The sequence below is a fragment of the Labrus bergylta genome, chromosome 13 (assembly GCF_963930695.1).
Source record: "Labrus bergylta chromosome 13, fLabBer1.1, whole genome shotgun sequence".
Lineage (NCBI taxonomy): Eukaryota > Metazoa > Chordata > Actinopteri > Labriformes > Labridae > Labrus > Labrus bergylta.
The window spans coordinates 29,370,126-29,442,214 of NC_089207.1; the positions used below are offsets into that span (position 1 = coordinate 29,370,126).

A 72,089-nucleotide genomic window follows, 5' to 3' on the forward strand; every position below is an offset into this window, starting at 1 on the left:
AATTGTTGAAACCCTACAACTTGTATTGTGTATTCAACCCAATAGAAGTCAATAGAGTAAGCTTTCTAGTTAATACCTGCGGTGAGGCACTCTATGAGCTCTTCTGAGGACTCAAAATATCTCCTGCAGCTGAGTTGTAGCTAATACAGTTTCTATTTCCTGGAATAGTCAACAATGACTTCCATTGGATTAGAAGTTTTTGGGAAGGGAATTACTTTTACAGCTCTTAGTCAAACCCTCAGGTGTTACAAGCAAAACAGAGTTTACCATCTGGCAAATGACCGTTGTGTAAGAGGGTTATTGCAGGTATAATCAGGAATTAATTGACAGTGGAGAATCAAGAAGTGTCTGAAGTGCTGATAATGGACACCTTGTCAGGCATTATCCCTTACATAATATACACGCAAGCATGCTGGAAACAGATACATGACAAATCTATGTTCCTGAATGTCTTGCATCAGATTTGCTGAAGCCCTTTTCTTTGCTGGTGAGTAGTGTGAATGTTTTTGAATCAAAAATGTTCAAAGTCGAAAAGAGAGGATAAAGGTCTTGCTACACTGGGTGGGTTGAAGTCTTTAGGCAGGCATGAAAACACTCTGAGTCAATAATTTATGCACCCAGACACACACACAAACACACATACAAAGAGAGAAAGAGAGAAATGGGGCATTGCCGTAGCAGGAAACAGAAGACTGAAAAAGCTTCAGGGAAAGACACACAGAGTCTGAGACGAACAACTGGGAGCCATACACATGTCGACAGATGTGAGGTACTATTCTGCTCTTTGCAGAGAGAGACGTATCAAGAAGCTTTGAGTCAGAGGTATTTCTAATATGTGTGCTTGCCTGATGGGAGCGATTGTAAAGGTTTTGTTTTCCTGTGGTGGATGCTAACAGTCATATGTTGTCTTCACACAGCCTGACACATCTCTTCAAGCTTACGTAATGTAGATCTGCCCTAATTTCAATCTCCCCAGCAGAATTGGGGTCTTCAAGCATCTAAGCAACAGAACACCATCAGTCTGACAAACACACGAGTGTGATTAACAGTGTTAAGTTGCCTTATTGTTTTTGTGGTTATTTTTTATTCAAATGGAAACTTATCAGACACAGATTCTGTGAGCCTCAGTCATGACTAAATGCAATGCAGGGAGAGGTATTCCATGCAAACTGTAGTTCATCTTTTATACACACGATGCCTTAGTTTAACTTGTGAATCATACAGTTTTAACGTGATGGTCAGAAGCTGAGTAAGGAATTACTTCCCACTCTATTTCAGCAAAGTACCTCTTGTGCTAGAATATTTTCTGTGTCAGGTAATTGGACGTTTCCATGGATACTGAGCTTCCAGAACGCTACCTCTGCTAAGAACATAGTTTTTTTTTTAGCTAGAATCTGCATGCAGATGTACCCATACTGCACAGATACATTAAAGTCATACCCTTATTTTAGCATTATGCATATCACCCCTAACACTTTTTGAAGCTGGAGATCAAACACTTTGAGTTCAAACATGTACAAGAAACTAAGATTTGGTTAAGTACATTTTGTAATACTGCCCAAGGCCTCTTCTGAAGCTGCTATTTGTGCAGCTGTTTGAACACTTAGGGCCTCGGATAATCGGCTCATTTGTTCAGAGGAAATTGATTGTTTAAGCTGTTAGTCAAAATGTCTTTGGGTGTTACCGCCTAAAACTTATGCATCGTTAAAAACTAACTACTCCGGAGAACACAGCCCTCTTTGTTATTTCCCATTTGCCCGATTGAAACCATGAAAATGGGTTTATCTGAACATTTGAATGGGATATTGTAATTTTTGTAATGTTCTGAAAGTTGCCCATGGGGTACAACATTTGAAACAGTGTTCTCCTGGTGCACTGTGACATTTACAACACACGGCATGCTTTAGAAGAGAACTCAGAAACAAGGTTCAACCAAATGAATGCATATCTTTTATTCATCAGCTAACAACTTTAAGAAACAGCACATTGTTGACATATTTAACCCACGTATTTCTAGTCCCACTGTTGTTTTGCAATAAGAGACTATCCTTTCAGAGCTGATGCAAGTTTGCACTGAAATGCTGATGATGTGTGTTTATTTACAAATCAGAGATTGACATAGAAAATATTGTTTTATATGAAAATCAAACAAAGCAATCATGAGAATAAGACACTGACTGGACCTCTTCTCTGCACACATACACAGGATAGTTACATTTCAATACAACATGTTTTTTGGATAATCAATATTTGTATTCTCACGTGACAGAAATCTGCATTTGGTCATTGATTACAAAAAGCTTCAAGAGAACAACATTTTACAAATGTCTGTTATTTACAGTTAAAACTGTGTTCCAGCACACAGCTACCTTTGCAAAATGTATAGAAAGACTCATCATGTCAAATTAAATGTTAAAAGACTTGGCTTTTCATCCACTGGCACACATATTTGTATGCCTTGTTTTAGGTGTTCTTTTATAATTTGTCATATTGGATGTACAGAATTTACCACAGGTTCAAAATCTGCATTTTTTAACTTGAGAACTGAAACCATTAACACAGATTTAACCACTTTACATGAAAAAAACCCCAACAAATATTAAAAGGGTATCTGTCTGTGCATGTTTGTAGGCTTACCGTGTTTTTAACATTAACATCACAGCAATATACTCATTTAAAACAAGAAAATCTTGAATATGTAACTGTCAAAAACCTGTATATTAATGTGTAGATAACTTGTTCTGATGACTTTCCAGTGAGTGGTCGCAGGTCAAGTGACAAAATAATCACAAAATGACTCTGAAAATGTTAAAAGGCAACTAACCAGGCCTGCTTTCTGGATAGAAAAATGGAAAGAAAGCATGACTAATACTGCAGTGTAATATGTGATGACATGCATACAGGATCCAGATACACCATATCCTCTAATTAGCTGACTTAAGATGACAGGTTAAGTGCATAATACTGCATATGACATGAGTTTACTCTGTATTAAATTCTCAGGGAAAGTCAGATCTCTGGGCTTACACTATTGACCCAGAAATTGTTCACACTGCATAATGGATGATGTGGATTATTTTAGAGCATAGATTATCTGTATACATAAAACCACTCTGCCATTCATTCAACTATTTGTTGTGCTTCTCATCTAAAGGCTGAAGTTCTTGAAGACCCTTTGCACATTACCCATCACCCCCTCCTTAAAAGAGAGAAACACAGACTGCTAATTGCAGTCAAATTGCCAGATTTCATACAACCCCCAAACAGATGAAACAAACAAAGCCAACTAATGAGACAGTGTTTTCATTCTTATGCAATACACTCAAACAATTGCAGTTTGTCAACCTATAAGCACATCTCATTCAAAACACATGAAGTGCCTCTGAATATTACACTTCAAATAAACACGTATGGGGTGCAACTGCATCATAAATATCATACTTCAGAGTGTTATGAGTGGTAACTGTTGGCTTTTTTGTACGGATTGTCTACATAAACTGTTTATCTATGCATAGTGCAAGATTTTTTCAAACATATGTAACTGTGATCGATGCGGTTATCAAACCTTCATTTATGGCTAAAAGCTTGTGATACCATATTGTGCATTTTCAGAAAGTGACATCATTGTTGACCTGTAGGAGTCAATATAGTGCATTTTTTTGTAAAAGAAAAACACAAGGAAAAGAAATCATTCTCTGTATAAAAATAGTCATTTAAAATGTATAATATGGACAGATGTTCATCTTTTATATGGAGATATAATATAGAATCTTTTTGTACTGCACATCAGCTCAAATGTACTGCAACTGAAAAAAATGGTATGTGTTTTTGAAAACGTATCATTAAAAGGCTAGAAGGGTATAAAAAAGAAAAGTATTGTGCTTAAATGTATTTTCTCTGATGGAAAAATTATGGTTTGTTTTTTTTGTGTTAAGATCTCTGGTTGTGATGCAAATACGGTACATGAAGTCCTTACAATACAATACAATTGTTTTTAAGCCAGAAAATAACTTGAATTCCTTTTCATGACATATATGATAAAGATCTGAGTCTAAATCCAATTCTGTTTCAGTTGCAATTCATCCAAATGCAGTTGTGATGATGATATTTCAGTTACATTTCTGAGTACAGTTTCAATACATTAATATTTAATTCAATAAAAGTGCAACATGTGTCCACAATCCACAAGTGCAGTGGTTTGGGAGTTGGGGAGGTTCTGTGGGTTCACCACTGACAGTCACAGATTACAGTTTAAGTACTAGGTCAGTTTAGTTGTAGGATGCATGAATTATTACCTCACAAATCTGCAAACAAGACATCAGAGATTTACTGTCCTCATAATCTGTATTACACTGAATTTATTTTCATGACCCTGTGCAGTTAACACGATCATCCCAGAGTTGTGCATTCGCGGCGACAAACAACCTCAATAAATCTGTCGTTTTCACTGGAGCACAATTTCCCAAACAGATGTGCAGGCCATGTGTCCTTTTTTTAACACCTACACCCAGGCCTAACTTGCGGAATTAACTCAATTTAGTCTCACGTATAAATTTTGTGTTGTAGAGACAGAACTGGGAGGTGTAAATATTCAACTGTAACACACATGAACTGTATGTAATTTAAGGTGAAAGCTCTGTCTCACATTATTGTTTGTGAAGCAGCTTCGGGGTGTATTTTATGGCAGGGTGAGTCATAAGAGCCCTGAGTCTCTCTGGTTGCTTGTTGGTATTTACAGATTTAAAACACTGTGTAACACCACAAGGATCAAGGGTTAAGTGATTCTGTACTGAGTACTATTCCCCTTTGATATTCCATCCTGCATGGCATCATCCTAAGAAATGCATATGTAGCTCTAAGTCTGTTTCTACATGTTTCCTGATTAAAATGGATACATAACATCAGAGTCTCTTAAAACTGTGTAAAAGTTGTTCGTTTTTCAAGAACCTCAAGATAATCCGGATCGATGTGGAGCTTTGCTTTCAGTTCCCAGTACTCGCTCCGGTTAGGCTCCACATAAACAGTACTTGGCGCTGCACAATAGAGTATTGTCTGCTGCACCCTGTCTGAGGGCGAGTACTGATGCCTTGCATCAAAGTCTGAGGTAAACTGGCTGGATGAGTGTGCGGTGTGCTTGCATGTGTTGCTGTAGCGTGTGTGCTTGTCAGGCTCCAGTACGTCTCTGTAGTAACACAGATCATCTTGGTGGGGGGTGGAGGGCTTGTTAAGAGGCTCTGGAGTCACAGCACTGTATTCTGAGCTTATTACATTACTGGCTGCCTCTTCATCTGAGTTACCCAGAAAAGGACCGCTCAACTCGTCGAAGTCCCTCCCCCCCTCCACTGACTTGCTGTCGGTGGGGGGGTGCGCAGTAGTCCTGCATGTGGACTCTGTGGGAGGTGGGATGTACTCATACACATGCCCAGCAGATGTCCTGACTTTGGGAATGGCTCCCTTTTTGTAAAGGCCATACTCCATGTTAAGAGAGCTGATGCAAGCGTTCATGGAGTGATTCTGCTTGTTTTGACTCTTTTTGTGTCTCTTCTTCATCACCACGAACATTCCTGCAGCCACAAACACGGACACAATGAACATGAGCAGAAGGGCCAGAATCATCACAGATAAAGGAATGGCGCTGTAGTGTGTGTCGTAGTCCAAGGATGTTTCTATGGTGATAGTGCTGCCAGGAAAAGATTCTTCTGAGGGTGGGATCATGGAGGCCAGTATATCAGAGTTATTAGGGCAGAAACTAGCCGTCTTAATGTATCTCATATCCTCCCCTGCTAGCTTCTTAGGCGAGCCACAGATGACATTGTTTACAACCGTTCCCGTGCTAAGCTGCTCCAGCCACATCTTCAACTCCAGTATGCTGCAAGAACAATCCCAGGGATTCTCGAACAGATCCACCTGCACCAGTGCTGTGAGCTGATCGAGGACACCGCTCACCGGCAGATATCTCAGATGGTTGTTGCGAAGATTCAGTCTGGCTAATGTCAGGCCGGTAAACGTTCCCACGGGTAGAGTCTTCAAAAGGTTGTTGTTCAGAAAAAGGAGTTGAAGTCTAGGGACGCTCTGAAAGGTGTCAGAAGCAACCTCTTTGATGACGTTGTACTCTAAATACAGGAACTGCAGGCTCTCTAAACCATAGAACATACCAGCTGTAAGATGGTCAATCAGATTCCCATTCAGGTAAAGTCTTCTGAGATGTGTCAGATCAGCAAACGCTCTGTCGTGTATGCGAGCAATTCGATTGTTACCTAGATGAAGGAGATCTAATCCAGTCGCCTCGATGAAGTCTGATCGGCGCACCACAGGGATGTAGTTTCCTGTTAGGTACATCTTTTTGGGATTGTAAGGTTTCGGATCTAAATCAGAGATATGTTCAATTTTTCGCTCCTGGCAGTTCACATTCAAACCGAGGTCTGAAATCTGAAGATTGCAGGTACAGGCAGTCGGGCAATCTAAAGGCACGGGGGATTTGGTTTGATATGAAACGATCTGGCCGTAATTTTGTGGTTTGTTTGATGGGCTGCGAACAGTTGGTCTTGATTTTAGTTTTCCTGACTGCCGTGGTCCCTTGGTGGGTCTCGATGAGGACCGTGCAATCCCGGATGAGGTTAAGGAAGATGTGACTAAAGATGGCGGTGTCCTATAGTATGCATCGGTGCTCAAATGTGGCAGTGGTTGCATCTCATATTCAGCGATGGCTCTCCTTGGGCATAACTCCTGCTTTGAAACCTCGTCAAGATCCCTCCCATGAAGCCGGAAAGGGAACTCGCAAACCACATCCCCGACCAAGGCCGAGTAAGATATGCTCTCCAGCCAAGTCTTCAGAGCAATCAACTCACAGGAGCAGTTCCATGGGTTCTCCTCCAGCTGCAGCTCCACCACACTGTTCATGTGCTCCAGTAGACCCAAGTAGGGAAGCACTTTAAGCTGATTTCCCCGCAAGTCCAAATGAGTCAATGGTACATACTGGAAAATATTCACAGGCAGAGTGGATACTAAGTTGTCATTTAGGATCAAGACCTCCAGTTGTCTAAGTCTGCTGAAGGCGTTTGGCGCCACATGAGTGATAGAATTATAATCAATTTGAAGATACTCCAGACTTTCAAGGCCAAAGAAAAACTCTTCCTTCAAGGCATCGATTTTGTTATTGTTGAGATGCAATCGTTTTAATCCCTGAAGTCCATTAAAAGCTCCTGCTTCCACTTCAGATATGTCGTTATTTCCAAGATGCAGTATTGTAAGTCCTTTGTAGTCGACAAAGTCATTGGCTGACAGCTTTTTCAATCCGTTCCCTGTAAGCAGCAGATGATACTGGGGAAAGAACACTGGGCTTATGTCTGAGACACTTTCAATTCCTCTGTTTTCACAGCTCACTGTCAGTATCCCCTCTCTCTCCTCACAGGAACACAGTCTTTGACAAATCTCTCCATAGCTGCCAAACATCTCCACAGTGCACATTGACGTTGCACTTAGCAGAACATACAAAATCCAAAGATGCATTTTCCTGCAAAATGATGGCCAAGCTCACAGTCCTGCTAAGATATCCTCAGTGTCATCTAGAAATAAAAGACACACACAGTGTGATGTCAAACAGGCAGTGAAAGCAACTTCCACACAGAGAGAGAGAGAGAGCTGCAGCCTGCATGAGTCAAAGCTTCATCTGCTGTTACCCAGAGGTAACTTCTGGCTTTGTTGGCTGCTGATGTAAAATGGCTCAAACAAAGCAGGACAGAAAGCAACTCCTTCAAGCTATGTAAATAGCATAAAAGCAAGGTCAAAGCCTGGCATAAGAACAAAACAACGCTCTAAAGCTGCTGGGGATGGGGGGGCATATCACGTTTGTTTAAGACATAAAAATGCAATTAGACAGTAGTTTAGATTGTAAAGCTATTTAAATGTAAAGATTGTTAGCTGGGGATTGTGCATGTGCACACATTGTCAGACAAAAGACAGCCTGCATTCTGATTAACTCCTCACAAATACATACCTCACGCACATTGATGAAGATGTAGACTCATTAGGTGTTTCGGCGCATCTTTCATTTTTAATCCGTGAAAGCAAAATAGGACACAGAATCTATTTTACCCGATCACGTTCACAAACGTCTCTAACGCACCGGAGAGGATGCAGGAAACGCTGATCAATCATAACTACCAAATGCTTCTCCTTTCAGCCACGCTGTGCCGGAGGAGACACAGCTATTGCCTGGTAACAAAGTTGCTTACTCCCCATCTCTCTCTCTCTCTCTCTCTCTCTCTCACTGCTTTCTTTGGCGCTCGCTCTCTCACTCACGCACGCACGTAGGCACGCACGCACTACTCGGCGGTCGGGAGGTTGTCAAGTCATTTCATGCATCAGCTCACTGGAGCATCCTACAGAGGTACACCCCCCCCAAAAGATGTTGACCCACCCACAGAAACATAACCCCCCCGAAATAATAAATAAAAAAATCAATGATTCACAGTGGTAAGATTGCGCAACTCAAGCGGTCTGTCAAACCGCTTATCATATTATTTACCCTGAGAGAATCTAATAATCTCTCTCTTATGATGTTAGGTAGCTGGGGAGGGAGTGATACAGACTCCATCATGGGTAACAATGAGTCTGTGTTTTGACCTGACCTGAACTCATTACATCTGTGCAACATCACACAGGCTGTGCACTTCTGAATGCATCATCAGTGCTATTTTTAGACATTTCACCTAAAAAAAAGAAAAATAGAGAATAAAAAACTGTTAATCTTGTCATGGTACAATCATGACTTGCATCAAATAAATGATGCAGGTAAACTCTCAAAGTTTTTTTTATGATTCAGTCAGGATATCATATTCAGTCAAAATCCAGGTGACTTCAAACCTTGGAGTGAACTGTCATTCATCTAATGCAGCATGTCAGTGATAATACATCCTGTGCAGTATAAACTTAATAATAATGTCATCCTCTGCTCGAACCCACAAGGAATTTCCCCTGGTAGCTTCATTGTGTATTGATCAACTGCATGAGCAGAATAATATAAAAATGGAAGCTTTTAAAATGGGAGGATATTTACCTCGCTTGGTTCATCACAATGAGGACAGGAGTCATACAGAGTGCATTTCCACCTGATGTTAACGAAAGCCAAACCACCCTGTCATGAGTTCACCGAGGTATAATTAGAGTGAATCATTCGGCTCTGGTTTGAATTTGTCCAATCTGAACTGGTACGGCTCATGTTGCATACAAAATGTCATTGAGGTTTAGTGAAGGAGCAAAAGAAAAACAAAAGGTAAAGCAAAAGACTATTCATGTCCCATCTCAACCTGATGTGCCATCACTCATGAGGAATCATGTCAAGTATCATCATATACAGCCGTGTCCTCGTGGAGCTCTATCCATCATCCTCTTCACTTGGCTCTTGCTCACATGGGACGAGAGCAGGCACATCAGGGACACTGCCTGTGGCTCACATTAAAGAGTATGAAGGCTGTATTCATGCTGCATGCAATTCATTTGTGCTTCTGTTTCCTTTTTGCCTTCAGAGGATTGTGCTGCATATTGAGCTTCAGCATTAGATAAACCCCATCATTACTTCTTTCTCTGCATATATTACCATTTATGTGTGTTGCAAATTGTGCAGCTGGTTAAAATCTGATTTTGACCAAAAATAGCTGTCAGCTGCCAGCTGCAAGTTAGTTTTTAATTATTAGTTCAACATTCTTCCAGATTTGGTCACAGGAAATGTGCGTGTTTGCATTTAGTGTATGTTGGCACATATGTCTGCATCTCTGCAGGATGATAATCCATGTTAATCTGTGGCCATGATGAGCAGAGGGACCAAGAGGCACACGCAGGCGATGCATGATACGAGCCTCATTTAATGTCTCTCCAAGTCTTCCATGACACTGAACATAATCTTCACCAACTGGGAGCATGAGGATAGCACACTCACACACACATACAGAGACACACTCACACACACATACAGAGACACACACACACACACACACACACACACACACACACACACACACACACACACACACACATACACGCACCTGAGGAATCAGCAAAACAAAAGACTACAAGAAAATTATGATGACTAACAATTATATGCTCCAAGGTCAGAAATACACAAATTGAGTTGGAGCTGTGCCACAGAGGATGATGGGTAGTGCCTCTGATATATGTTTCTTTGCAGATGGTGCGTCCTTACTTTGTCAACTGTGTCCAGCTGGAGCTTACAAGAACACTCGGCATCCAAGTGAACTGTTCTGCCATAGTCTGGCAGGAACATTGCTGTCAGGGCTCCCGCAAGCCTTTGTTGCATCAGAGGGGATGTTACACAGCACACAACAAGACATCACAGAGCCTTTTAAGATACTAATGTTACAACAATATGCATTTATTTTTTAAGTTTGATCTTTTCGTTTATTCTGAAGCTTGGGTTCTGGTAATTATCTGCACACGTTGCCTTTGTATGAATAGAAAAAGAAAATAGTCCTTTAATCATTGTTTCCTTGCTTGTACCTTGTCAAGCCGTTAAAGATGTATTAACAGGCCTGTGCAGAAGTCTCTGTGCTGACAATGAGGAGAAGGTCAGATGAGACTCTGAGCAGTTGCTTTAAAGTATTTAACTGGGTAAAATAAAGAGGATGACATTGAAGGCAGTACAGACACACTGCATCATGCATAATCTCCTAAAACGCAGTGTCCACCAGGGAGGTGCAGTGTTTCTCTAACAACTCCAAGATCCCCTCTGAACTGGAGGCTCCACTGAACAACAAAAAGAGGTGTTTTATGTCGGGGACTGTATGAGAAACTGTGGTGGGTAGAGGAGAAACAGGAGAGGAAGATCAGGGATGTTAAAAAAAAAAAAAAAGAAGCCACATGAGGAAGACAGAGAACAGGCTGCAGCAGAGGAATGTGAAGGAGTTTGTAGGAGCATGAAAAACATCTTTAGATACAAGAAATCTAACAGCAGGCAGTCTGAGAACATGCCTCCCCAGGTATTGCTGCCCCCCACCCCTAAGGAGGCGTGTGGAGAAAAGATGATGGTCACATTATCAGCCATAACAGAGGACCCCTTACACCCCCCGCATAGCTGCCTGAGTGCTCAGGGCAGCTTCCTCCACAGCAGGCAGCTCCATAAATACAGACACAGAACAACCCTGTTTTCATCTCTGCTGCCACACGCCTCTACACTGATAATCCCAAGATAATTACATGTAAATGTTCCTACTAGCAGTTGTTGAATCCTTTGTTGTCATCATCTAGCACTATGTATATTCTGCTGTTGACACCTTGTTCTCTTTCAAATGTAAATCTTTACTTATATTCTATTTATTACACATTGTTTATCTTATGAAGTCTGTTGTAGCATTCATGTGCGCCTCCAATGATTCCACTTCAGGCGTTGGGAAATCATTCTTCCGACGTTGCAGAGTTTACATGCTCATGTTCACTTACAAGTGAAAACATGAAACCACCATGGGTGTAAACATAAAGGGGTTGCATTTGATTGCTGAGAGCTAATTAAGGCCACTCTTTTTGACAGCAACTATTGCTTACAACCTATAATCTTAATACACATCCATGAATTAAAATACAATTTATGGATCATGACACAGTTTTTGACCATTAAATCAACATTCACTTTGGTCTGCCATTTTCCTGTGTAATATGATATCTAGTATGTAAAACTGTACAAGTCAGGCACCAAGATAATCTTGACTTTCCGAGTTGCAGTTTCCGCTCGAGGGAGCCCAAATATTAACTTCACAGTCTAAAACAGATTTTCCAATTCTTCTATAATGTAAAATAGAGTATAATATCCACAGACACATTTACCTATTTACTGCTGTGCTATCCCATATATGTATTGTTTTAATCAAATTCTTTATGCAGCACTATGAAGGGCATTATTAAACTATTACTTGAATTTCTTCTTTAAATTGTGATCTGTTTTCTTGATAAAAGATGGCAGATATTGTCACCTTGGCTGATCTTCTTTACCTACAAAGCTTTTCCTGTAATCTGCCATGAGTCCACCAACCTGCACATTCTTCAACCCAACCTGCCCCGACCTCAGACGTTCCTCTAACACCCCCCACCTGACACCCTGAACTGATACTGAACTTTCTGCCAGGCTAATTTAATTTGCCCTTCAGTAGACTTCCCATTGTTACGACTGTCATTTGACCAATTCCAGCTCCTTTCACACCCTCAGCAACCTGCGGGGAAGGATCTCTCTTTGAACAGACTCCTGTGGTTTCTTAAATCTATGTTCCTAAAGTCAAAATGTTAGTAAGAGTTTCCTTGTGCTTCTAAAGGGATTCATCAGGAACTGTTGTGAATCTATAAAGCCCATTAAGATATTGATGTAGAATGTTCAGAATCAAATGAATGAAGTAGGTAGGTATATATATATATATATATATATATATATGTGTCTATACTGTATGTTACATGTTTTTTTTCTTTCTGTCACACTGCTTGGGGCTGGGATAACAGCATTTCATCTTTTTATGTAAGCTGATACATGAGAAAAATGACAAATTAATGGAATCTTGAAATGCAACATGATTCAATATCTTTTCACTTTATTTATAATATAAATTAAGCCCACCTGCAACAACAGTTGCCAAAGAGCATGATCGTCATTTTCCACTCATAACTAAATATCTAAATACTTCACATGCAAAACAGATCAGTATGTGAGTATTCTTAAGAAGAAAAAGTAGTTTCTTTGTATTTCCTGTCACATGACGTGTGACTCTGATACATTTTACCAATCGCCACGATTACGAACCCTCCCAAGAAAAAGATCATTTTTAAATGTAATGTTTTTTATGTTTACATTTCTACTTAACCATGAAAGTATTTGGAATAACCCAAACTACACAAGTATTACATCAGATATTGTGTTTTTTCTGTTCTTCACTCGAGCGCTCAGCTCTACAGACTTTATTTATGGTTACCTTGAGGCATCTGTGTGTGTTTGTGCGGTATCTTAAAGACTTCCTACAGCAGGCTGTGGTGGTGTCCAAACAGCAGCTATTGTTGCCGTTGGGTAAATGGGTAAGTAACAATGTGAAGAGTGAGTCAGCAAGATTGCCTATATTTTTTTCTTTTTAATGCTAGACTGATGTACCGTAGCTCATATTAATTCAGAGATGTTAGCCCTTTGTAAGGTTGTAAATATGTCCGTGTTCATGTCTTTAACCATGCATGTCTTTCTTCCCGGGCTACCCCACAGTGCAAAGCAGCTGTTTCAGTTAGCTGTTGGCCGCTAGCAAACACACCAAGAACGTGGACATGTAACACTTAAGGTGCTACTACTACTTACATTAGATCATTAAAGGCTGAATATTTGTGATAATGTGATCAGTGACCAACATTAACCCATACTGTTTTGTAGCCTGCACTAACTGCTAGCTAACTATTAGCGCTGAAGTAGCTAATGTCCGCACTGACTGCTTTCAGTGTGTGGTCGAAAGACTGAATTATGACAACTATATGGTTTCACAAAATAGCGCCCCCCTGTGAGATTGAGAGCTAACTTCTGAGGGTTCTAGGTGTCTATAGGGATAAACAAGGGGGACTAGAGAAAAGGCCCAAATCATTTTCTGCCTTGTTGGAACTTTATAAGTTTATCTGATTTTGTGGTTTTTACATTTACATTTTATATTGGCTTTAAGATGTTATAATAATAATAATAATAATAATAATAATGCATTCGATTTTTATAGGGCTTTTCTAAGTACTCACAGATGCTTAACAAAGAGAGAAAAAAATAATGTAAAAGTAGGATGAGAATTGTGTGTTAGTGGTTGTAGGCAATGTTGAAGAAGTTGATGTTGAAGATGGTCACATGAACAAACTTTGTTCCAATATGTTTGTTTAAAAAATATATATTTCACATTTACAAAACGATAGGTCACAAGCCACCTTTTTGATGACAAAATTACTTCTTCACTTGTTTTAATTAATAAAATTGTTTCTCAATAAAGACAACTCCATAGAAAAACAAACTTTGACTTATGTGTCTTTTGTTGGACTTTAATTCCCATTTCACTTCTATAGAGCTAGATTCAAAGTATGTGCACATTGCCAATTATTCATTTAGGATTTTCCAAAAAAGAGATCACAAAATGGAGTGAATAAATGCAGAACATGTTCATATGGGACTCAATTTATATATGTATGTGCATCCAACATTTTTGGCACATATTTGATAAAGTAAACATACCATTTGATATATTATTATTTGCCGAATCACCTACAGTACAACATTTCTCTGTTTTTTGTTGTTGTATTTTTTACCTCACTTACTGGCAGTTGTGACACTTTGAGTTCTCTAAATTATTTCCTTCTTTAATAGTAGCCATAATTTCACTTTCTGGAGATCATAATGTTAAACCAGATTTTATAAAGGTCCCCATCAGTGCACACACATCAGACTCTCTTTAGGTCTTTGATGTGTCTGGTTATGAGCTGGATGGTAACCTTGTCTTTGGAGTCATTCATTTCTAGCGGTTGGAAACATTTCAGCAAAAATAAAAATAAAAAAGACCACTTGGAAATATTTCTTGGACCACCAATGGTCCAAGACCCCCAGTTTGGACAGCACTACTCATACAGAGGAAGACAATGAGGACCTTTGTTTTTCTCTCGTTGCTATGGCACCACCTGTTGGTCATAATGATAAATTACAAAGGGAAATGGGAGATAAAAAAAACAAGGAGCAAAGATAAAAGAAAAAGGGAGGAAGGTGATGTTTGGTTAAAACACTTGTCTCTATATCTGTGAGCAGAACAAGTCTCATATGTAAACGGTTAACCTCAAAGCTTTTGGAGATACAAGGGGGAATGTCATGATGATTTTTTTATATCCTACAAAATTCAAATTACTGACTTGTTTCTAACACAGCCTTCAGCCGTGCAGATGACAAGGACATGGCAGTACGCAAAGAAAAGTCAGCCTCTGCTCAAACTGCATCTCTGCGTATTTAGAAACGAACAGGAAGAGATGTACAAGGAAAAATAGACCAGCACATTTAAAATCATTAATCTCCTCTCAAGTCAGGTCAAATGCTTCATGTTTTTACAGAAGCTTAGAAAGTGACAGAAGAAACACTGGCATGTATATTAGCTGTTGTAAGCGGTTGACTAGTGACTGAAGAGGTGAGCTTATATCTGAGGGAGACTCATGCAGGCTGCGGCTTGTTGTGTAGGGTCAACAAGAACTAAGAAACAATTATCACCCACATGGACAAAATGGAAAAGCTATTGGTTTATCCTAGGCTCTGACAGTTTCATTTCTATTTCATGCAGCAAGAAGCAACCAGAGTGAAATTGCTTGCAGTTACTTCCATTTGCTTCAATTTGATCTTTGGCACAAACCATGTGAAGAAAATTTTCTTCCAACAGCTGCATTTCTTTTTTACATGAAAACTTGAATATTTCATTAAAAAATGTGTTTCTAAAGAAAACTAGTGCATCAAAAAAATGTAGTCTGTTGTCTGTCTAATCTGAAATTATCTCATTTGATAATCTAGACTAAGGAATATGGAGAATGAGATGTAATTTCACCTCAAACCTCTTGGTGTCACTGTTGACCTGCAAAATAATCATGTTAGTTTACCTCCAGTCGTGTTTTCTTTGTTTCTTCTTATCACTGTGACACTGGGACATTAAATGTCTCACAGCTGGAGTAAATGTAAAATAAATCCAGGCGTAAAATGTCAAATGAAAAACTCACAAATTCACAGTCAAACCTTCATGTGATTGAATCATCAGTGCTTATTTAGATGCTCTGATTTTTCAGGTTAGCAAGGCAGTTCTTAACAGCCTGTTTGTTCAATCATAGCACGTTGTAGACTCTATTTAGAGTGCATTTCCCCTTTAAGTCTGTCAAATGCTAGCAGCACAGCTCGAGGAAATATTCCCTGCTAATTTGATGATACATCCTGTGCAATCTTGAAAGAAAACAGCAACAAGTTCAATTGCTGGTGCAGGGAAAAAACACGATACATTAGCATTAAGTATTTTAGAAACAAGAAGAATGAAATCATGTAGCTTCTCTCGGCTGACAAGTATCAGCTGAACATGCTGCATGCTCTGGTTGTTGAAATCACAGTGTTGTCTGAAAGCTATTTACTGTCTTCACAACTCCTGCTCAGGGCTGATGGGAGCAAGATAAAGTCTTGACATGTTCACTAAGGTCAATTGCTGTGAGGTGTCTGTATGTTGCCAGATACCGGGCGGGCTTCCTTCCCCTCTTAATTAAATACTACATTCACCTTATCTCTGTTCCTCGTGCTGACAAGACCCTCCTGCAAAACTAAAGACATCTTTTCTCCGGCTGACAGATCAAATGCTAAAGAACAAACAAACCGGGCTGAGATCACCATGAACATTTGAGAACAAACAACCGTTAGCCGTTAGCTCTCTGAGGATTGCAGAAACCACACTGCTAATCTGATGCAGAAAGATCTCTGCGGGCTTTATCTTTGGCCTGCGATGACTCAAGAGCAGAGGTAATTACCTTGGTCAGAGAGGTCATTGTGGAACATAATGGAAAAGTAACTGTGTGGGGAGTTCAACTTGGTTACATTTAACCAAGCCTGAGCGAGGACACGTAATGAGATTGTAAAAGTAAGAATATGTTGACTGTGATAAAAGAGAGAACAAGGACACCGCCGCAGTTTGGCTTCATTTTCATTCATTTACACTGACCTACATGTGCTGCAAAAAATGTGACAGTTTTGCTATTTTGTCTTTGGAGTAATTGTTTTAAATTAAAATTCTGGCTCACACTGGAGCTACTTTGATTGTGAAGTGTTGCTACCTCTCCCCACAGAAACAGGTTGTTACCGTATTCCCCACAGAGAAGAGGCAAACAGTGGGATTGTAAAAAGTACGGCAGCAGGGTACTCGAGCTTTATTTAGCTGTGTGCCTTTAATTCTCAGGGGGGACTGGGTGCAACGTTGATTGTTCACAACCACGGCATTAAAAAAATGGAGGCCTCTATGATGTTGCCACGGTAACACACATTGTGCCTTTAATGACACCCCTCTGCTCACATCTTTTGGCTGATCATTTGCAGCCATGATAGCATCCTACTCATGCTGATCCTGTGTTGAATAAGTTATGGGGATTGCATGTGTTTGACTCATTTAGCATGCGTTTCATGATGGGAAACATGTTTGTTTACATGTCATAATTAGCCCACAGTGTGTTGTGCAACGCATGTGTCTCTGTGTGTTCAAGAGTTTTTGAGTGTTTGCATGCATGCATGGACATGTGTTTCTGCAGCCTGTTGTGTGTGATGTCCCTGTTCCGCACCAGTTGTGATCATTCAGCTGACCATCACCTCTCTGCCGGCTCCCGGGTGGATTTAGTTATAAAGCAAAAGAAGAGCAGCGGCTGAGACGACATAAACAGTTTGAGTATTTCTATCACGTTCATCAGACCATCCAGCATCCAAACTGTTATGGAGTTGCTTTCATTTTCAGCTCATATTTGTACAGCCTTAGGCAGTAACCCAGAGTAATACCTAGTGGCAGCCAGTACTCACAACGCTGTACATCACTGACGTATTAATGTCTCTACTCAATTAAGGTGAGAGTGCATGTGTGCAAAATGTTATTCCACCTAATAGCCCGGGTTTCTTGCTGCCATTCATAATCAATACTTCATCTGGATATGCATTGAAATACCAACACATGCCGGTGTATTCATTTAGCCCGACTTCTCTGTACGAGATCACACTCTCTGCTGCATACTTAATTGCATATTCAAAGGATGAGGGGATAATAACTTGTGTTTGTGTGCGCTCACACATGTGTCAATGTGTGAGAGTCTGCGAAACGGTGATACAACTCCTCAACGTCATCCTAAAATAGAGACAAATTTTCATTTTTAACACATTATCACCCTATTAATTCATTTAGAAAATTGGTGCCAGGCACTCTGTTGAATCCGCCGGTCTGTTCACTCGAGCGCTCGGCTCTACAGACTTTATTTATGGTTACCTTGAGGCATCTGTGTGTGTTTGTGCGGTATCTTAAAGACTTCCTACCACAGGCTGTGGTGGTGTTATGGGGATTCAATAGGCACATATTGCTTCGAGTTCACAGATAATGATTGGAAGTTGGCTTCGATACACCTCTCCTCAAAGAAAAGGTTTGTATATCGTTCAAGCTCCTGGAAATGACACGCTGTAGACTTCCTTTTTTACTTCCTTAAACATTGTTCTTTTCAGGGTTTATTTTGACCTGTTGAGAATTCAAAGAGAGAATGTTCCAGCTGGGGGCCCCCTCGTAGGACCCCACATACTTAAAAGGACCATGTATTCACATGCTTGGGGATTGTTTAGGGGCCTTGGTTTTTACCAAGACTTCAAAGAAAAATGGGATAATTATTGCACTTACTACCAGTGGGAAGGGAAAGAGACTCGAAATGAGCCTGATGGACAAAGAGAGAGTGGATGAGAGGAAGAGGGGGACAGGGGGAAAGGAAGTAATAAGTGTTATGAACAGACAATAAATCTAACACCGTGCAAATTGAATGGAAATATGCTTCCACGGGAACATCAAGTCTGTGATTATTATCATCAACTCACTGATGCTGTGATTCTGTCTTGTCTTTTCCCCCTCATACTGTTGGCTCCTGAAATTGCTGCTAATGTTTCTTTTGCCCCCATATTATGCCATGCTCAGGCCAGGTAACACAGAGAAACAGCTGGTGCTCACACTGATTAAATTGCAATCGATTGCTGCAAAATGTCAGGAAACGTCAGGGTCCAGTGCCATTTAATGTGCGTCAGATGAGAGCTGAAGGTAAGGGTCTGTGTTATCACTCATATGCCACAGAATGTGAGGATTGACAGGAAAGGGAGGGGTGGGGGTAGGGTGGGTGCCAGGGGTTTAATTGGCGTTAACACTGGTGGTGTAGAGCGGCGGGCGCGGTCTCGGAGGCGATGCCCAGTCAATGCGAGTCAAGAGAAGCACTCAACAGGCTTTGAAGGGAAGCAGTTATATTTACTTACTGAGATGGATTTTGATGTGTGTGTGTGTGTGTGTGTGTGTGTGTGTGTGTGTGTGTGTGTGTGTGTGTGTGTGTGTGTGTGTGTGTGTGTGTGTGTGTGTGTGTGTGTGTGTGTGTGTGTGTGTGTGTGTGTGTGTGTGTGTGTGTGTGTGTGTGTGTGTGTGGGGGGGGGGGTATTTTATAAAGCCTTACAAGAGTCTGGAGAGGGTTTGGGAGGCTTGAAGTTCAAAAGAAATAAAAACAGAAAACAATATATTGAGCACACACAAATCAGGATCAGTCAACACCGAGGCTCTCCTGAGTTGAGGATTTCCTCAGATGATAAAAAGTGATTTTGTTGACTAATAAAACAGCCGATGATCAATATGCCTGAAAAGTGCTTCTGTTGGATAAAGCGCCACTAGACCCGAGTAAATATAATCATGCAAAATAGCCTCTGTAGATCTAGGACCTATTCATACATGTGAAAAAAAACAGTGTGAGGAGGATTCACTGTAAAGAACTAAAAAACAAATAAAGAGAAAAATTATGAAGCAATTCAGCTAAAATATCTTTGCTGACAAAAACCATAAATACTAATTAGTGCAGTAATTGACCAGGGGTGCACCGTCAACCTGCCCAGTTTAAGGTTTCAAAGACATGGGGAGATTATTCTTTTGGATTAGTGAAATGGCTTCGAAGGGAGAAAGCCATTAATCAAAACGGCCCCCTCTGGTCAGGGAAAAAAGCTCCATAGAAAATATCTACAACCTTCTCATTTCAGCGCCCAGATTTCTGGCAAAGCTATGAAAGCGCCGTGTCATGAATGACTGGCCCCACTCCAAAGCCATTAATGATGCCATGATTGAACTCTTATTCACAGAACAACCCAAGACACTCCAAATGTCACATCAGGTTTGTCAGCAGAGGTTGTTCTGACGGAGGAAGGTCACACACACGAGATGTTTCTCTGTTCTTAACTTTCTCACTTCCTGAGGAACTCTGAAACACTGAAGTATGGCTTTGGCAAATGAAAGACAGCAGGTACACACACACACACACACACACACACACACACATTCTTACCTCTCTATCCGGGGTACCGGGTCACCAGTCGCCATGGTAGCCACTTGTCAATCAAATATAGCCAGCCCTAAAAGAATAGCCTCCATGTCTCGATGTGCGCTAAAATAATGTCAAGCATGTTGTTTTTCTTTCTCCTCGTGCTTTAAGCGCATGTTGTTAAACATCAAAATAATTTTTCTATGATATGCAAGTTTAACGTCACTTTTGTTGCCCTGCACGTTCTCGTCACCTTTTGGATTTGTTTTGTTATGTGCTCTTTAGAGTAATGTGTCCCTACAGAGTTACCATAACTGCTGTAAAGCAGTTGTTGGCTCGCTGTGTGCATGAAGATGAAGCTGAAGGCTGGAGGAGTTACACCTTTGTGTTCTGGTCATTATGTTCTTACTAAGTATATTCAGTTAGGTAAACCCAGAAAGCTTGGTTTCACATGTAACACTTACTAAATTAAACTTTTGTAGCTTAAAACAACACATGTGCAGGTTCCTCTAGTAATGAAACTCAAATAATAATGTCAAGTACTCGAGTACTCGTATCCATCCCTATTTGCTTTATCAGAGATTTAACTCTTAATGACACCATCATGTTGAGCAAGACTTCAAATCTGAGATGTAGGCCATTAACAAATAAGGGAAACGTTTACTGAGGCAATAAACCAACTTTGATGTTGTGTAACTTTCCCATCAGGTTTCATAAGGGGACCCCTTTTGCCACAGGCCCCCCCTCCTGCTGGCTGTTAGAGAGATTGTAATGTCTTCATTTCTGAAACCATAAGTTTACTTCCACTTCTTTTATACAGCCTTGATGATTGATACACTCAATTCCGAACACCACCCTCCTCCTCCACAGCATCAATCTGGAGACAATGAATGTATTTGTCTTGATGACTTCTTGTCATGTTCATATAAATGTCCTGATGATAAGTTACTCTCTATGTTTCAGCCAGTAGTGCTTTCATTCATGTCAAACACTTTCTATTTTCCCAATACCATTTTCTTTTGTATTTACAATATATACAGTCTAAAAATGTCCCACACTGACGGATAGATAAAATAAAATTCAGTTAGAAGTTGCCACAAAAGTCAGATAATGTATTCTCCTTTTGTCTCATTCTGTTTAGACTGTCTCTCCACAAGGGGAAGGAAATGCAAACCAGATGAAGTGTGGTCCTAATTCATTACACAACAACACAGAGAACCATCATTTGATCATAGATGTAGCTTCATATTATATGTGAAACATGGACCGTTACTGTTTGTATTGTGAGGATTGTGAGGTTGAGAAGCTGCAACAGAGTGGCAAGCGAGGTGGTGTGGGTGGATGAGAGGATGAATTAGGTGTGGGGGAAGGTGTTTTGTGTATTATTTTGCATATTTGTTTGTCAGGTGTATTAACATAATTGTGTTGTTCTGTGTGAATGAAAAGCTCAAAGCTGATCACAAAAGAACATTTCATATCATTCTGCAGCTCTAAACTTGAATTTCTTTCAAGTTCCTGTTTTGATAAAAGTTCAGATTCACTATAATTCTGCACGACACTGTTTGTCAGTAGATACAAGGTTATTACAGAAGGTTTTTTTTTTTCTTCCACTGAAATGGCCAATTTCCCCTTGCACTGCAGAGCTGATTCCTATCAGTTTTCAGCCTGAGAAGGTGAAGTAAGGCAAGAGTTTCAGGGATCACAGCGCTATCTGAGCTATCTGCAGGCTGATCGTTTTGAATGCTGACAAAATAATTGCTAATTTTTGGGAAGAGTAAGTGATCAAGTGTTAGTAGAGAGTGCATGGCTAAAATTGAGCCGAGTCTATTGGATGGAAAAAAAACATTATCATATTACAACTTCTCATAAAAAAAGAGACTGTGTGTGAGGAAATGAATTGTGGAGGCGAGGCCAGTAGAACAAAGGCTAGTGTTGAGAAAAAGGGTGAGACTTCTGCACTCTATGCAAAACTGCCTTAAGATAAAGTTCTAACAGTGTCTGTCAGAAGTCAGTAGTGAAACTCCCACAGACTGTAAGGGTCTTCTCTGCTCCCTTTTATTTCCTTCAGCCGGAGAAAAAACGCTCTATCCTGAAAAGAAGGAGATATTGCAGTCCCCACAAGTCCTTTCTTCTGCTATATTTTAAAGATGACACTCAATTCAGGTGTCACTTCCAACCATTGTCACTTTGTGCCAAGTTTACTTTTAGCCCTATTATTCCAGCACTGCGTTTTTTTCTCTCTCCTTCACTTACTATTCCTGTGCTGCACATTTTCCCTTGACCTCATGACGAGTTTCAATCAAGGTCAAAGAGAAGCGTTTATGAAAAAAGGAGGAAGAAAAATGCAACAAGGTAGCACTTTAGAGTATTCACATCCAGCTCTAATCTCCTTTCTCAAGATGATGGAGGAAAAGGATCACACATGACGGGAAAGTCTTTATAATGGATTGGGAAAAAAAAGAAGTAGAAAAAAAAGATGACGAGAGCCCACGCAATCACTCCACCCTCTGGTGCAAGAACTAAATCCCCAAAGGAAACTCCTCATAAACATTCAGTTTGTTCAAGGCTGCTCAAAATGTGTTCAGCCTCTCATTTATTGTACCTCGGGTGCATATCCAGCGCTGTGGTAGCATGTCGACCAATCAAAAAATCCTGGAAACAGGTTTGCTGCCTCTGCCATGGCTGTCATGATTTCCAACCCCTTATGCTTCCCAATTTCATTTAATACAGATAAATAATACATTGAATTAAGTGAATATTAATTTCATTTGATTTGGGTTTAATCAGTGACATGATTTGTTTGTTTGGATCAGCAGGGAGGTTCATAGAGCGGCTGGATTGTGTGGATTTGAACGTCATGCTGGATGGTTACGTTTCATATCCCTCACTAAAGGGAGAAAAAATAAGGGATCAAGGGAATGTAAATGCTCCCTCACCTCATCTAAGCCAGAATGAAACTCCACTTTGGCTGCCATTTTCAGCCACACATGTGGAGTTTTCAGGAAAGGGAAGAGTGAAAAGAACACATTTGCCTTCATAAATTGCATGAAATCCTGCCAGGGATTTGGTGATAAGGATTCTGGGCTTGGAGAGAGCCACACAGTCTGTCAGGGAGGCTTTGGGTTGATGCCGTTAAAACGTGTTTTATCTGCAGTAAAATAAATGACTTTGAGGAGGTAGACGTCTCATAGAGGTTATTACAGTCAGAACAATTAGTCTCATAGTGTGTTTGTTTTTTTTTCTTTCTGGGTCAGATGCTGCGTCCTTGTTGCAGACAGGCCGCAATGAGAATTGAAATGAGAGTGGATTGGACAGGCGGCATTGCATCAGAGTCTAATGTGGAGTGTACAGTCTGTGCCAGTTAAAAGTATACAGGTTTGAAACGGAGATGCACTTCATTTAAGTTTAGCTGCCTCTGTTTTTTGGCTTTGCTCAGGCTTCAGGTAAACAGAAAACAGACCCAGACATGATCCTGCTTTGGAAGCCTGACAGCGTAATTATTTCCCCAAAAATGAATATTTGCAAAACTTTAATTGAAGAATGTTGCATTTTACTGTGACAAATTGTGGGGAGGAGAGCAGCCAGATGGACAAGAAGCAGAGCTGTCAGAGATGGATCTCACTGTAGTGGCGCAGCTCTGGGGTCAATATTGCAAACAGTGTTTCGTCTCCAACACAAACAGTTTTGATCCTAGGGCTCCCGCTGATCCAAACATTTACTCATCCAGATTTACTTGCAGTTATTGCCTGAAAAGACAAAGTCGGCCTTCACCCAGCAGAGTGTGGATGCTGTTGAAAGATGTGTAGAATGATTGATAGCTTAGCATTGACATGACTGTGTGTCAAGCAGCTTTTTGATCATGTTTTATTGCTTTCATGCGACGCCCCTGCTGACATGTATTTAGCTTTCAGGTCAACTCTGAGACCTTTCTAACCTGTAATCAGCATAGATGTATCGCCATGCAGAGCTGAGGTTTCTGACTTTAATTATGGACTTTTATTATCATTGTAGGATGAACACAGAGGTCACGGAATCTTTGCAAATTGGCCCTTGCAGTCCCTTCTTTGTTCTCAGCTTAGACTAATGTACTTCATGAGGTCACAGGGAGCAAAGCATCTTTCAATCTCACATTTTACAATTATCTGCATGCAACAGCTCAACAGCCTGTTTAAAGTTGTACAAAAAAATGGACTCCAATGAGCAGAAAACCCAGAATGAAAGGACGATTATCGTCCATTTTACAGAAAAAAAAAAAACCTCATCCATCCTGATCATTTGAGTTTGTCTTTCAGGAGGTACAGTGACGATGAACAGGATTGTGAAGAGAGATATAATACCACTGCATGCAATTAGATTCAGACCCAAGCAAGAGCTGAAAATGGATGATTTCCCAGGGGGTTGTGCTAATCCACTCAAGTGCCATGGCACCTTGTCATGCACTTCTTTAAACAAATTGTATTTTTATCGTGGCGTGAGGTCATGCTATTTACATGCATATCTGCCACTGCCAAAATTATTAGAGTTGGCATTACTTCTTAAAACATTATAGTCTGTTCTGGGAGGAAATGTACCTTATCGGGCATTCGCAATGGATCCATTGCACATCTATAAATGCACTGTGATTCAGAACAACAGCACCATGGGACATCTGTGTCAAGTCGGTGGGTTTTTAAATTGTATTGTAGTTGATAAATTTGTTTTTTGAGGCGGCCTCATCAAGCAGCTGCTGGGGAAATGAAAACAGAGGCAACACTCAAACACGCTTGTACATCAATTCAAGTGTTTGCAATTGTCATGAACACCATGATGACACTTAGAATGTGTTAAAATAGCTGATAAACTGGATATGTGTATTTAAAAACTTCTTGGTTGATGTATAGAGCCGCTCGTACAGCATCTATAGACAAAACTCTCATTATGAGGCTAAGAGGCTTGGCTTGCTGTGATATTTACCCGTCTCTCTCAGCGTTATGGTTAACCTACTTTTCCTCATTCAAAGAAGGAAGGAGGGAGGCGGGGGGGGGGGGGGTAGTTGGCAGCTGCTTTTCATACTTTTATGCCAACAGACTGATCTATCTGCAGGGGGAAAACCAGGATAGGTGGATAAAGATATTCTCTTAACTGCTTTATTCATGATGACAGTGCCTCAATCAAAGTCTCATGAAAACAGTTTAACCTATGTACCTAAAACAAGATTAAAGATTGTCTACGCAGAAAAGAAGGGAGTCAGAATTTCCCAGTCTACCAGTTGATACAACCAGTGAACCTGAAATGTCTATTGCTGTTTGATACCTTCCCTGATTTGTAAGCAGCAGATGTCCGATTCCACCTCATTTTAAGTCACAGTGAGACACATTCAACATTTATTGACCGGTCGGTCTGTGTAATGCAATGATACAAACTGCGGCTTAGTCATCCCTGGCTACCTTAATAAACATTCTTGTTGAAGCGTTTCAATGCAGCAGAAACTGTAGCACGTCAGTAGGATGAAAAAATCCATATTTTGCATGTTTAAACAAAAAAAACAAAAAAAACAAAAAAAATCCACACATCAAAATAGCCAATTACTACAAAACAGTGCACTGCTGCAGAAAGCTGTTTGTTATAGAAAATAGTGTTATAGACAGTGGAAGAAACAGGAACTCAGGAGTCATTTGAGTTTCAGAGCTAATTTAGAAGTTGGAAACTTAATAAGAACAGACAGATCAATATCATAAATTATTAGTGTGTATTTACCCATAAGAGTACTGAGATATCTGCAGAGTCTGTGTTTTACATCGTATATGAGACAAACTTAAAACAACTGTGAAGAAGTCTTTAAAAGGTTATGAAACAGTGGTAATATTAAAATTAAAAAATTAATTAATTAAAATTTATAACATGCAAAAGCAAATCAGAGCCTATGTTTCTGTCTCTGATTAAGTTTGGACTTGAGAGTTTATTTCAGAGAATACCATGCATAGATGTTCAGCACAGGATAAGAGCAAAGTAAATCCCCAGACAGTTATAGCAGGTATTGATTGGTGGGGCTCTGTTGGCTCATAACGTAACAGTAATGTTGGCCTAAGTTGAGAGCTATAGCTTGTTGTCAGTCAATTATTACAAAGGTTAAACATTTCAAGGAAACCGTACAGCGTCATAAAGAACATTTCTATTACAGAGGAACCAGATGTTTGAATGGTGTTTCAAACTCCTCCCACAGAAGAGTTGCAAATCTTACAGTGCCAGAAGTTTAGACATAATACATTACATTATGCAAACAGATTTATTGAAAGAAAAATAATAAAAAATAGTCATATTTTTTTCCATAGAAAACCAGCATGCACATGCTACCCAGATCAAAATCATCTTGACACTATAGGCACACCACATTGGTTCAAAGGATGGCAACAACTGACACAAAGAGAGAGAGAGATAGTGAGAGAGAGAGTGAGAAAGAGAGAGAGAGAAACCTGCTTTAAATCATCATATATCATGGTTTGTCTGTCTGTATATACTGTACATGGTACATTCAGTAAGGCTCCGGCCTCCCACTTTCAGAGGCTCTGTACAGACATTTACACTTTTTTTAGTGCAGCAGACCTCTGTTGGGTGGACCTTTGCTGGAAATGATGTGCGGTCCCCAAACTGGGTGTACTAATATTCATAAAGGTGTAAATTGACTGACCCTAACAGGTGCAATAAAACTGACAGCAGAGTGAGAGAGATGTCAGCTGAGCACTCGTCTGCACACACCCACACAGTCCTCAGGCGGGCTTTAATCAGCCAGAATGTGAAAGTGAAAACACCTGGGTGGACCAGGGCTGGATAAGCACTTTAAAGTCAGTGCATTTTCTGGCATATTTCCTGTCTTGTGGGTTCTGACAACATTCGTCACAAAGGCAAAAAAAAAAAAAAAAATCACAATCTCAAATCTAAGATATCGGAGTGTTTCTGAGTGCAAAGTAGAGAGTGTCTGCAGAACGACTAAGATGAGTAACAGACTAACCAAACCCCTGTGAATTGTGACTTGAAGATCTACATCCCAAATACATTTCTGCAAGTTGATGTGAATAATGATGTAATGACTTCATGTCGGTAAATAGCTGTGCACATGCTTATGCAGGTCACTTCTCTTTTAAGTAATGCAATCTTTAAAAAACACTGACTTACACCGAAAAACACAGCCAACAACGGCTGTGTTATTACCATCACAATTAAACCACAGTTAATATTCATCTCTTCTTTTAGTGCAATACAAAGTACAAAATGTTAAGCTTAACGTTCAGCTGTGCTCAATACACAAGCTTTCTCACACTCTCACCTTTTACTTTCCCTGCACAGCATGGAACAGCTGAACAGTGTGGAGGCCTGTTGTGTCTGAAAAGCCCAAGGATGGTGCAAGACACCTAATCGGCCATCCTATTCAACATCTACAGTTTTTTGTCAGACAGACAGGCTGCACACAACACCAACCTGTGTATTGACTCAATAAACTGTCTATTGATCCTTAAAGGCTGGCCATGTTTCTATACTCTCTGTCTCCTGCTGCTGCTTTCTTTCTCTGTCTCACCTTTAAATATTCCATCTCATTTGTGACGACAGACGAAAGCACTTAAAGGGTGAAGCTTTTTAGACGCAGGACTTTTGAGCATATGACAGAGCGCGTTAGCTTTTCCACTTTATGCAGATATTGGCCCACTTTGTCACTAAAAAGGCGTGCAGAGGACTATTTTTGCTCAATTCAAAGTGTGGAAAGTGTGTCATGACCCAGTAACACATAGTGAAACCTGTGTGAAGTCCTGCCGGATCAGTCCCTCATGCTATATCCCTCTCCTGGCGTGAAACATCAATCATGATTGACAGATTGACGTGCATTTGAACTGCTCCCGGAGGAGAAAGCCACAAGTAACACCTTTTTAACAAGCACTCAAAATAAAACGTCTGTGTAGTCTGGAATTTTTCTGTCAGACGGGGTCAATAAAAGGAGTGTTAATTCCTGTGGGTCTGAATAAAAACTAAATGCAGTCAGCGGTGTCACACGGCTCTGCAGAAGGGAGCAGAACAATGTTTAAAGGACAGTGTTTTTGCTAAAGGCTCCCAGACTGCCCTGTCAAGTCTGTCTAACGGCACAAAGGAAAAATAAATTGTGAAAGTGCCGTTGCACCAACACATGAATATCTTACAGCGCTTCTTGGAATCCAAATTAAGAAAATCATTACCAAATAGTGAAAGATGGCATTTAGATTTATTTGGCTGTCGCTGTGCTCAGTAGAAATTTAACAACACATTTGTCAAGTTGGTTAACTGTTTTTTTTCCTATGTATTTTCAGAAGGTTTTTTCAGTTCTGTCATTTGACCAATGTGCTTCTACTTTTGTCATATGGCATCTCAATTTGCCTTGTGAACAAAACAGTGCCTTCCAGTTCCAACCAGTGTTGCCAGGTCCGCTTGTTATAAGCGACTTTGGTCTTGTTTTTCTGTAAAGTCGGTTGCAAATATCGTCAGTCACGGGTTGCGGGTTTTTGGGCTTGTTTTCTAAAGTGCAGTTGCTTGTTTGGGCTTGCTTTGCTCCCTGTATGAACCACCGATTCTCTCCCAACTCTCCACAATAAAGCGAAAAACTACACTACGCACAACTACATCTGACAGAGCGACAGAGCGACAATGCCCGGGAATAAGGGAAATATGGAAAAAAATACAATAAACAGTGGGAGAAAGAGATCTGACCTTAATACAGCATGCTGATGATGCTGGCACCCAAAAGCACAAAAAAAACTTGAATCCATGAAATCCATGACGCTTACGGACATCGATTTCACTGTTTTCAAATCAAAATGAGACAATATATATATATACTGCTATCAAGTGGCCTCTCTTTTACACTATGTGGTAGGTTAGGTCACCTGTTGGGCTTCATTTAATTTTTATGAGGAGCCAGCTTTGGATAAAAGCGTCTGCTAAGTGTATTGTAAAATTGTAGAGCTGGTTGCTTGTTTCTCTCGCGAGATCTGGCAACACTGGTTCCAGCCTTCCAACAAGAGGCAAGATTAAAACCTGCAACAAAGACATACCATATTGCATAAAGGCTTTATTTCTGTTCAACACAATGCTCTGTTATAGCAGCCTAACTTAAATAAGTGTTGGTAACATCAGCCATGGTGTGTAGAATAGACTTACATTTTGTTACAATCTTATTTGCTTTTATTATCAATTAAACCTCTGTAACCTAGAATATAGGCTATCCAAGCTACCTCTATGTACTGTTGTCTAAAGCTATGTTTTTCAAAAATAATTCATTAATAAATAATATAATAGTTTGACATTTTAGAAATGGCATCTTGCTGATGCTTAAAATGTGAAGATGCTAATTTAAAGCTAAAGCCAGCAGCCTGTTAGCTTTGTTAGTTAAAACACTGGAAACACAAACAGCTAGCCCTGTTTTCACATAACCTGACCACCACAACAAGGCATCAAAGAGACCATATTCTGCCCTTTTTGGGGTTCGTATATTTAATCTATGTACCTACTGTTGTACGTTCACAATAGCTAAAGTTCTAAAAAAGTGTCTGTTTTCATGTACTGCTCCTCCTTGCTCCCTCTACACTCTGAGTCTGTCAGCTACGCTCTGCTGAGCCCACACTGTTAGACCCCATGTGGGCCAAGTCTGCTCTGATTGGTCGGCTGATCCGCTCTGTCGTTATTGGTCAGTTGCTCAGCACGCGTCTCTGAAATGTCAACATGAGCTGCAGGGCTTGCCACAACGAGCCAATGGGCTTAGATCAGTGATCTCACACTGGCAATGATGTCGGACTGACACATTTTTATCCAGGGGGGCTAGAACCGAGCGTTACATGCCGCTAATGCTACAGCTAACAGGAGGACGTAGGAGAAGCTGTGTTTCCGCAGACTTTGAATTTAGATGTGCCTAAACATGCACAGGACACTTGGAAAACACACTAAAGGGCAAATAAAACCAGAAGAAGCATAATATGGGACCTTTAAGACACTTTAATGTGTATTTGAAGGAAAGAAGTAAAGTATGTTTTGTTAATAAGTGAGAGAAACTTTAGGAAAAGTGTTACCTATCCTCAATGACATTCTTTGTGTAAAGCTAAGCTAGTACAAGGCCGCTTGAGGCTTCATGTCCATTTAGCTAACATTCAGACATAAGAGTGGTAGCAGAGGCATTTGATTCAGTGGACAAAACATTTCTGCTGCTAATAAAACTCAAAAATGTTTTCTTTTTGGCAAGGCTGCACTGTTCATTTGAAAGCCTGTTTTAAATTGTTATGAATTGTGAGTTTCCCTTGTTGTGTTGTTTAACTTTTTATGTGTCTTTCTGGTAGACTAAAGGTAAACATGTGTAGAAAAATGAGTCTTGATATAACTCCTTAAAGTGTAAAAGTCATTTTTTTAATAATGATACAAAAGTGTTTAATTGGTAAATTAATATTCAAAATGAATTTGGATCATGTTTTGGATCATGTCACTGAATAACTTGAAGCGACATCTTATGTGAAAAGAAAACATCACACAATGTTCACACCAATTTGTCTTTCTAGAACACTTTAAACTCTCTAATTTAAAATGAATGAAAGTTAAAGTGAATAACTGAACGAATTAAGTCGCACAGTTTATGCTACAAAGTGATTCTCAAAGTGTCAGCACTTTAACATTACATTCAGAGGCATCACATTTACATTACCTAATTGGGTGCTGTTTAAGCTTTTAATGTGCAAGTTTGTTTTCTGTTCTTAAAACAAATATGCAAATAAACCTAGAAGCCGCATTTTAATATTGCTGCCCTTAAGGCATGCATGCTGTGTTCAATGACATCGCTCGGTTCAAATGAAAACTGCACTCTCAATATTGTTTGTGTGTTGTGTTCACTATTGTTTCCCCACCAACAGTTCTCAGCCAAGTGGAACCATCTCTTATAGCGTTTGGTGGAGGTGGAAGACAAGCTCTTAATCGGCTGTGTTATTGAATTATTGAATTAAAAGCTTAAGTACTCAGGGTGAGCATGTCAATTTTTCACAACTGAATGGTACACTGCTCATTCCATTTTCATCTGAATAGATCATTTGTGTATGTAAAATGTGGAAGAATGGAGGTATTACACAGATCAGTTTCATTGTCTGTAATTCCCTTTTAGTATGACTGTAATCATTTTGAGAGACAAGTCATATTCATCCAACACTGCATGCTAGTCCTTAATCTGCATTCAGCTCCCCTCCACAACATAGCACTTTTTTGTCAAGCAGCAGTACAGTAGAAGTGTTAATTAAGAAAGGGTTTGCATCAAAGCAAATTTTGCGTAACGATTGCAGAAGTTTAACCTGTTTTACATCGCTGAGATAGAAAACAATCATACAGTGTTAAAAAAAAAATGGCGGAGTAAGTGTCGCAGCAAATGGTTCAACCCTTTTCTACTTGACATTCTGCTCACCTGTCTTCATCCCCCGTGTTCAGAAACCCTGGGACTGATACAGATAAAATTATGTGTTGTTTCTGTCAGTATTTCAATGGGATGAGTTGCTGTGACCCACGCAATCTCATTCTCAAAGAGTATTTCAACTTATGCAGATGAGCTCATCAGAGCTGCCTGCTGAGATGAGACATCTAGGTCTGGAATTGTGTCAATACCAGCACCAAAACAAATGCAAATCAAAATCCAAATTAATGTGTTTTCCCCGAGGAGAAACAGAGTCGTACTTATAGTCAGCTCTCAGTAGATGACAGGGTTCTGTTATCCAGTGCGCATGAAAAACAAGGCGTTCTCAAACCGCTCACCGAGCTGGGGTACAAAAGTCAGCGTCTCCAGATGGAAAAACTAAACTAAACTAAGCAAAGAGAAACAGGAGACTTTCTTTTTTTGATTGTTTTACAGATGAAGGACAGAAAGGATTTCTACATGTGCAAGATCCCATAGCTTAGTGATCTAGCTCCGTAAACATACACCCGTTTAATATTTTCTCATAGACAGTGTCAAGCCGATGTAGCGGACAGGCTTTGAGATTTTTGAAGAAGTATTACTCCAGTCACAGCAACATTTGTGTCCCTGTTTTCTGCTAGAAAGGAGAAGAAGCAGCCTTGTCTCAATAGAAAATTGATAATGTTTGGAAAGAAATATAGAAATAGATGTATTGCAGCGGTAAAGCCCTTAACGTCTGTGGACCATGGCCTTCTGTCCTTACACCTACCCTTTCTGCATTTGAATGACCAGTAAACACTGCACACTGCATATAAAGTGGAGATTTGCACATACACTTCTCTAAATCTCGTTAGGACTTGAGAAAGTGATGTACATTTTTGCCCCTCTGTGAATAAGCCAATGAAATGCTCTGTATTGAACACAAACATCTTCTAACCTTGAAATCTCCTCAGCGAGGATACAGTATTTTTATCCGTTATATTATTCCCTTTCTTGCATTTATTTGTGATAACCTTTAATGCACTGTTTGTTCAATCATTTGCTGCTCCAGTGACCCCCCCCCCCCCCCCCCCCCCCGCAGGGATCATTAAAATTCAATTTTAACTAATCCAAGAATTCAGTGGCAAAAGTCTTTGCTTGTTGCAGCTGAGTGTTGACTTCCCTTCTTCTTCGATCCTTGTCTTGCCATTTGTTGGACATGTTCATGAATATACTACAGTCACAAGTCGACATGAACTGACAGACGCTGTGATGACTTTCATTTGAGGATGAGCATGAGTTATTTATAATATATATGTAAGCATTGAGCAGAAGAAGCCATCTCGTGCTGGGTGCACTAACACACAGTGCCTGATTTTATTGGAGTTTTAAATAGAAATAGCTGTGTAAAATGTGGATTGTGACTTGTTTCTGACGTTCCCCTAAGTAGGATCTAGACTACTGCTAGATAACATGTGCTGGTATACAGTTTACAGCTAACGTTGGCACATACGATAAGTCGCTATTGGCTTCTGTCATCAACACGTCAAAAGCACCTTGTAGACATTAATGCACTTCTCTCACATAAACATTTGACAGCTTGAGCTGCAATTGTCACCACTCAAAAATAATTGCCTTCCATGAGCACAGTGTATACAAATTTAATAAAATACACAACAAGTACAGTAGCTCACATTCACGTGTAAGCTCAGCTTATTTTCACATAAACTGCAGAGAGGACGACAATAAAATTACAAATACATTCTTAAAAAAACTTTTTAGAGGAACCTTCAATGGTTTTTATGAAAAGGGACATTCCCTGTTGCACCACCATTAACAGTTCATAAGACACTTCACTTTTTGTATTTAACGTCACTGATATGTATTTCAGTTGCTTGTGATATTCAAAGAGATGTTCCTTATACACTAAATGGAGACAGAGAGATTCACTGTACAAAAGCAGACGGGACTCATAGCTTAACAGTAGCAATTTCTTCAACAGCCTCACAAAATTGGAGCTTGAAATGTGTAAAATACAGACATCTAAATTGACAGGTACAGTACACCATGGAAACACTTGAAGTCAGGTAAGCATTGATTTTCCCCCCAAACCTTCACAGCAGTCAAGGACACATATTTCACCGAAACACAACAAGTCACAAACGGAAAACTAAAACAAAAACAAATTAAGAAACAGACAAAGCAGATGGTTTTTGGTTATACAATGCGTGTCTGAAATACCTCTCTGGGTGAAAAGAAACGACCTCCTGGTCATTAATCTGTGATATCATCATCACACCTCTGGCAAGTGAGAGTAAGCGGGGGATCATGTGACCTGTCAGTTGCCAGAGTCCCGTGGGTCAAGGGCACAATCTGACCCCCCACACTCCTGGCTGATGACGGAGCTGTGAATGAGGCTGCTTGACAGAGACTTAGGCCTGAGCTCACAGGTCAGGTAGGAGGGCTCCTCCAATTCAGTGTGCAGCGGGGAGCACTGACCATCTGGAGGGCCATAGGCACTGCTGTCTGAGCCCCCGTCCCTCTCCTCTTTGAACTCTTGGCTGGCCAAGTCCAGGGGCAAACTACTCTTGGTGGGACTACTGGATGCAGATGGACTCTCCTGTAGCGGTGGGCTCAGCGCACGCTGCGATTTTAAGTAAGGTTTGACATTGGCCACGAGGATTGTACTGTCCCGCTGCTCCTTTCCAAACGTGCTGAGGGTTTTTCTGCTGCTGCAGCTGATGGTGCCATAAATCTCTGTCTCTACCATGGCATCCATTCCCACAGGGATGAAAAGGTTGGTACGATTATCGGCGCTGTCTGCTTGGCTTCCTACCCGTAACTTTGGCATCCAGCATCTGTCAGAGTGTCCCAGTGCACGACATTCATCGGTACAGTGGACTGATTTGTCTTGCTCTGCAAAAAAGAGTTAAACAGTTGTTATTGGACCCTGCTGGCATTAGAATAAACAGCCCAGAAGAGAATGTAGATGAGGAATGAACAAGAAGAATGAAACACTTCAACAAACAAAACATTCAAGTAGTATTCTTAAGAATCCTACAAATAACTGATCTTCTCTGATAGATGTTCTTAAGTACGATTCACTAATATATTCAAGACCAAATCAGAGCCAGCTGCTCTTTCCCTCTTTTTACAATCTGAAAGAACATCACACAAACACTAGTACAGCCACAACTGTTCATTTTGCCTTTTTGCTGTTCACCTTATAGCGCTGATGAGTAATTAATCCTATCTATGAAATTAAACAGTTTCCCTCTGTCACCCTCCATAACCTGTGTAGGTGTTTCCTGGAAGATATCATCTGGTGCAGAGGAAGTGATGTGTTTTTACATTTCCAGCAGTAGCACTTTGGGTGGAACACACAGGGAAACATCTGTGGGATTTGAATGTCATATTCATCCTTTTTGATTACAAAACTGTTGTTACATTGTCAATAAGGATGACAACTTAATTTTCTGTATATTTTATGAACATGTGTGTGAATTTGGGATAATGTAAAAATGTCTAAACACAACTATAAGGCATCTGGAAAGTTAAGAATCAAGGTGTTATTGAATTGTGAGACCACAATCAGTAGCACAAACAATCATTAATTTGACCTTTAGTCATTTCTCTAATCACTCTGAAGCACTCTTGTTTGGTGTGCTCTCAGCTGCTTATTTACATTTGCGGTCCACTTTGCTTTCCACTTTTCATTTGTGGGTATATATTGTGACCTGCCCTTGCCACAACAGGCTCTTGTTTACTGTAATCAGTCGTCTGCTGTTTCACCTTGCGGGAAACACAACTTCTTTTTGAGATGTGGAAACACAAGAGAGGTAAACATTAGCAAAGGGATATGATTCTTTAAAGGCAGGGTTGGTCATTTTCTAAAACTAGCATGACATCCTCCCCTTTGTGCTCCCTCAAAAGCCACACCCCTCAGCTCATGCTTTGAGTGTGGGCTAGTGAACACAAGTGGTAGAAAACAAGCAGGGAGACATGATTGGTTCATCAGGTTGGTACCTCGTACAGACATTGGTCAATGTTTTTAAATGCTTACAACTGAAACAGATAACAGATTTTCTTCGTTCCTTTTCAGAGAACATGAGTTATTAATTTCTGTCAGGACCTAAAGACAATTTCAACCAAAATCTTACCTTAATTAAAGCCCATATTGTTTAGGTTAGAGACAAGGGTGATTGTGTATGTCATCTGATGCAATAAAAACCTGCATCCTTTTCTTCTCTTCACAGCATATTGTTGACCGACGTAGTTCACTGATTATTTTACGACTGAATCTGCATTTTTGTCAGTTGATGTTGAACACTGAGCCAAACGCCACAGGACTGAACAACATGTGCGAGTGAGTGTGTATTAGTGTCACTCTCAAAAAGTGGAGCAATGCATAAGTATCTATCTTTACACCCTTACTCAGTCTTTTACATTTCACACCACATCCACCCTGGACATGAAGTAAGCACACAGGGAGCGACACATAGAATGGGACAATTTCCATGGTGTTATGATGCAGAAGGTTTCCTTTTTTTCATGTAGCCATTACACTCAGCTAACAAAATTAATTTGACACTGATGCATGCAGTGTATTTTGCATGCAGTGGCATGAAGGGAAATGTCAAACATGTCCTTATAAATTGGGGGTAAATGACAGTTTTCCTTCATTATTCATGTTATACATGAAAGCCAAGCAGCAATGTCATTTGTTAAAGTATAAATTTAATCTTCCTGATGTTCTGACAACTGATTTAACTTTAATATAACAAATATGTTTTCCTTGCTGCCACTGCCTCGGGGTCCTAATGTAATCCTTTACAATAGAAATATAAGCACATGGAAATAAGGCTCCCAGAATGAGTCAGAATTTGGCAAATTTTTTGACAAAAATCACCAAATAGAAGAAATGAAAGAGTGAGCTGGAAAACCAGACCAAAACATAAAGACAACACACAAATCTCTCCTTCCATGAAGGCCTATCTGTTTACCATGACAGTAACATATTCAAAGATAATCTCACATCTCAACACAATCATCCTCTTCTCTCATAAATCAGCCAAAAACACCAAGCTAAACATTAAACCTGTTGTTTCTCTAAATAAACAATCTACTGTATTTCACCCAATCAAAACACAGTACTAAACTCAGCTAATCAACTCTCATAACTTTGGTCTATTAATAAGGCTTCTCTATTAACTCACAAGCCGTTCAGTGATATCAAAGAGTGACTAGCTGTGAATGAGGCACTTGATCTTGTTTTGAAACTTGGCCCTGATGAGGATGAGAATATTAGCCTGGAACAAGGGGAAGCTCCACGAGACGTGATTCTTTCCTAGAAGAGAAGGGGAGATCCTCCTGTTCAAAAGAACAGAACCTTCTTCAGCGCTCACCAGCCTCGGCAAGTTTGCTGGAGGATGCATGAATCCAAGGGGGAGGTTAAAACAAAAGAAGAAGGAAAAAAAACAAGATATCGTCTCTGCTCCTCAGCCCCACAGACATTTGAAGAAGTACAACACAAGCAAGGCAAGTACACACAGCCACTATCACACAGTGCTGCTCCAATCCATGAACACCCACCAAAACACCCACACACACACACACACACACACACACACACACACACACACACACACACACACACACACACACACACACACACACACACACACACACACACACACACACACACACATCTTCCTACTTAGATGAAATGGAAGTGTTAATTATTCCTTGACTGGATGCAGAGATAACACGTCCACAGTGCTGTTCATTTTATTTCCCAACTGTTGCAGATTTAATAAAGCATTCTCACATTAAAGGCAGAGAAGTCGGATTTTCTTTAAAAACAATTGATTCACACAAGAATAATCCCTCACGATCATCACTTCTGACCTTCGAAAAGTAGAACTTTTTTTTACCTGCCCTCTAATTTTATTTTCTTATTTTTCTGTGTTTGGGACATTCTGGGTGGCAAACTTTGGGCCAAAGCTGGGTGTGAGGACAGGAATCTATAAAGAAACATAGCAACTCTGTGCCAGATCGTTAGCATGTGTCCAGGAGGAAGCTACTGGTGTCACTGAGGAGGGGAGAGGGTGCCAACTTTTGCAAAAACAACTTTTTTGGGCTAAAACATGTGCAAAATTGGCCAAATATTATTATTTTTTAAATTCAGTTATCTGCTCAGCATCTCATTCCTACAAATGCGTGCTCCAAGTCATTACTTAGTCTTCATCTAGAGTCCTTGCTCTATTTTAGACAGTTTGAAACAGGTATCTGTTCAGCACTTTGGTCAACAGTGGTTCTTTTATATGTTCTATATAAATACACATTGATTTCACTTGTTTTTGATTGCCTATTCTCTTTATTTGCATTTATATTGGATCATTTGTAAACTTCAGATATTTCATTTTGTAATTTGTGCCAGTCATTTCTTGATATTTTTTGTATCATCTGTGTTTTTAAGTCACACTATTGGCCAGGTTTCCCATGAAAAAGAGGTTAATTTGAAATTTCTATTCTGTTTGTAAACTCACTTGACCTTGGTTTAATGGTTTGAAACTGAATAAGAGTGTAATAATTATTTGATCTTTCATTCAGGCAGTCCAGGTGCCACGTACCCAACAAAAATCACAAGTTTTAAGTATTAAAATCTGTTGTAGCAGTACAGTCTTTTTTTAAATAACTGATTCGTTACTAACGTCAGCACTTTGTTTTTCAGTGTCATAAACGTGGCCTGTTCCCATGTCCACAGAGGCTTACACGGACAACTTTAACCTTGATTTCTGACACAAATTTAATTTCTTAGCTTCATACTTTGATATTCCCCCCTGTCATATTGAATATTGTGCGCAGTACTAATGTTACATTCAAAGCACAAACCGTTCTAGTGCTGTCTTAGCGAGGACTAAGATCAAGAGAAAAAATACACATTTGGGTCCAACATGCATTTTACATCAAAAGGCACAACTAAATGATGGATTTGATTTGGCAAAACCCAAACACAGATCTTGCGTATTATATGTTCTATAAGCTTTGAAGCATCTACACCCAAAGATTTCAGTTCTGGCTTGTGAATTTTTTGTTACTCTGTCGTTCTGCTGGCACATTACAGGAAAGACAAAGATACATGAGGCCAGAACAATAAGCATAAGCAGGGAGAAGCAGGAAGATGCTGAATTCATTTCCATGGTATCTTTTACTGCGGAGAAGGTAGCAGAAGACGCTAATGCAAAGGGATGAATGTGCTAAGAAGGTTCAGAGAAAACACAGGCAGGTATTTTTGTCCTTGTCCTTTTTTTTCTTCGTATGACTCAGAAGCCATTTAAGGATCATGTCTGCATGTTTTTTTTTCTGTAACGTTTAATACTCAAAGCTTAAAGGCTTTTTCCTTTTTTCTCTCACAATCACACCTTGATGATAAAAGCTACAGTATTTCTACAATGAGTGAAAACTATATGACCAGTTAGAATCAAATGAAGGTACCACATTGCTTTAAGTTGCTTTATGATTTATGTATTATTTGAAAAATCAAGATGTATGGGGAGGCGTATGAGGAAGTAAGGGTGCTTTCATCTATTGTGTCTGCCATTGCCTTCCATTTTCATTTCATCACTGAATGAAAACTGCTAAATAATAACTCTAAAATTACAGTTATACAATGGCTTCATATAGTCCACTGCATTTACATAGTCACATAATAGAATCATGACAAAGTGACAAAGTAGCTGTGATCTTATGGTCATCTGTGAAAAAAACAAAGAGACTGCCTGTCCATTATAAATAGAACCAGAGAAAGCCTAGCAACATACCCACCGTGCATCTGGTGTCTGTGAGAGCCAATAAATATTCAGTGTGCATGATAGTGGAAGCTGCATAGGTGCATATATTACCTGTATCAAAGCAGCCGTGAGACCAGAGGGATGGTAAAGGTAAAGACATAAAAGCATTACTACTTAACCCACAAGCTTTTTTGTTGGTGCATTTGGAACAGAAAATTCTGTGGTGGCTCCATTTTGGATAATATCGCTATCGTGTCAGAATCTGCAAAACACTGGCTTTGTTGTTCAATAAATGTACCTGTGTGTGTGTGTGTGTGTTTGTGTGTGTGTGTTTGTATGTGTGTGAGAGAGCGTGAGAGAGAGAGAGAGCAGTGTGTGGGTTGGCGGGTGGTGTTCTGTGTGATCAGGTCTAAGTCTTTGTGCATAATGCAGATCTTTCATCTTGTAGTGAGCAGACAGTGACATCATTAAAGTTCAACTGACCAACCCCGAGAGAGAAAATCGTGAATGTAACTCATTTTGATATTTAACTTTATTTCCCACATGCAAACGGGAAACGCATTAGTGAAAAAAATATGAATATTAAAAGTATGCCCTCACGTCTTTGCATTTCTGTTATCTTATGAATGCAGGTCTATAAATTAACTGACATTCCTGTCAAAGCGAGCACCAGCAGTGCACATGTAAATATTCTGTCTTGCATGTACAAAACATTGCCTTCAATATCTGTCCATTTGATTGGCCTTAGAACTTCCCCTGAATCAAATTCAAGAAATGTGCTGCAAAAGAAAAAAAAATGTGATTGAATTTACACCTCCCACAGAGTCAAGTTTGGTCTGCCATAATTTCTCATAGCACACTGAGGCACAAACACACACACAGCGACACACAAAAGTGAGATGGATAGAGAGGGAGAGAGATTCGCACATCCTACTGGCAGACATGAGAGTGTTTCCATCTCTGCCCTCCTGAGCATGCCTCAAACAAACAGTTCAGAGCAATGTAAATGGTGTGGAAAGTGCTGCATAGGGACCTTATGACCAGAGACATTCTCCTCCAAAGCTCACACAAAGAAACGAGAAACATTACCACTCCACTCAAGGCCCCTATTGTCTTTGATCTAACAAGAGAGACTTGCTTTCATATTTTCAGTTTATGTCCACAATAGCTAAATATATCAGCTCCTATCAGGTCAGCCAGGTTGAACAGACTGACAATCATCTATGATTACACTCCTGGCAGTGCACATCGTTTCAGATTTGTGAAATAAAATTTAACATTTCTATTTTCAGTTGTAAAGCAAAAGCTGCTCTGAAAACAGTGTAACCACGGCAAAACCGATAATAACTGAGAAAACCTTTCCCAGCTAAAGGTGGAAACAGTCTGTCATGTTGAACCAGAAATACCTGTCATTTTGCACCGCAAGTGTCTATCATGCTTTTCTTGTCTCTGTCGTTTTATGCAAGACATGCATGCAGTGAATCTGTGTTCAAATAATGACGTGATCAAAAGAGACACAGACTGGGGTGCACTTTGCCATGCATATGAGTTTGTTTGATGGCAAAGTTAGACAGAAGATGTTTGAACATTTTACCTTCAGCCAATGGGCTCTTTTATCATTTTAAACTACCATCTACCTTCCACTCTGGTGAATTTATGTCATCTTTGCAACACAGCTCAGGCTGTCTGCAATGTAAAGCGCTGCAAAATAACACCACTTTCTTGTAATAGCAGGGTGATTTTACAGGTTTCATGTTTGTCTGTTTTTGCTATAACTAAACGCTGGTGGACCTTTTCTTAATACCAGTGAGCAGTGTGCATGTTTTCAGTCTGTGTTGTATGAAAAATGTCTGGTACAAGAGTCAGATGTAGGCATCTTCAAGATGTCATGAAAAGAGGGCTTCCACTCACCCTGCTCAAAAGGCTGGCCATTAACTGCTGTTGCTTTCATCTTGAGGGCCTCCCTTGCAGACGTGTCGCAGTGTGAGCCTTTATTAGTATCCTGGTCACTATCAGCCTGGTCACTATCACCATGGCCACTGTCTCGGAGGCTTGCTCGTTCTGCATCCTTAAATGTTGAGCTGCAGCAGAATAGAAGGAAGGGGGGGAAACATGACTTACCATTACCTCTGCGTGAGCGCTCCTGTTTGATAGCCACAGTCAGCTGCCTTGATACAAAGATGAAGAAGCTAAATGCACTGGTCAGGAAACTTTTGGAGAGAAGCTCTTACCTTTGAACAAATGGCTGCCTGCTGCCAGTATAATTGGGTTCCGAGGGGAAATTTTCCGTCTAGAAAATGAAAGGAAAATTACATTTTGCATTGTTAAAATTGTCATTCTATGTTCAACATTTAGCTTGAGTCACATATGATTCACAGGAACAGGAAGATAAATGTTCTGACGACCTTTATTATAGCACCTGAAAGATTCCTACAAAAGCAAGAGAGCACCTGCCAGTGATAACTGCATGATAAGAGCAAATCTCCATTGTGACCATATGTGCCTCCTTGGCAAGGCAAAGGAGAAAAGCATTAGCCACTGTCATCAGCTTCCTTTTTCCCCTATCTTGAGAATAATGTGTGTTTGTGTTGATCACACCCACATACCCTAGTGACTGGTGACAGTGCCAGGCCTTGTCATCTGTGTTATCATCTCCAAATGAGACTGTCTGTGCGACTGTCCTATTTATTTACATCGTTTACAACAGATAATTCTGCCGTGTTAAACAGCACTACAAGCCCATGCTGTCAAATTAGCATGTTAGCTGGCGCGTGTATAAAACCCTGCTATCTCTACAAGGCAAGGCTGGACCCTATTAATGGCCTTATCGTGCCAATTTTTGGATGCGGATGGGTGGATCTGGCCCATATTTGTGGGGAGTGAGAAATGCAATTGTGAGGTTATGCTGTGTGCATCTAGCTGTCTGGTGCACATTGGTTCAGTAATGTGATCGGACAAGCTGCTCAAACACCTGTCCAATCCCACATTTCAGGCAGGGTTTTGTTTTCACTCTATAGCAGTGGATCTGGCAGGGTCACAGCAGCCTTGTTCAAGACTCACACTGTTTGCATGTCTAACTGTGAGGACTTTCTCATTATGCACACCACCTGTACCATTTTGCAAAAAAGGAACACTTACTATGGAACATTTTCCAAAAGGATTTTAGTTCCTCAAATGCAGAGAGAAGAAGCTAACACCATTAAAACAAATGAGTGCATTTTAATACCAAGATCCCATATCATGAGGAGAATATTTCACAGTGTCATAACAGGGAAAGAATAAGTGATAATGATTATGTCTGCCCACAGAGACAGACTTTCTCTTTTCAGTAGATTACTTTGCCTTTGTCAGATTTGTATGGTAAAGCAGCGGGTACAGATAAGCCAGAATAAAGGGCAGATAACGAATACAGTGCAGCATCCTCCTTACCTGTATCACTGACATCCTATTCGCTGGAGTGTCTGTGCTAAGCCCGGCAAAGCTGGAGTGGCAGCCTGCCCTGGGGACTGTCAGGCTGTTTGGGGTGGTTTTCAGGTACATGACCTCTGACCTGGGCAGCGTGAGTGGTAGAGGACTCTGGTAGTCAAAACATATTGGTGATGTGATGAGCGAAGGGCTGCTCACCACGTTCATCCGGCTGGCCGAATCTCTCTCCTCCATCTCACTCTGCACCAGCATGATGTCACTCTTGTTGATCCTTTTCTTTTTGCCTTTCCCCACTGGAGGATTGGAGTACTCAGCCATGCGGCAGTTATAATTCCCAGCCTCCTTATCTTGATGCTTGGACTTGACAGCGATGGCGGTCATGACTGCTAAGAGCATGACAGAGATAATGCAGAGGGTAACTATGAGGGGCAGGGATACATCCCAGTGCTGCTGCTCCCCGCCCGCGCTGGAACCCCCTCCTGCTGCCGTCTCTGTGTTCGCCTTAATGATCAGCTTAGCCACGGCAGATAAGGGGGGCTTGCCATGGTCAGTTACCTTCACCACCAGCTCAACCACGGGGGCGACCTCCTCCCATAGAGCATGGGTAGTTCTGACCTCCCCTCCCACTGGATCCATCTCAAACAGGTGGTCGTCATTTCCTTCTGTGATCTCGTAGGTCAGGTGGCCACTCTCTCCGTGGTCATGGTCCACCGCTTTAACCGTGGCTATGATGTATCCAATACCTACGTTTCGAGGCACTGGGATTTCAGCTGTATCATTCAGCAGGATTGGTAAAATGATAACTGGGAGATTGTCGTTGACATCGAGGACATTGACCCTGACTGTGGAAGTACTTTCCATGTGTGGAGATCCTCCATCTTTAGCTAGAACTTTAAACTCAAAGGATTTTGTTTGCTCGTAGTTAAAAGACCTTGAGGCATATATGGCTCCATTGGTGGGGTTAACAGAGACGTACGTGTACACTGAAACATCTCCGATATGTGATGGCAGAATGGAATAAGAGACTGTTCCATTTCGACCCACGTCTGGGTCGTGGGCCAGAACAGAACCCAAATACTCCCCTGGGATGTTGTTCTCAGGCACCTGTAGCATGTACACTGTCTTTGTAAATCGTGGTGCGTTGTCATTCTCATCCAAAATCTTCACAGTAAAAGACTTAGTGTAGTTCAAAGAAGGGATCCCATTATCTCGGGCCACTATTGTTACATTGTACTCATCCTTCATTTCCCTGTCCAGAGGCCTGTCTGTGAGCAGAGTGTAGAAATTATCATTGTTTTCTTGCAGCCTGAAGGGTACGTTTCCCAGCACCCTGCACTGAAGTTGACCATTTCGGCCAGAGTCTTTATCCATCACTCTCACAAGTGCTATGAGAGATTCAGGGGGAGCAGCTTCACTGATGGCTCCCTGCCGCACTGAAACAAAAGTTATTATTGGCGAGTTGTCATTTTTGTCAAGCACTTTTACAGTTATTTTACAGTGGCCTGGTATTGGGTTGGGCCCAAGATCCTTCGCCTGCACATCAAACTCTATGATTGGATTTTCTTCAAAGTCAATTTCTCCCTGGACCTTGATGACGCCTGTATTGGGGTCAATGGAGAATAGATCCTGGATTCTATCAGATGCATATCCAGTAAAGGAATATATCACTTGCCCGTTGCTTCCCTCGTCTTGATCAGTGGCGTTTAAATCTATGAGTACTTTTCCTTGAGGTGAATTCTCTGCGATCTCAATCACATAGGAGGATTTTTCAAAAACTGGGCTGTTGTCATTTGAATCAGTCACTCTGACGTTGATTTGCATGGAGCCTGATCTTGGATACTCCCCTCCATCAATGGCTGTGAGAAGGAGAGTGTGGTGGCTCTGATCCTCCCTATCCAGAGGTCTCTGTACCACCAGCTCTGGATATATAGTCCCATCACCCCTCACTTTTAAATCCAGAGAAAATGTGTTGTAATCATCTCTTGTGACCTGGTATGTCTTTATCCCATTTTCCCCAGAATCTGAGTCATGTGCAATAGTAAGAGGGAAGCGAGTCCCAGCAGCTGCATTTTCAGAAATATCAATATTAACATGATCTGAGGGAAAGCTGGGTGAGTTGTCATTTATGTCCTGTATATCAATCTTGATCATACATATTTCCTTGTCATTGGCAAACACCTCCATGGAGAGCTGACACTTTGGGTTGCGCCTGCATAACGTCTCCCTGTCAATCCTTTGTTTGGTGAAGATAAGTCCACTCTCCGGGTCAACATCCACCAGATGTGGTGCAGAATTCTCCAGCACTCTGAAGTTGGATTTCTTCCCTCGCTCCATAGTCCCATATCCGGCATCTTTTGCTATATTACCTATAACAGTGCCAGGTCCTTGCTCCTCCGGGACGGAATAATTGAGATTTTTCAATGTGAGGGCTTTAACCCACAGCAGAAAGAAAATGGGTACAGAGAGACGCATCCCTTCAACTGGATATGCGGTAGTGGCAGAAAAAAAAAATCCTCGTTGACTTTCAACCTGTTGATTACGGCAAACCAAGAGGACTAAACCCACAGCAGGTTGACGCCGATCCCTCACTAATTGGGTATACAATCGATTTGTGGATCCTTACTGCCTTTTTAATCGGTATTTTAACCTATTTCACATGCCGTTCAGCTATGATGAACTCTTTCTGTAAACAAAGATGACCGCCCGACGACACCTTGTGCATGAATTAAACATCAAATTCAACATAGTGTACTAAAAATGCTTTGTTTTCCCTCACGGCGAGACTTAATGAATAATCGATGACTATAAAGTATTAATATTCCCTCCTGCATCCAAGGTTAAAGCGTTTGAATCTCTCTGGTGAAGGTTAGATCGGAGCACACAAAAGCGCATTGCCCTCATGCGACATCTACACCTAGGCTACAGCAAATACTGACATGCCCGTTCAGAATGCAGCATTGTCCGCTGTTACCATTCACAATGCATTTACTTTTCCTCCTGTGCGGCACACTGTTGCATATGGGCTCTGCTCGTGCAGCACACTCAGCGTGCCCATGCCACAAAGTGGAATAAAAGCGGGATATAGAGCTGTTAATCCTGTCCAACCTTTTGTGTTCCCGTCATTCAAGAGCATCTATAACACGGCTGCGACTTTTGCCCGATGATTGTCCTATAATCAGTCCAGTAATCCCATAATCCAGTCCAATTGGACCCAGCGCTGTTGCATCCTTCATTCGGACAATGCTCGTCTGCACTGTCCCCGTAAACGTTGCCAAAAACGCAAAAAAAGAAAGGTGGAAGATTTCAGAAAATCAAAATTAATCGCTTTTTTTCCTGCGCTCAGTTCTCTCCGCGTCAACTGTTGAAACCTGCTCCCCTCGTAGTGAGATCTGACCGGAATCCTCGCGACGCCTTTCTAACACACTCCAGTGTATTTCTTAGTGCATTTAACATAGTTTCTGATCGTCTTCCAGCAAATGAGTGAACAGTGACAGATCTTGCCTTGGGGGGGTTTTCTCCAATAGGTCTGGCAAGATCGCATGAAGAAGGGCTGTTCTAGTGCTACGTGATTCATTTACTGATGTGCGCGCACAGAGGCAGCAGCATCGGAGGGGTGAAACGTGCTGCTGCTGCTGCTGGATGTTGCTCCTAATACATGTGGATGTGAACTAGGGATTATGAATAGATAGATGAAATGTGCTTGGCTGGGATGTAGTAGAAGCAGTGGGCATTTGACAAGTGGTCATTTTATAAGTGAGAAGTGGATCAGATGGATGAGAAATGTGAAATTAAGGGTGACACATTTCTTAAAGGTTAACTGGGTTCCCTCCCCTCAGAGAGGTGTGTTCAATGAGTATCAATGAAGCCCTCTGGATATTCAGAACTATAAGATTCTTATCAATAATTGAAAACCGTCCCACCTGCTTCCTCTATTGTTCTTTTTATGATTTGTTTTAAGGAAATCCAGCCCCATAGATAAAATAAATAGACAGACTGTGGGTGTTTTCAGGATAATCTCCACAAAGGACATAAGAGAATTACTTGTGCTTGTGAAAAAAAAACAGGCTTATTTCACAGCTCAAATATCACAGCTGTTGGTATAACCTGCCTTCTGCAGCTATAACACTTGCCTTCAATAGCCTATCCGCATCAATCTCATATCTCATATTGAAAAAGATGGACTGACATTTAGTTCACTCAGCATTTCAACAATATGACATTTGCATTTTTATTCTCTCTTGACCAGATCTCAGGGGCGGCGTGGCGATGCAGGTGCCGCGACGAGAGTAATTCAGAGAGGACGCTGTGTCAACACCCGGGCGAGATCAGCACGGCCCGGTTCCTCATTTAATTCCATGTTGCTGAGGATCTAAATCAACCTTGAGTTCTCCCCGAGTTCATTTCAATTGTCTGAAACATGGCTGCTTTCCTCCTCTGGGGAGCATCAACTTTGCCAGGCCAGGGTGCAGCCTGCATAAATTGTCCATTTCTGCAGGTAAGAGATAAGGACAACAAAGGGAAACTAATTATCATTCAGTCTATGTTAAAACCTCGGGAAAGGACCGCTATTGACAATTGTGTCGGCATTGTCACAGTCGTACCATTTAATATGATCTGAACTCTGAATGAGAGGGAGGCTCATATCCATATTAAATAGGCCACATCTCAATGTGTGGCTTCGCCTGCCTTGTTTTTGTGGAAGCTGACGACTTTGTCACGGATAACTTTCTCTAATGAGACCATTGCTCCTGCCTAGGAATGAACCACAGTCTCTGCTGCTTTGTTACCAGTAAAAGGCACACAGATACATCAGTTGACAAATTGATTTTTACTTGAAAGCGCATTATTCTGCAGCTGTAAAATCATACCTGTTGTAATTCCAGAGGTTGAAATGACAAATGGTAATCTATGCTCATTGAGAAATACGCACGATATCTTGGCATCGCTTTCAAGTGACTCGCCTTCCACTCCGCACACAGCCGTGATTAGAGGTGAGATTAAGTTGTTTATCATTCTGTTATTGTGCCCGGTTGTTGGTCGCACCACACCTCAAGCAGCACAACAGAATACTGATGGTGGAGAGTACGGATGGTGATCAACACAAGTTGTTGAATTTTTCAGCGGAGTAAATGCATGAGAGGACAAGTTCTGTTTGGAATGAATATCTCTATGGGACTTTGTGTAAACATGTTCTTTTCACACATAGAGGAACAGGTGCAGGAGGGTTTTTAAAAGACATTTTCTTAATCAGTCACAGAGAAAAATATAAAACGGTTAAATAACAACAAAAAAACTGTAGGATTCTCAAAGTAAACACAAATAAAGGCACTTAATTAACTAATCCTACAACAACCATAAAAGCATTATACTACAACCGAAAACATATATTCTTTTAGTCTTCATGTTCAGAAATCGTGGGTCTTCTACCTTGTTATAATGATCCTTTTCCCAATGTCATCCCTGTGTCATGACTCCTCAGCAGAGTACCCAATTTAAAGGGTCACTTCAGTCATGAGTGACCACACACATGGTTTCTAGACAGACCACTTTCAATCTTTCAAATAATTTCAACTGGTTAAAAAAACATCTCTTTTCATGTGCTCTGTGCATGTTGGTAGACTAAGGCATCTGAAATTGCTGCATGTTAAAGCTGACTCATGTCACATTGGGACAAGTAAGAAAATGTTTTTTTTGTAAACAGATTTATCCAATATACTCTCATTTGGTAATTTTTTATGTTTCTAATTTTACATTTGTTAAATAAAAGTAGTATAGTATACTGTAAGTACTAAATTTTTTACAGAAACAAAAATTGTTGACTTTCTTGGGTTCATACAGACTGTAATAACAAAGATCAAAGTTCACAGTCCCATCTGTGTGTGAGGTTTAGGCAGTAATTATACACTGAGCAAAGTAACAGAAATATTGTGGATCCAGTTATATGATTATGAGCACTTTCACTCTGAAGTAATTTCTATCTTTTTCTATTTTAATTCAGGACAATCCATCTAACATGAACTAAGTGCTGCCTTAACCAATTATCTTTTTTAAATGTGTATGATGATGTAGCATTGAGCTGATATTCTACAGCTGTATCTCAATATATGATATCATAGTGGGAAGTAAAATTGGATACATTATCAGGATTTTATGAATTGTAAGTAACCTCTCTCACTATTTCCTCTACAATTTAAATTGTAGTAGAACTAGTAATCAAGTGTTACACTTAGCTTCCGTATGAAATGTGTTTTATTGTAATTCAGGAGATGGTGCTGACACTGCCGCACTGGGTGACATATGAACATGGGTGCAGTAGTTTATTTTCCCTCAATCCAACTATCCTGCTGCTATTACTTTCATCCAGAGTGTATCCATGTCTGTGCTGAACCAGTCTACATCTGTTGTAGCAACATTTGTTCAAAATAACAATGTGGTGCTGATAACTGCTGAAAGATGTCAGCATTAAATAAACATATTGTTTTTTTTCCTTCACACACATTAACAGCAAATTCCACTCATTCTTTAGGCTCTGCTACTAAGGGCAGAACAGTACTGAGTACAAATAAAATCATGAAAAGAAATAAAGGTGACATGATTTCAAGGATGTAATGATGTTATAAAATATAGTATGTATGCAATAACTAACTAAGTCTAAAGTAAGTTTGTGAAAAGCAAAAAAAACTTGGTTTGTAGGTTAGGAGCTGTTGGGATTTTTAAAATATTGGATGTACGGCAATCAGCCTAGTCGTTTCTTATTATTCATCCTTATCTGGTCTTGTTTGTATCATTTCAATCCTGCACTGACGTTACGGACAATTTGTATCACCCAAAACTGGCAATATGTCAAGAAAACAAACCCTTGTGCGACTGTAACACTAAATATAGCTATAGAAAACAGGTATATATATTTACTAGTTGATGGTTTCTTTACCTTGGACTTTCACGAGTAGCCATTACTCCTGTATCTCTGTAGGTTGACACTTGTCGTGTGGCTCTTCCACTCCTCCACAAACACCTTCGCAGACAGAGCTGCTGGTCCGCCTGTGGATGCAACAAAAGCAGCCTCTCACACATCTCACAAGCCTTGTTATCATGATACATGTTGAATAAATTACTTTTTTGCAACACACCAGCTGTGGATTTGCATGTGAATTCAAATCCTCAAGGGTCAATGTGCCAATTCTGCGAACATTTCAATTGTGCATTAAAACTCCAGAGTTGAACGTTTCTCTCCAGAACGTACAGGTTAAGGAGTTGATTTTTTTTGCATTTGATTTTTTTTAGAAACTCTCTCGGGTTCCAAGAGCTAGGTCAACCTTCTGCCAAATTCTCAAACTCAAAGTCCAACTTGAAAGCATTTTAAATTCCTTATAGCATCCAGTGGAGTTTCAGCTGGTGGTCGGTATGATGGGTTTAATAAATTCTCAACCTAATCTGCATTTGTGGGGGAAGGAGCTAGGAGTGTGACTGCCTGTTGAGAATGTGCCTTTTCAAAAGGGTTTATGCAAATATGCACCTAAAAACTCTCAAATTACCCGCTCATCAATCAGTCTGGAAAACAAGCATGTAATTTGCCTCTGATCCAAACACAAAACACATTAGGATTGTAAAAATAACATTTACTTTCTGGAAGAGAATTCACATTCTCTTCACATCATACATAAGAGAATGGAATCATTAATGTAATTATGAGAAACAAGAACACAAACACCATAACCTGTGAAACATTTACAGCCCTTCCTTTGAGTTTCTGCACTGACAATGAATTAATGACAGACTGTTCATATACATTCAGGGGGTAGTGTTACAGTAGGAGCTGAAATGTTAGGATGAACATTATTTAATAATTATTGTATTGAAGTAAGACTCGTTATGGATGATGGGTTTGTGCATTACTCACAGCACAAAATAAAACACAAATATCTACTTCTATACTATATATCTACTATATTTAAATGCAGTTAACTACAGTCAAATATTCTTGTGTCCCTCTTGAAAAGTTGCTAATGATAGATGGCTGCAATATTGTTACAGCGACCAGACGCACATGCATTGTAAATATTTCAGCCAATCAATACTATTTTCCATTTAATCAAGTAGGTTTTATTAAAGAATCTGAATTTGTGTAACAAATTAGCCAGGTAATTGTAAATAGCCTGAGCTGGACTCAAAGAGCACAGTATTGCCAGAGTCATGAAGAATCAGCCTCCCTGAAATGCATTGATTATTCATCTCAGTAATGACCTCACGTCGTAACTTGTTAGACTTCAGTACTCTACAACTGGCCACGTGGCTTCAGAGGCTCCAGTTACAATTTGCTGCTTTAACATGCATTTTACATGCATAATTACTGAGAGAGTCTTTGATGATCATAGGAATATCATACGATATTTTTAAGAGTAAATATTTTGGTCCTCGCTTTCAACAAGGGGTTGCCAGCTGAGTTAAAGGCATTTTATTCCTTGTCTGACAAACCTATTGTAATGTCGGGACATGCAGTCAGAAGGAGTCAGTACGTACCACAAACCGCTCAACACCTTAAGATCTTTGCTGGGCCCCCCTGCAGTGAAGAGCTGGAGTGGAGTATGACATCCCATGTGGCAGCTGATTAAATGGTAGGAATCCTGGACAAGACACTGAATGAACCTGAGAAGAGAAAAGACTTCATTCTTCTGCGAACACTAGACCAAAAGTTCCAGCAGCATCGACTTGGATGGGGTTAAAAGTGATCAACCAGGAGTCAGCAGACGGCTGGGGAAAGACCTGACATCAAGTTATTCATACTTCATACACCAATACATCCAATATGATAACTGAGCCAAAGCCATGACAAATGAGTAAACTAAATTTGCTGATAAAGACAGATGCAGTTGAAAGCTCTGGAAAATGCTGATAAGTAGGCCTGAGGTTAAAATTATTTAAACTTTATTTATATTGGCTTGAAATCTCCCTTGATCATAATAAACATAGCCTCATCCGCAGCACTCAGTTTATAAAAAGAAGTGGTTTCCAAAGTGAAGCCAATTAATATGTACCTGTGTTCTTTCAAATGACCAGCAGGGGGAGATCACACTGGTTGAAAATACATGTCAAATTACTGTCCATGGAAGCAGATATGGCAAATGGTTAATGGACTTGAGCATAGCACATTCACCCATTTACACACTGATGGCAGAGGCTGCTATGTAATCCATAGCTGCTATGTAATCAATCCATCACTACTAATGAATCCCATTCATACAAATTCACATGCTGCTGACATATAGCAGCGGGAGTATTCGGGGCATTTTCAGTGTCTTGCCCAGGGACACAATGACATGGGCAAAAGCTGGAGATCAATTCCCCAACCCTCCAGTTGAAAGACAACCGACTCTACCACTGAGCCATGAGGAAGATAAGCTTAGGTCCTCATGTAATACATCACGTCAGAAAAGATTTTCTTGACTTAATCAGAAATTAAGAAGAAAAAAAAAGAAATTGCAAATAGTTTATCAATGTTGATCCACTCTGTTGCCAAAATTATGTGACAGAATCAAAAACAATACTGCAAGAAGACAGGAAAAAACTATCAGGGGGTTATCCCTAATAAAACCCCTTATTGTTGCTTTTAAATGTATTTTTTTCTGTGCATTAAACAAACAAACAAACAAACAAACAACAAAACCACACAGTGGGTAAGATGGAGCTTTGGGGATGCCAACAGACATATTTTGACCTGTAATCAAATCCACTTTCTCCAGTCTTTATGTTAAGCTAATTACCTCCTGGCTTCAGCTCAAAACGTCTAACATAAACACTAGAGTGACATTATAATTCTCATCTAATGCTCTGTAGTGTCCAAAACTGAAACGTAGAGTATACAACCTTTGTATTCATTTGGGGGACTTAGGGAGTAAACAAGTTCTAACTAAACTTAAGAAAGACACATGATTAAATACTGTTTTCCCCATCTCTTTGCTCTGTATTGAAATTGCATTTGATTTGAGCCACAATAGATCCATATAATATCAAGATAAATATAACATGTGTGCCACTTTATTTTTGGGGGCCTTTTTCTAAATTTCACTGAGCTGAATCCAATGCGCAGTCTCATGAAGGTTGTGCTAGATGCCTCGTCTCACTCTTAGCTCAAGTGTCCCACATACAGTGTGAGAGAATTGCTGGTTACACTGCTCTTAGGACTGGCAGAGAAGCAGCAGGTTAGAAAAAAACACCTCCCGAGAGAAATGATTCAAGGTATTGGAGAGCCAGAGAGGCGAGTAAAGTGAATGCAATTTCAAAGGGGAAATAATGGAGGTCATAGTGTTTGATGTTCCTATGCTGGCCACGAAAATGACTTGGTTGATAATGGAATCAATCACACCTCCATGGCACTGAATGTTAATGAAGATATGTTTAGTAGTTGTTGTTTTTTTTGCATTTTTAATAACATCAAACCTAGCCATCCATTGCTGCAGACAGAATGAAGCCCAGTTATCTGTATTCGTGCTGGGTGATATCAGCTGACTGAAGCAATAATATTAGAAATGTGATGGTTGTTTTTTTTCTTCTTTTTCATTTTTTTTCCTGTTCATTTCTTGTGTTTTTTGTTGTGATGAGTGAACACAAGGTCAAAATGGAGTTTATCCTCTGATATCACCTGCCAGTCCAGACAAGGGAAACGCTCACTCAAGGTGACATTACTTTGGTGTCTGTACTCAGCACGCCACTACATCTTTCATTTCCTGTGTGCTCAAATTTACAACTTATCCTTTGACAGGTGGAGTAAACATTTCTAATATGACCCAGGCTGTGATCTTCCTGAGAAAACAGAAGCACACCTGCCTCAGCCTCTGCGATCCCTGACAATCCCAAAGAAAACAAAAAAACAAAGCCTTCTTTTTGTTTTTATATATTATACTGCAGATATTTGGTAAGAGTCAAAGCCCTTGAAAAGCCTTTAAAAGTCCATTGTATTAAAGAATCAAATAAAAACAGTACAATGAATGTGTTCTAAGATTTGTGATGTTGACTACATATCTGTATTCTGTGTGGAATCACATGATGAAGGTGAAAGTCATAGAACGAACAGTGCTTACATAATTAGATGGATACAGTGATGATAGATAGTAACAATAGCAGAGTGATTTAGGAGAGCTCATGACTTTTCCTTATTCTTTGTGCACTGGCACTTTATCTCAGGCCGGGAGAGTTATTTAGTATGCAATGGATCAATCACCATCCTCAAAAAGTTATTTAAATTAACTTCTCGGGCAGATATCTATCCAGAAAAGTGGCCGACAGAGGCAAGGGACTATCAGAAAATTAAAAAGGACATAACGTTTTTGCTGTGTGAAATGGAAATGGGACAAAACTGAGCAAAGCAGCGAGTACGCAAACATGCCAAGATGTTTCCTAACAGATTGCTTTTTTTTTTTTTTTGTCTTTGGATGTTTTTCTTTTCACAGATTTGAACCAGGAGGAGAAGACTTTTCTCACATCATCCTGGTTGTGACAACAAATTCTGTCTTTCCAGTGACAGCCGGACCGGCTGTCTCCTGATTGTGTCCTATAGCATGCCACTGATGCGCTAGTCATCAAAGTCATGACAGCTAAATTCATTTTTCAGTGAAACACTGTCCAACTTATTAATACTTCATAAGATCGGAGGGAAAAAAAACACACTGCTCTGAGTCTGAGTCAGTCTCTTCTTCCAAATTAAAAGGAGTCCAAAGTGAATGTTTGATTCCCTCTAAATAAAAATAAGCCAATGGCCATGCAGTGCATGTCTAATTGCAGATGAAGCATCAAATTAAAATGTCAGGGACTAGTTGAAGACACAGTGGCTGCAGAGTTGGGGTTTGAATTTATGTTGGAGATTATACCGTTTTCAAGGGAAGGTGTAATTTGTGCGGCTGTATTACCAGAGAAACACCATGTTATTAGTTTTGACAATTCTCAGTCATGTTAATGCTGGGGAGGAAGGAAGTCAGCATGCCACCTAGTGGGATGTGAATAACCCATATATCTCACCACCAATTAGTATTAGACTGTACTGTAAAGTGACAGGAAACTAATTCATAAATACTGTAGCAACATGAAAGAGGAGGGAAGCCATCCAGAGAAAAAAAATAAACTGTCAGTCCCATACAGATCAGGAAGCATCAGCAGAGCCTTTCCAATTACTTCAAGGTTAACTGTGAACCGCTAATAACTTCAGGGAAGCGGAGAAACAAAACATTGTTAGCTAATTACATAAGCAAGTCATTTAGACTGATTGATGCAACACAATATTCTCTCTCTCTCTCTCTCTCTATCTCTCTCTCTCTCTTTCTCTTTTGCACTCTCACTCTACCTAATTTTCACTCCCATATACCAGCATAAAGGCTGCATTTCCTTTGGCAGCTGTCTCCATGACATCCCACATTGACACAATGAGACACTCTCTCAGCTCAGCAGTAAACCACAATCAACTGGTGAACAACTGGCACAGATTTATCATCATCAGCTCAGGACCAAAGCTCTATGTGGGAGCTGACACACTCTGCAGATAGAGAACTGCAGGCACTGCCATTACTGTTTAAGACAGAGGTCAACCAGGCGGCTATCACTCCATGTGTGTGTTTATGCTGTGAAGAGATAAATTAATACTCCTATGGCTGTCAGCCTGATGAGATTGAGCTTTTTTTTTTTAAATGTGGTTTGTGAAGATGCCATATAATGAACAGGCTTAAAGGGAGAAAGATCATTTATGTTTATTGTGATTTTTTTGTTGCCTCGCTCTTCTATCACTGACGTTAAAATATTCGGTTCACTCATGCATACAGTGATATTTATTAATAAAGATGCATTAATACGGCTCATCCTGATAATAAGCCCAATCGGGATTGAGCTTTTGTTGTACAATATTATTATAGATATCCCCAGTGTTTCTATGATTTACAGAGAAGTCAAAACGAGAATGTCAATTTTGTTTCCCAACTGTGTGTGTATGTGGGTTTTGGTTCCCTTCAGATAAAGATGAAACGCAGGGTATGGGATTCATGGCATTGAATGACTCATACGTTTCAGCTGAAAATGAACACTCGATGGTTTGAGTGCCCAAGCCTCAGAGTGTACTACTCACCTTTTTTTTCTGTTCAGCAGACTTTGAATGCAACATGTCCTTAAACATCCAGATGATATTGCCCTGGACTGAAACATAAAAAAAACACTGTCAGCCTTGAATGAAGTATGTAAACAGGGACAAACAGAGAGAGTAAAGCACTGACACATTACATGATGTTATGGTTGAGCACAGGCTTTCTCTGACTCTCCATCAAAAACTGAAATTTTGTAATAGCATACAGCTGCAGTGGCTCATGAATTATACCTCCCTGCCTTAGAAGTAATATCTTTTTTCTAATGAAGCAATCACAATAGCAATACATGATATATACACTGTTTTATTTTGTTAAATAACATTGTTCTGATCACACTGGAACCAGGTTGCTGTATTTATAACAGTGGCCCATAAGTGTAAATGATGTTCAGGTTGCCAGGCATTTTTGAGGTTGCATGTTTCCCCCTAGTGGTGTAAAAACTGAAATTAAACAGACATGTGGTATACTGATCAATCGTGAAGTCATATTTTCTTTAATAATAAGTCACGGTCTGTGTAACTTTATGTCCTCAACATGAGAGATATTCTATACAGAAACAAGTATCACAAATAATTGTTACTTTTAGGATAATTTTACACTTGTTTGCTGTTAGACCAAATAAGCCTGTCTTTATACCATCTGGAGAATCTATTCCATACAATAAATGAATGTCTGCCTTTTTCTGGGACTGTAAACATAAACATGAATAATAAATAACTTATACAATATCTGTGCAAAAACAGTTCAGATGGATGGGTCAGATGACTTCTGCATTATATCATATGTTAAAATATCCTTTGAAATGACTTCTGATCTTGTCTAACTACTTCTCTCCCTCTCCATTATCTGCATGTGGCTGAGATACAGAGAGGAGATAGTAGAGCAGTGAATACATCAAATCGCTCAGTTTATCTTACATCTTACGATGTCTAGAGATAATGTCACACAGAATCTCATCGTTCATTTCGTTATTTAAATCATAGTGGTATCCGTATATGCTTCAAGGCTTACTATTAGAGAAATCCAAAAAGATGAAGCCTTTTTTATGCGGCTTTCATTTGTGTTTTAAATGTCTATTCATAGCTCAAATGACTCCAGATTAAGAACAGAGTGGACTGACATGCTGCATGTTAAGTCTTGCAATCATAACTTCTGAGTCACAATTCAAAGTAGCCTAGATCATATCACACTTTAATGTAATACATATTGAGGTGTTAAAACATTATTTAAATAATGAAGTGGCTACACTACTTTAGGTCTTAAAAACTAAATACAGTATGTTTTTAATTGCCCGAATTAAAGACAGAATCTACAACAATGTTATTCTGACTTGTGAATTCATAACTGGGATTAATTAAATTCCAAGTTAGAAGATGCAGGATAAGCAGCAGAGCAGCTGACACATTGCTGCTCTTTGACATGTCTGATACAGTGGACAGCTCTGTGGTTGTTATCATATCCATGGGCCCAGACTCCCACTAGAACAGCCTCATACAATCATAGGCATATGGCATAATTTGGCAGGAGTGAGAAAATAATGTTCTCTAGTTTAAGACTCAAAAATGTGTCAAATAAATTGAGTGAGCAAGCGAAGAGACGCAAATATGTCCTTGTTGGGTTTATTTGAAGGAAAATAAATAATTTGGTGAAATAAATATAGGCCTATTCACTTTCTTGCCAAGAAATAAGATTAAAACTCCAAAACCTGTCCGTTTTAAATCGGTGCTATTGCAAGTTAGCTAAACCTAAAGATGAAAACAGCGGGAGACAGCTAGCTTTACTAAGTTGAGTTAAAAAGAAAAAAAACACGCATACTTGCATACCATTTCTCATTGCGTTTTACCCCTTTGGTTGGATTAAAAAATACTTGAAGAGCCAACAACTGAACGTATTCCTGTAGAACCAGCTGGTTGCTTGGCAACACGAGAAAAGTCAACAGGCTAGCTGCTGTTTGTTTCGTTCTCCTTCCAGTCTTAGGATACGCTAACTGGCTGCTAGCTCTACTGCTTTATATTTAATGTATAAAATATGAGAGTTATATCATTATCTGCCTACAGCAGTGAAGCAAATAAGCATATTTCCCAATATGACTGTTCCTTCAAATTACCTCTCTACTAGCATGAACAATAAACAAGGTCCCTGTCTGTCAGTGTGTTTGTATGTTTTCTTTCACAATATCTTCATATTTCATATTCACACTGAGGCTGCACAAGACAAAAGAAATCACAGATTGACAGTAATTACAAAGTCATGACAGAGACCCAAATGATAACATCCCATAATTTAGTACAAATGTTGCCTTTTCCCTACCAAATGTCTCATTTTTTTAACATTCCTTAAATATCAGACATTGACGTGCGAGTGAACTTGCCTGGACAGAACACATTGTAAATGAAGCAGACAACATCTTAATGGTAAATGAACACAGACACTGCTTCTCCTTCTAGACAATCTGTCAAGTGCAGAACAAATGGTGTTTATTTTTTCACACACCAGCCCCACAATTCAAAGCATCCAAAAGTCAATAACCACACTTGGCAGTTGAGACAAAGATGAAGATGAGGTGCAAGTACAAAAAACATTGCATTGTGGGACAGGCCTGAAGCACCAAATGACATCGATTGAGAAAGGCTCCATCTCTAACACACTGGGTAGACTGGGGGACTTGTGTCTTAAAGATGAGATGCTAAGAGGCCATAACAACATAATCACAGTCATACAGCCAGCCATTTGTCAAAAATAAACCAAACACCAGCAGATGCGGAGGCTAGAAAGTGACGTGTGTAAATCTGACACATTTGTCAGTGGACTACTGATGAGCTAAAAAGTGGCTCTAAAAACACTAATTTTCTATTACCTCGGGAGATTTGAAATGTGCTTTGAGAGCTTCTGCAGGACGTTAATGTGACGTCCATTTGGATTTGAGTGAAAACAGAGCCATCCAGCCAATGGACAAACATTTCAAACTCTGCAGATGAACATACTCTGTGGCACAAATTGCCAGGTCAATGCACAAGTATTCGACCTACAAGGAGCATATAAATCCCCAATGAAGAGATTCATATTGTATTGATTGATAAATGCATTCTCCCTCTGTGTACAATTGGCTATCTGTCAGACCAATGCACATCACCAGGGGCGCAAATATGACCTTCCTTTTTATTGCTTGCCTTTTGCACCGCATGGCCTTGAATCCTCCATGGACTCTGCCTAAAATAAAGTTATTACCTTTGTAATTTCCAAACTGGAGTGACTTTGCAGAATAGAGGTATTAAATAAAAAAAATTAAAAAAGTTATTCGGACTCCTCAAATAGAGAATGTCGTTTTTGAACATTTTCCTCTATTCACGAGGCATATTGTTGCAACGTGTGAGAACTCGATTTAGTGCTTTACAGTTATGTTAAAAGGCATCTAATCCACTCTATTCCAGCTTTTATCACAGCTATCAAAAGCCAAAGAAGCAGGTATTTATGCTTATGCAAATGAGCACTGCTCTCAGACCCCTTTTGCTGCAAATGAACAGAAAGAAATAAAGAAATAATGTCTCAGTCTGCCATCACTTTTCACTGATAGCTCATCCTTGGCAGCAGTTTGGGAAACTATTTATTTTCTCTTCAGGACTGGCCCTCAGATAGCTATTATGTAGTTTGTAACTAACCCTTGTGTCTTGTCTCATTGCTTTCATTCATCAGCAGCCCATTTAAATTGACCTTAAAAATAATGAGGACTGAATACTGTGGAAAACATGCAGGGGCACATGAAAATCAGCAGGTATTTTAAATTGTTTAACAAGTATATTTTCGGATTGGCCTTTCTCTCACTAAACTTAAGAGCATATTCCAAAATAAGGAAGAAAAACAAAGGTAATATCAGGCCTGTATAGCTGAAACCTTTGATGAAACACATACTCTCTATCATGATGTATTTACATGATTTTTCTTGCATATATAAGATTAAATTAACTTTCATATGGAATCAAATTTCTGATGTGTTTGGGGGAAATGAAAGTAAGAAAATATTGCTGCTCTATATGCTTTAGCTTAACAGTCAAGTGTTCAGGCGGATGTTTGTCACTGTTGGTTATGGATTTATACTTGTCAATGTTTCATCGATAAATTATTTTGGGCCAGAGACAGTGTGCACTTGCCCTACATAGGATGGTTGAATCAAAGTTAATAATAGACACCAGTTCAGTAAATATGACTGTTGAAGCTAGGCAGCATTGTTCAGGGGAAGAGGTACATGAGGAAACTTCATTTCATCCTGTGCATATTTTGTCTTATTTCTCTTGGCAATTGAAGTTTTATAAACAAGAGCTCCCTCATAGACACTAATGACAGTCAGGAATTTGTCAAACAACAGTGTGGCTCTGTGTACAGTGATGTAAATTATTTAGAGGAGCCGAGGCAGGTGTGACAGCAGCCAGCATGATTTTGTAGAAATAATGGTTTATACTTTATTTTCCACTTGACTACCAGCTCTACTCCTTTCATTAGCATGCACGAAAACTCCAGCGAGCTACCAGGAGTCTTCAAAGCTAGTCTCCCAGGTAATGAAGCAGCTTGAGATTTTACATCTGATCATCACTGACTGGAGCCTTGATCATGTAGATTCAAACTGGGGGTAAGAGTTCTGCATGTTTACAAATTCAGCCTGGAGTTTGTAACTGCCAAGGGGAATGATATTTAATCTTTTTTTTTAAATCCAGTATTATTCAATTAAATTGACATACTGTCTGATTGCATTAATCTAGTCAGATCATTGCATTACAGAAAAAGGTTGAATAATAATGCATTTTTCATGATTTCAAAGCACTTTTATTTGAAAAAGAATCTTTTGTGCGTCATAGAATACAAGTAAATGAAATAAAAGGACATGAATAAACATTATATATTCTAGAATAACAAAATCAAATATGTACACCCCTGTTATCCGAAGCAAGTTTTTACACATTTTTACATCTTCCTGTACATCTTATTGAAACAGTTTTTAAAAGATAGTTGCAACCTCTAATGCTGTAGCAACTGTTACAAAACTTGGACTCTCCCTCTGAACTTCAGGTCCTCCGACTGCAGCCTCACACTGATGCTGCTGAGGAGGGAAGTAGGAAGGAAGAGTCCCTGTCCTGGAGAAGCTTTGCATGCTGCTCCTTGATTTTGGGCGATTTGTGCCGTAGCCGGAGTCCTTCCAAGAGAGGGGATAGCCATGAGGACTGTTGAAGACAGGCACTGGAGAGAAGCCAATTGTGTATGCATTTTCCCTGGGGATTCTGAAACTCTGCGGTTGTACTGCACTGTAGGTGCCTTGGCAATCCCCAGACAAGCTATTAGATGCGCTGGATAAACCTGAAGTAAAGTGAAAGAGATTGGAAAAATAAGGATGAGAAATTGAGGATGCTGATATTGCTTTAACATCATTTATCATTGATGTCATCCATGGTGAATATTTATGTTAATTCATATGTCAAACTTTAAGCATAAAACTTACTTTTTAGCCTTGGCTGGAATGTGCTGAAGTTCTTCCGGCCTCCGTCTCCGCTGATATCAGAGTCACTGTCGTTAAAGTCACTGTCCCCTTTGCCACTATCCTTCACGCTCAGCTGGTCCGTGTTGCCAATGCTGCTGCAAATACAATTAACAGATACAGTATGAGCCACCAGTGCACCACATTAGCTTGATTATTGATATTTTTTTCCCACATACAAGGCCTTCCTCTATCCACCCCATCTAACCTCATTCCACAGGAACGCCACAAGCAACAAAATGTATGCAGGATGCATGTTAAGTACCCTCAGCGAGATTTGACTGTGAATAAAGCAGGCCCTATCTGAGGAAATAAATCCTGTTTAGTTGTCTTACCTCACTTGCAAGCAGTATTTGTCACCTTGCCACACAGAAGCCGGCTGGAAATGCTTGGAGGGCAGGAACATCTAAAGAGAACAAACAGAATGACAGCGAAAGAGCTTAGTTTCCATTTTTGGCACATAGATCAAGGCTTCACTAGGAGGAAAACATGGTATGCATATGAAATAAAAGATGAAAATAAAACTTGAGTAGCTGCCTCACCTTTGTCTCCAAGTCCCCACTCCTCTCCTCGTACATGCAGGATTCATCCAGAGAAGAAGAGGTCCTCTCGTGGAAGAAGCCTCTCTGGCCGGTGTAGATGTTGGGTTCTGTCAGGCCCAGCATGGGTAAGGGTCTTCTGTCAAACAAGCTGTGGCACACCTCTCTCTTGGAGCCCTGCTTTCTTCCTCCTCGACTGAGTTTACATGTGACAACAACAATCACTATTGCAATCAGCAACAAAGCACACCCCCCGCTGAGCATAATAATAACAATTATCGAGCCGTCCAAGCTGGGGCCGTCTTCATCGCTTGACCTCAGCACAATGACGACTTGGTCTTCGGACGGCTCCGTCTCTGAGACGACAAACTGAATAGTGGCACTGCTAGAGAGCGGGGACCTGGCATTGTCACTCACAGTGATTTTAATTTCCAGCACATCTCCAATTTCAGCTGTCAACCGTTGTTTTAGAGCAATTTCTCCCGTGTCTTTGTTTATTGTGAAAAGCTTGGGGTCACCTTGGACAATTTGGTAGGAGAGCTTGCCGTTCATTCCCTCGTCCTTGTCTTCTGCAGAGACTCTTAGGGCCAGAAAGCCAGCAGGGGCGTTGAAATGGAGAGGGATGTCGGCAGTGTCATTCACAAGGACAGGGAAGGTGAAGTATGGGAAGTTGTCATTCAGATCCACCACTTTGATCCTGATTGTTGAAATGCTTGAAAGGGCGGGGGAGCCTCGGTCCTCAGCTTGGATGACCAGCTCGATCTGCTGAAGAGTCTCAAAATCAAAAGACCTCAAAGTGTACAGAGAGCCTGAGAGAGAGTCCACTGAAACATAGGTGGACAGCATGGATCCACCTTGCACCTCTGAGTCGATCAGCGTGTAGGAGACTTTGGCATTCTTTCCCACATCTGGATCTCGTGCAACAACAGTGGTTACATATGAACCTGGAATATTATTCTCCATGACTGACACTTCATAAAAAGACTTACTGAAGAGAGGAGGGTTGTCATTCTCATCTGTTACCCGGATGGTGTACTGTCTGACAGTTTTGAAGGGCGGGCTTCCCACATCTTCTGCCACCACAGTCAGGTTATACTCTGGAATCTTCTCTCTGTCTAACGTGGTGCTGGTGATGATCATAAAAGAGTCTCCATATGCTTGTTGGAGGGTGAAGTGCTCGTGCCCGAGCAGGCTGATGCGCACGTACCCGTTGGAGCCGGAGTCTCTGTCCGAGGTGCTGATCAGAGCAACAAAACTGTCCGAAGCTGCAGCCTCTGTGATGTAGGCGACCCCATCACTGCTGGAAGTCATGGGTTTGATGCTGATTTCAGGCGCATTGTCATTCACATCCACGATATCTATCACAACTTTACAGCTGGATGGCACAGAGTTAGCGCCCAAATCTGAGGCTTTGATGCTCAGCTCGTATGATCTTCTTTTCTCAAAATCAACAAGAGCCTTCAAGGTCACATCACCGGAGTAAGGGTCGATGTAGAAAACACGTGCAACTTCTTGTGATACACCGTCAGCAAATGCGTAAATGACCTCACCGTTTTCTCCGTCATCCGGGTCAAAAGCGTGCACTTTGAGAACTCGGTGACCCACTGGAGAATCTTCATTCAGCTCCACTTTCAGTGAGCTGTGCTCAAACGTGGGGCTGTTGTCATTAAAGTCCAGCACTTTGATGTAAACAAGCATTGAGCCAGACTTTGCAAGCACTCCTCCGTCAGTTGCAGTAACTTCGATCGTGTACGAGTCCTCCACCTCCCTGTCCAGCTCGCGCACAAGCACGAGCTCAGCAAACTTCACTCCATCCTCCCTGTCGCGCACTTCGATGGCAAAATGAGTACTAGGGGAGATGTTGAAGCTCTGGATGTAATTTTCACCCACATCCTGGTCCAGAGCAATCTGCAGGGGGAATCTTGAGCCAAGAGGGACATTTTCCAAAATCTCCAGATTTGTCTGATTACGCGGGAAATGAGGAGAGTGGTCGTTGATGTCTTTTACCTCGATCTCCACGTGGATGAGTTGGAACTTCTCTTTAGAGAAGGCCACAATGTCGAAGGTGATGAAGCAACGCGGAGACCTGGGGCAAAGCTGCTCCCGATCGATAATTTCTGCAACACTCAGAAGTCCGTCAGTCTCCCGCATTTGAATCAAAGAGGAGTTGTTTTCTTGCATGAAGCGGAACGAAGTGTCAGGGTCATCAGCTGGATCAATCTTTAAATCTTGGGACAAGTTTCCTATCTCTGTCCCCGGCGCATCCTCTTCAAACGTGAAATACCTTGTAGTTGTACACTGAACTGTGCAAAATAAAACAAACACAAGGCACAGTGCAACTCCTGAAATCCTGCCAAATCCCATTTCGAGGGGTTAGAAAATGCTGCACAAAAATGTCATAAATGATGCAGTCAATACACCTCTCGTACAATGTCAGGCCGAATCACAACTGTGTCAAACTCACTTTGCTGTGGGACTTTAAGCCCCTCTCTATGCAAATAGGCTGCCCCCATCGACCAATGAAAGGCCTCCCAGTGGTCAACCAACAGGGCAACATTTGGCTCTGCAGCAAACTGTTGTCTGTTTGTGGGTGCAAATGGTTTATTAGATAAACTGATTGTGGAACTTAAATCCGGCGGATAACAGTGTTACTTAGAATAAATCTGCACATGGTGATTAATTAATTAAATCACTTATCGGAGTGATTTAATAAGACCACATGAAAACAAAAAGAAGTAGAAGTCTACCTACTGAAAGCCTGAAGGATTGAACGTGTGTTTTCAGTGCAGACGGCTGGGGAGTAAAAAGACAAAGACAAACTGTTACAAGGAAAAAACACAAATGTCAATGAAAGTATAATTGTTGAAAAGTTAACAAATCCTCCAACATAAGAAACTTTCATGAGGACTAGTGGTGTCTCATACTTTTGGTTTGCTGCAGGCTTCTTCTGCTCCTCCGAGTTTTTTTTTTTTGCTTTCAACTTTCTGTTAAAGCATCAAGATGTAAAAATATTCAGTTATAAAAGTCATGTATTCAAAATTGTTCTTACAGGTCAAAACAGGAGCAGCAAATGCAGCAGCAATGTACTTGTGTGTTTAAAAAATAAAGCACTAGTGAGGCAGAATGAACACTTTCCATGCATTAATGTGTTAGCAGAAGTTTTATGTTATAGTTGGAGTGAAGTGTGAACTATTTTTGAATATTACCTCGTCATACATAATGTGTCATTTTTTAAAGTTATCACCTTAGTAGTTTGGGGAAATGTTAGTTTAATGAGGTAAATCATGAATCCCTTTTGGAGTATAAAGTATACAATGAAAACACTCAGAGTATACTGATGCTTATTCTTTAACATATCTTAACTAATGTTCATAATTATTCTCCATCATCGGATGAAAGCAGTAGGAAACATAACAGGAGATTGGAAAAGCATCTAATAATGCTGTTTTTACAAGCCTGTTGATTGCTTTTGTTATTCATATACACCTTTAATCACCCAGTCCTTACCCTGACATTTAGGATTAATGAAACCTGTTCTATTATCCATAAATATTTATTATTTTACCACTTTTCCCCTTCAATCACATCTGTCTATGGAAACATTGCCAGTAAATAATCTGCATAATAAAGAAACCGCAGAACTCTCTCGTTCTGTCTGTGGACCCTGTCTCATCTGTTGGAATGGCAGAGGAGGAATTTCAGTGTAACGTGGTAAAGAAAAACCCACAACGCCAGACAAGAGTCATTTGATTAATGTTGTGTTTCGGACACCCACAATGTTAATTACACAAAGAATATTATTGCAGCTCTGTGTGAGAGGACACACCTCCCTATATAATCAAGATCGTCTGCATGGTAGTAAACAATCAAATGCACTTCATTTACCTTTTTTTTTAAACAACAGTTCTTAAATAAAAGCCGGGGATGTGACAAGAATAGTGAAGTCAGGAGAATAAACTACACTGAAGGATTCCTCCTCCCTCCTCAGACACACACACACACACACACACACACACACACACACACACACATACACTAGCAACAGCTCCCATAGTGATGAAAAAAGAGCATGAGTCAACCAGACCTTTGTCAACCATATGGGTGATTAACTTCTGCTGATTAAAAGGCGTCTCTGTGCCTTCAAAGGGCTCTCGACACGTCACAAAACTTTGGGTTGAATCCGTCTGAGCCCCCGAGAGAGCACATATAGGGAGGTGTTAAAACTCACGCAATGAACAGACACACAAACCAGGGATGTTCAAGAGACTGTTATCTTCACGGTTATACTGTTAGAGCAGCCGTATGCTATACTTTAAGCATTATCCAATTCCTAGTTTTGTTTTACCAATTATTCATCCATACATCCCATTTCTGCAGGATTCTCTGGGACTCGGTGACAGTAGAAACACGATAAGCGAGGATGACCAGCTGTTGCCACTGCAACACTTTGCATCTCCTCTTCAGGAATCATGAAGTGTTCCCAAGCCAGATGAAATGTATAGTCTCTCCGGCGTTTTCTGGGTCTACCCCAGGGTCTTTTAAAAGTTGAACATGCCCAAAAAACCTTCAAAGGAAGGCGCCCAGAGGCATCCTGATCAGATGGCCAAACAGACTCAACTGACCCCTTTTGATGTGAGGGAGCAGCTATCTCTCTCTATCTACAAAGATATCTTTAAGGGTGAACCAAGTCACTTTATGGCCCCTTGTGTCTGCAGTCTCATTCCCTCATTCACCACACAAAGCTCACGAGCAGAGGTGAGAGTTGGAGCGTAAAATATATTTTTTAAGGGTTAAAACTGGAAAACTGTCTTAAAAAGGAGTTCCTTTTTAAGACAGTTTTCCAGTTTTAACTCTTAAAAAAGGAAGAGCAACACACATGACAATGAAGGCTTTGAACGTGGCCTATGAGATTTCCATGTCCTCAACTTCCCCCAGAATGGATTCTTAAAGCTCCCAAACTGGGTGTTTAAGATCTCACAAACAGTCTCTTCAGCCACATGATTAACAAGATAATGATCAATACAAGTTTGTGTTTACCAGGTTCATCAGGCAGTCTGCCTCCTCTCCTTACATTAAAACCTCCTGAATGTAACATGTGCAACAACGCATTTGACCACATGTGAAATACATGGAACCCATGGTGTTCACTTTTAAGTTATTTTCTAAATTTTTCTCGTGCATGTTAAAGTTTGGGGTTTTTTCACCAAAAAAATTAATCCTACTTTTAAGAACAGTTCCACGTATCAGTCACTGTGAATCTTTATCATTGGAAATGAAAAAATGCTGTTTTATCAGCTTCAATAATTAGCAATAATTAGGGTGCAAGCGACACAGATACAATAAAACATTACGAAAAACTTCCAATAGAATAACATGCCAGAATTGTAGTGAGCAGGTAAGTAGCTACAGGTGTGAAATACCTGAAACATGCAGGACAGACATGGAGCAGCATTAAGCAGACATCAAATAAACATGTAACTGCAGCTCTCTGTTTTTTGGCTCCTCTGTAATTTTGACTTTATATTTTTATTGTGCACTGTGTGCTCTTTATATAGGCTATCCTTGCTCTTTGCTGCTATTACACTGTAAATTTCTCCGGTGGGGGATAAATAAAGGTTTATGTTGAGGTGAAATTTTACAGTAAAATGATTGAAACTGACAGATTTAGTAGAATTACAGACACTCGTGTTTCTGTAAAGGGCAAAGAGCAGTGCATAACCAGAAAATCTGCTAAAGTTGTTTGTGTTGATCTCAAAGGATGAGGAATAGAAGGAAACTGAATAAGCATCAGTACCATCAAGAAGCAGAAGTGTAATCCTCTGGTGTGAGTTAGGAGAAATTTGAATGGCAGTATGAATAATATACAGAAATCAATTATTGTTATTATAGTCTGAATTTGATTTTCTTTTTATGTTACTGTAATAAAGGTTTGACCATCTTTTGCTTGTTCATTTGTGATGTGAGGAAGTGGGAGGCAAAATAAGCTTTTTATTCTCCATGCTCCTTTTGCGGACATGAAATGTGTCAAAATTGTAAATTGTTTTCTGTTGTTATTGGAAAACTTTGAACATACCCATGATCAGAACAAATCAAAATGAAATGAAATTTGTTTGCCTATGGGAAACGTGGTTTTGGAACATGTAAAGTCAAATCTTCCCCATGTGCTACATAATTTTGGATCATTTGATCAAATGTGGAAAACACAGGGAAAATGTACAATTGATTTGTTTTGTTTTTTTGTACAGAATCCCTCGAGTGTCCAAGACATATTGTCCTGGATTTAGTGACATGAACAAAAAGGAGATCATAAATCTTTAGCTTAAGTTCCTCTGGTACAGAGCACACCTGTGAATCATCCTATGGCACCCTACTTGTTTTTTTTTATGGCCAATCTGAGCCTAACACAGAAGTTCACAACAACACAGCACTAGGATTCAGATTGGATTCCTTTTTGGTCATATAAATTTCACATCATGTTTCTATTCTTGTTACTAATTCCAGACACCATGAACAAAAAAAAAAAAACTTTTTAAACACTTATCCAGCAAAGGAGGCGGATTCATAATGTGTGCTTTTAAAATCTGCAGTATTTACATTCTGAATCTGGAACGAGCTTCAGTTGAATCACATTACAGCACAAGGAGATGAGTTTGTTTTAAAATTCACAAGGCATAACACCAACAAGTGGTTTCCCCTTTTGCTGTGCCACAAATCATTAAAGTGAGTGTTAAGGCGGGAAACTGGAAACTTCAATTATTAATCTTGGCAGTTCAACAAACAGCATTGAATCATTTCTGTGTAACTTCAGGTTGAGTGAGAAATATGATGAGGATGAATTGGGTTGTTGCTTCTTTTCTCCTAAACTACAACACTCTTGGTATATTTTCATTCACTCACTCTTTTTCACTATTGTCAACTTTTATTAAAAACAAGATCAAGTTGTAAGATCAAATGTAAGATACTTTTCTGCCCTCACCAGACACACAAAGCCTCCCTCACAACAGTCCCATGCTGGCTGGGTGTTAAAATCCATGGCTTTATGGCTATGAGGAGTCAGGAGGTAATGCCGAATTATTAGCCAAATTAGTTGTTTGCCACTAAAAGGATTATGCTTTAATCTTATCAAATGTCTCACGCACTTACCACTTTGTCTTCCAACAGGTTTAAGGCAACAACTGAGCAGCTGATGACACTATTTTAGAATGAACGCACAGGCATAATCATTAAATGTGAATTTGTGGAGTTCTTGATACTTAGTTGTGTTTGAGTTAACTTCCTCAATAGAAATCACGACCTTCTCACATCTGAAGTGTATTTTTTTTTCTACAATTGATTTGTTGCTACAAGGTCAGCCGAGGTCTGACCACAAACAAAGCCGTGCTAACACAGGATTGATACTTGTTTGTCACTTAAGTAAGGTGATTAATGCAGATCACGGCTTGATTAAGACGTGTGTGGTGACAGTAAGAGCATCACAGCAGATTAATGGCTTTGACCATCTGTTTCTCTCACCGAGGTGATTTTAATTAATGGTAAGAATATTGCTAATGTGGCCATGGCAGTAAACATCACAGGAGGAACAATGATGATCAGAAATTAGTCTGAAGCCTTAGACATTACTTTTTTTTAAAGATGGCGTCTGCAGCTCACAGGCGGCTAGGTAGGAGGCAGGAGGAGCATTTGGTGACACTTGGAGCAGTAATCCTGACAGATGCCTCAGGGAACAAATGTGTCAAAGGCCTACCTTTTGGATAACACCTCGCATGACACGGAGTGCTAGAAAAGCCCCCCCCCCCCCCCCACACACACACACACACACACACACACACACCCACCCCCGTTTTTTTCCTGCACGAAGTTCCAAGGTTCCCAGTTGTCAGAAAAATAGAATAAGGTAAGGGAAAATCTAAAATATATGTCATAAATAATCTGATTTTTGGTATGTTTGAATTATTTTGTAGACTCTGTTTCAATGTGGGGATTTTTTTACCACATCATAAAAACAGTTTTGAGTTTCAGTAAGTAAAATCAGAAAATGAGAGTTTAATTTATGAGTTTTGGTTACCATTTACTATACAATACTTGAAGAAACATACACACACACACACACACACACACACACACACACACACACACACACACACACATACACACACACACACACACACACGCACAAACACACTCACACACACTCACACACACTCCCATACACACACACACACACACACAGAGAGAGAGAGAGAGAGAGAGAGAGAGAGAGAGAGAAACATAGATTGAAGGTACTGCCACAGACCATTAAGTATGCACACCAATAAGCTACAACGGTTCAAATCAAAAGAAGGAAGAGAATAAAAACACTTAACAGTTTTTGTTCCCGTGGTTGATGTGACTTGACTTCAGGACACCAACAGACACTGACGTGTTACAAGTTACACCATCAACCTAAACGACAGCTGTGACATGCTCACTCTGGTGTTGCATGCTGCAACAGAGTTTGATTCAAATGTTAAAGAGTTCCACTTATCAGTCAACAGTTATTCCAGTTTGCATAAATAGAAAGGTTTTGTTTCACTGCGATCAATAAAATCATCCTGCCTCCCCAACACATTGACGACATCATCATGTCCATCTGCAGTATGTTTTTTTTTTTTTACATGTATCCCAATGAGTGAGCTACCCACAGACCCCCGAGGTAAACTTTCTGGCTTACCTTTATGCTTCTATGATTCTATTTTTCATGACTTTATCAATCATTTCTTTCTTTATGACTTCCCCACTTTGTTTTCTGTGGATGTTGAGATTATTGTGTTTGAAAAAATATAAGTGTGCATATCTCAAATGTGTTGGGATCCTGCTGACCCCGTTCAAAGGCACTTGTGCACATGCAGTTTTAATAGATGGAACAATTTATTGAGTTCATGTTTGCTCTTTGACCTAATTTAAAGTGTCACACACTGTGATGGGGGGGGGAGTATGGGGGGCAATCTGTCAGTCATTTTGAAGGCAAAAAGATGTGTTTGACAGATTCCCACATTTCAATACAGTTATACACAAACATGCAAATGAGTCTTCAGAAATTAAAATAATTCGCTCTTTTTATTGCATCCCTAATAATGTTTTGAGAAGAATTAAGTTATTTTTTGCAATGATGGATGCTTCTTACAATAGGCATTCTAAGCCGTGCTCGTTAAATATCTAAAGGGTTTCTTTGTGAACAATTCAACCTTGAAGAGAGATAGACTTGTATTCGTGATTCAGAGTTTATTAAATTAAGATAGACACAGAGTTTTTCTTTTTTTTTTTGCTTTGGCCTGAGGCTGATCCAGGCCATTCCCCTTATCAGTTTCCTCATCTCACTTTAACCTTAGGTGCTCCAGTAAACTGGTGGTATACATGTCCGTGGCCCTTCCGTGGGGGTCATGTGGTGGGTTTAATCTGGACCATTTGGGCTGTCTGAAAGGCAGATAAAACAAGATTATCCTTTGCTTGGTATTGGCCCTTTGGTGAGACGAGAGGATGGAAGCATGTGAGCAGCAGCAGCTGTGGAGGTGCCAAATACTCAGACTGGCTAGTGGTCTCTGTTGCTTTTGGCACCTCCTGTGGCGCTACAGGCGCAGATAACCCCCCCAACCACAGCTCATCCTCACAGCTCTCCAACTGATTACAACTGGCCAAATGTTTAACATACTGTCCCTAATCACACTTAACATTCTGTCACAATATGCACCTAAATAGCTTTTAGGACGGTGTAAATCACAAAGGTCCTTGTAGCTGTGATGTTATTAGGTCTAATTGTTTTTTGTGTCTGCCTCTTAGTTTCCTCCTTCAGCTCTGTAACTAATGCATTCACATCATTCCAGGAGGGATGGAATCTTTTTTGCATATATCAAATTCAGGACATGTGAGGGGCAACTTAAAAGATATATTTGTAAAACAAAGATCCATTATGTAAATACATGCATAACATAAGAAAATCATTTAAAAAAATGCCTTACTATTTAATGATAAATTAATTAGTCTTTTAGGGCCTAGCATGAATAATACAGTGCTTCCCTATAATAAGATCTCAGAAGACCCTACATGTTTTAAACAAATCCAGAACATTAATATGGATGCCGTGTAAACATGTTTCTAGGATTTTTTTCATGTTGATCACAAAAGGCTGAGTCTATTAAGAAATTTGGAGAGACAGATTTTGTTGTTTAAATCTCC

At 40.1% G+C, this 72,089-nt stretch overlaps 3 protein-coding genes across 6 annotated transcripts; all 3 read right to left on the reverse strand.

Moving 5' to 3' along the window:
- Nucleotides 1–1,937: 1,937 nt before the first annotated feature.
- On the reverse strand, nt 1,938–8,280 carry slitrk5b (SLIT and NTRK-like family, member 5b). Of its 2 annotated transcripts, none has more exons than XM_065962482.1 (2): nt 8,006–8,280; nt 1,938–7,565 (listed from the first exon to the last, which is right to left on the reverse strand). In XM_065962482.1, exon 2 carries the CDS (start codon nt 7,507–7,509, stop codon nt 4,912–4,914), a length of 2,598 nt encoding a protein of 865 aa, XP_065818554.1. In that variant the 5' UTR covers nt 7,510–7,565; nt 8,006–8,280; the 3' UTR covers nt 1,938–4,911. The 2 variants fall into 2 exon arrangements, with proteins under 2 accessions (XP_065818554.1, XP_020490186.1); XM_020634530.2 differs by having other exon boundaries at nt 7,997–8,279.
- Nucleotides 8,281–33,119: 24,839 nt separating this feature from the next.
- LOC109984380 (protocadherin-17) lies at nt 33,120–46,277 on the reverse strand. Of its 2 annotated transcripts, none has more exons than XM_020634504.3 (4): nt 42,892–46,277; nt 41,499–41,557; nt 41,179–41,348; nt 33,120–34,390 (listed from the first exon to the last, which is right to left on the reverse strand). In XM_020634504.3, the coding sequence occupies exons 1-4, from the start codon at nt 45,163–45,165 to the stop codon at nt 33,813–33,815; spliced, it is 3,081 nt and encodes a 1,026-aa protein (XP_020490160.1). In that variant the 5' UTR covers nt 45,166–46,277; the 3' UTR covers nt 33,120–33,812. The 2 variants fall into 2 exon arrangements, with proteins under 2 accessions (XP_020490160.1, XP_020490159.1); XM_020634503.3 differs by having other exon boundaries at nt 42,697–46,276.
- Nucleotides 46,278–60,563: 14,286 nt separating this feature from the next.
- On the reverse strand, nt 60,564–66,581 carry pcdh8 (protocadherin 8). 2 transcript variants are annotated; one of them, XM_065962614.1, is made up of 4 exons: nt 61,881–66,581; nt 61,674–61,744; nt 61,303–61,433; nt 60,564–61,160 (listed from the first exon to the last, which is right to left on the reverse strand). In XM_065962614.1, exons 1-4 carry the CDS (start codon nt 64,239–64,241, stop codon nt 60,805–60,807), a joined length of 2,919 nt encoding a protein of 972 aa, XP_065818686.1. In that variant the 5' UTR covers nt 64,242–66,581; the 3' UTR covers nt 60,564–60,804. The 2 variants fall into 2 exon arrangements, with proteins under 2 accessions (XP_065818686.1, XP_020490179.1); XM_020634523.2 differs by having other exon boundaries at nt 60,570–61,160; nt 61,303–61,436.
- Nucleotides 66,582–72,089: the final 5,508 nt, after the last annotated feature.

Bases quoted from the DNA above. Each gene is read 5' to 3' on its own strand.
- slitrk5b (XM_065962482.1), bottom strand. From the start codon at position 7,509: ATGCATCTTTGGATTTTGTATGTTCTGCTAAGTGCAACGTCAATGTGC.
- LOC109984380 (XM_020634503.3), bottom strand. From the start codon at position 45,165: ATGCGTCTCTCTGTACCCATTTTCTTTCTGCTGTGGGTTAAAGCCCTC. The intron at 41,558-42,696 runs GTAAGGAGGATG...TTCATTTTCTAG, and splicing joins ATAGGATGTCAGTGATACAG to ACGGAAAATTTCCCCTCGGA. The intron at 34,391-41,178 runs GTGAGTGGAAGC...TCTTTTTTGCAG, and splicing joins TGGCCAGCCTTTTGAGCAGG to AGCAAGACAAATCAGTCCAC.
- pcdh8 (XM_020634523.2), bottom strand. From the start codon at position 64,241: ATGGGATTTGGCAGGATTTCAGGAGTTGCACTGTGCCTTGTGTTTGTT. The intron at 61,745-61,880 runs GTGAGGCAGCTA...TGTTCTCTTTAG, and splicing joins GTGGGGACTTGGAGACAAAG to ATGTTCCTGCCCTCCAAGCA. The intron at 61,161-61,302 runs GTAAGTTTTATG...ACTTTACTTCAG, and splicing joins ATTCCAGCCAAGGCTAAAAA to GTTTATCCAGCGCATCTAAT.